Raw genomic sequence first — 69,072 nt, forward strand, 5'->3', positions numbered from 1 at the left:
TGGAGGAGTTTTCTCTCTTCATCTCACTAAACACTGGGACTTACTGCATTTCCCCCATGGAGGTTAACACCATCATTACCCCGATTAGGCTGCATCCCTAGCTTCCAAATCTACTAAATTGTTTCCCCGTGCCTCCAAAGTCACCCCTTTTTTGATGTCCCTTAACATATACCACTGCCACTTCTGGTCATTCTGGGGCCTCCAATAACTCCAAAATAAGCCTTTCATGAGTGCACTCCCAGCCTCAGCTGGTAGCTCTGGACTCATTATCCAGGCTGAACAGGCTGTAGTCTGCAAACTTCATGTTATTTGAACCATACCAGATGACAAACCTGACCTTGTAGACCTTCTGCCTGGTGACCTGGTGGATGTACTCAGTGCCCAGCCAGAACCCTGTGCACATTCCCAAAGCCATGCTTGTAGGTGCTCCAAGACTCATCCCAGGAGATCACTGAGCTCTGCTAGTTTCTCTGGATGACACTCCAGCTCCTGTCTGCCCCACTCATCTCACAGTAGACCGTGATGTTTGTAGTCCTGTGGGCTGGATGATGTAGATGCCACTGGGGCTGCCAGTAGGGACCTTGCTGCAGTCCCTGGGCCAGTCTGGGGCAGGACAGAGGAGGATTGAACAAGCCCAAGGCATAGACCTGTGGCTGGTTCTGCAAGACTAAGACGTTACCAGCCCTACCTGCCTAAAGAGTACAGATGAGGCAAATCCCATTGTCACGTGAGCACATTAATTCCCTTCCCGCCTCCTTGTCGTGCCCACAGTTGTGCTCTCCCCACAACTGCGATGAGCACTCACTGAGGAGCCTCTCCATCCCGTTGCAGGTAATGTTGTCCAGGCAGATAGTCCATCCCAGATCCTCTCTCAAAAGAAATGCTGCCCAGGGCTGATACGGCGTTCCCCCAGCCACACTGCCTACACACAACAGAGGCATCTGCTGTGTCCCAGGAGTCATCACACACCATCCCCCACACGTTGCTGGACCAAACCTGTATCCGTACCAAGGTTGGAGCCATTCACCAATCCTGTAAGTCCTTGGAGAAAAAGGGCTCAAGGAACTGTCAGTGTGTGGACACAGACATCATGAACAGGCTTGAGCAGAGGCAGGTCTGAATATGGCTTTAGAAAGGCAGAGTCAACACCAGATTGAATGTGACAAGAGCAGTTCAAGGAGGGTTTTAAAGGAGTTTAAAACGTTAGCAGAGTTCTCTAACTCTATCATTTTTTCTCTCTTATATCCATATGTAAGCACTGTGATGGGCTTTGTTACTTATCTTCCTGGCGTTGTCAACATCTGCACATCATTGTTCTTGACCTGCACCTGGCCATGTTTGTGATGTCACCCCTTGCCACAGAAAGCACAAGGTCACTGCAGAGACACAACGATGAAACACAAGGACATTTGAGTTTGCCACTAAAATCAGTTCTCCAGATGAATCCTTATTCCAAACTCAAGAATGGAAAAAACAAGATGATACAGATGTGCTCCCATCATCCTGGAGACATCTACAAATAGGCACTTGTGACACCCTTTTTACTGTCAGGCCAGTGAGTTTTTCATATGCACTCATGGTGAGTGCAGCCCCACAACGCAGATGCCAGGACTCATCAGCTCAGCAGAATGGCATTTGCTTTGCAGCGCTGCAACACTCGACAAGAGCATCCTCTTCCCTGTGCCGATAGCTTGGAAGTATTTTGAGGTCAAGGCTACTTGTCCCATGTCCCAGGTGACTTTTCTTCCTACCCCATCCTAATAATTTGTCTGTGGCTACAGGCTTGGCAGGTCTCAGACAGCCACAATAGCAGCAATTACTGCCCTTTCCAGTTTCCCACACCACAGGGAAGAGCCTGCAGGTCCTCTCTAAACTTTCCTCAGGAGAAATTCAACAGTGCTGTGGTCCACCCCCATGGTCCTACCATGGTCATGATAAGTCATGAGTGGCCTAGGAGATGCTCTGGTTCCTGGGGAATCTGAAGCAATTTTTCAGCAGCAACATGGACACCACACCAGGAGGAGTGTAGTGGTTTTGGTTCGCCAATTTGAGATTTCACCAGTTTTGAGATTTCCCAGTCAATGCACCAATGCATGTGGTGGGTTCAGTGCTGGCCAATCACCAATACACTTACTTCCTGCTGTGAGGTAGGATTAGGAGAAAGGCAAAGCAGGGACAAAACTTTAAAAAGGTATAAAGAAAAGTTTATTAACAGTAACGAAAAGAAAGAGTAGTAAGAATCAGAACAAACCTTCAGGACACGTCTCCTTCCCCCACAACTTTTTCTTTCCCACTGACAATGTAAAGAAACAAAATCTAAAATTTCAGTCAGTTTACCACCTCTAAAATAGTCTTTTTTTCAGTTCACTTAGGGAGAGAAGTCCCTCTTGTTAATGTTATGGAGGTTTCTCTACAAGAAAACAGTTCTCTCATGGCTTTTAATTTCCATGAATAGCAGCCGCTGGGGGAAAATGATCTACAATCATGAAATCCCTCCCATTTTCCAGAAAGTTTTCCCACAGCTGTGCTTATGGGCCATGTCAACTTATGGGGTACTTTTTTAAAGATGAACTGTTCAAAGGCAAAGGTTCTCATTATCTATCTCTAAAATCGTCTTCATCTTTGGGAACAGAGGTCTTCTTCTTTTCTCCCTGGGGGCACAGGGTCTTCACTCTTCTCTCTCCCTGTTCAAACTTCTCATAGATTACAACTGCTTTATCATCGGCTTACTTTGGCATAGAGGCCTTTGCTCAATATCAATTTGAACTCTTCATATCCCCATGGTTTCACGTGCTACAGAGAAACAGTCTTTTCTCCATAGCTTCACAAGGGAATTTCAACACTAAGATTAAGACATCTCCTCATCCCTCCCATCTGGGACTTAACTTCTCCACTGACCTCGATGTCTTCATGTTTCTCCTTTAAATTGCCTGCATTTTGTTATTTTCTCTCACTCAAGGGAGGATTGAAGCACTGAAAAGTAACATCTTGCCCAGGGCCTGCAGAGGGTCACCTGACCCTGGCTGGGCTGGGTGCTACAGATGGCAGAAACTGCAGTTTGGGGTGGGGGGGGGGATGGGAGGCTAGCATCTAATCAGCCAGGCCAGAACTCAGCAGCAGCACGATGACGGAGGTGGCTCCTCCTTCCCCCTGCCTGGTGGTCGCAGGCGAACTTCCACAGTGGTAAAATCTTGGCCAAACAGGCCTGGCCCCAGCTGCTTCTGTGGACTGGCAGAGTCAGCTTGGCCCCGGGCTAGCATCATGATGTTACAAATTGAAGCCATGGCCTGGCCCAGCCTGGCTCACGGCACTCCCTCCCCTGCCCAGCAGCTGATGGGAGGGGGCTGGCAGGTGCCCTGGGGGAAGGGGCCCAGCCCGTGGCAGGGGCCACCTGGCCTGGCCGAAACAGAGGGCCGGGACATGTTACCTCTTTGCCAGCTGGAAGAGAAAGAGGAAGTTTCCAGGTTTCTTTCATCTTTAACATGTTTTTCACAGAGGTGTGTACAAGTTTCTAGTGGCTAAAAGCTTTGCATTACTTCCATAAATGTCTTCCATGCAAAACCAGGACATTGAGGCACCACGTACCTCAGCTGGGGTCACCAAGCTTCCCCCAAAAGGGAAAACTGATGGAATAGCAGCTTGACATTGCCTCCCCTTGGCCAGCACTGAGTGCTGCAGGGAGACCTGTGGGATTTGGCCCTTAGATGGGTGTCTCTCAATTCCCCAGTCACGGAAACACAGCGCATGTGAAGGAGCTTCCCTGCCCATTCCCCAGCCTGAAAAAAAATGCTGGTTTTAGGCCAGAGCAATTTCAAAGAGAGGGGAGAGGACCCTTTCCCAAACAGTTCCTTGGGTATCAAAGGGAAGGTGGTCTGGTCAGATGCAAAGGCCACCTCTAGGCTCAGAAGCCTACAGCACCCTACTTTTTGCCCATATGGGTACAAAGGAGCTCCCTGCACATGCAGAATGCCCCATGGCTGTGACTGACCCAAGGCAGGGTTTTCCCCTTGAAGACACACAACTGTGAACAGGTGTTTCCTACCAGGAATTTGGGAGGATTGGAGCTGAGCTGTTGAGTAGGGTTTGGCTATTGCACACTTTGGTGCAGCTGCCTGTGCTGCAGTGCCAGTCCAGAACTCTTGACCCAGGAGCTACCAAAATGTGCTAACAAGGATGGCATTACTGAGTTGTCCTAGGGTGACTTTATGATACTTGCATCCCTAGTCATCTGTTCTGTTTATGCTGGTTATTAAGTTCTGCACCTTTAAGACTGGTTCAGAGAGTGAAGTGGGGGTGGCGGGGGGGGGGGGAAGAAGCAGTTTGTTTTCAGAAACTGCATTCCTTCTCAGCGACTGCGACTGCGTTGTCTGCAGCATGGACAGGCAGTGGGAGAGAGCTCTCCTTTTACTTCTTTTTTAGCTAGCTAAGGCAGAGAAGTTCCCCAGATTGTGGCTTTTCTTTTTCTTGGAACTGATCAGCACTACTCTGGACTAAAACCCCAGGAAAACACCAGGAGCTCACACCTGTGGCCCACTGGGGCCGGGATGTGGCACCTTCCAGTGCAGGAGGGACTGATAAGAGACTGAGTGAACCAAGCTACACTCGAAAAGGACTTTCTGAATTTGCCATCTCTTCAGAACAGCAAGAGGTTTTACTGGTTTTTTGGGGGTTTTTTGTTTTGTTTTGTTTTGTTTTTTGTTTTTTTTAATGCTTGTGAATACTATGCTTGTTAAAGAAACAGTTTTTTTCTACTTTTCTCCAAGGAAATCTTTTCTCAAAAGAGTAGGGGGAGGGACGATTTGAATATGCTTTCTAGAGGGACCTCTTTGGAAGTTTCCTCCCAAATTTGCCCTAAACCAGGACAGGCTCTGATAGTGAAAGATTTTGTGACCAAAAATATATAAGGATTTATATTTGCACTTGGGATGGCCATGTACTGCCTGAGCAAGACCACCAGCCCAAAAACATGCTTCAGGCTCACAGGTATGGAGTAAAGCCAGAGCCTTTGGTCCAATTCAAATGTTCACAGTTAGAAAGGAACAAGATTATATCTAGCACCTGGATTAACTCCAGGGTGGAGCAGGAGAGCTGACTCAGACACACCTGGGATGTCATCACCAGCAGCAAAGAGAAAGAGCATCTGCAGATGTCCAATGGAATCTGCATCTGTTGTGTGTGCTATGAACCAGGAGCTGGGCGGTGCTCACTGCCTGATTGGGAGAAGGTCAGGGATGCTGGGAGTGTTTGGGGACATTCCCTAGAAGCCTGTTGTTTTCCCACCCCTGGGAGCTCCTCAGGTGCTGCTGTGCCCACTCCACCAGGAACCTGTCAGGGTTGCCTGCCTGTCAGGGACGCAATGTCACCTCAGCATCAGGCAGGCAGTCAGCCAGTTCCACCGGAAGTGACTGACTGGAATGAGTCAAGGAAAATAGTGTCAAAAATTTTACCAGACTCCTGGGAATGTATCAGAGCAGCACCAGGCTTGTAATAGAATAAGTACTGTAAGCTGTCCTGCACATAGAAGCAGTAATGGGGTATGGCTTCCTGCAGGAGATAGTTTGATGTATCTGGGCCATTTTTAACTGAATCCTCCCTGATGTCCCCTCTCTGTGGCTCTTCCAGCTCCTCCAGGATTAAGCAGCTCTCTCCTTTTTCTCTGAAAGACACAAGGCTACTTGCAGCTCCAAATGCAAAGCCCTGTGGGAGCTCCCCTCTGGGAAGCATCAGTGGTGACAGCAAGGTGGCAGCCTTGGCTACCCAGCCACAGCTGTGTCCTGCTCCCAAGTCCTGTGTTATTTAGGGAGGCCCTTGCCAGCACAATGTCCAGACAGCTGGCACTGAGTAGTCCAGCAGGCACTGGGATGAGGGCAATCCCTGATTTTGGATCCTGGAAGCTACCAGGGGTGAGGGGAGAGGCATGTTAAGACCCACATGGCCAAAATCACATTTAGGATCAATGACCTTGGAGCACCTGGGGCAAAGTTGGCTTCTGCTGGTTCACCAGCCCAGAGGAGCAGTAACTGCGAAGTCCAGATTGCCATGGGAAGGATGGGGAAACTGAGAAATTGCTTGAAGGTGTAGGAACACAAGAGGAAACAGTTTTCAAGCACAGATCAAAAAAAGAGCTGACAGATCAGCAGGATGCTGCGCCCAGAGATTAGGTACATTGACTCCCTCCTGTGTCAGTGCAGAGAAAAGTCCATGACCCAGAGAAGGGCTTTGCAAACCACCAGATCAAACACCAAGTGTGTTTGGAAGCTCCTAGGAACAGCACCAATGCAGTACCTCCTCAGGTGCCCTCAGGCCAGGCAAGCCAGGGCAAGAGTCAGACCAGCAGCATGGCCAGCCTGGACAGACCCCTGTGTCACCTCTCCCACCACCCACCAATTCCTCACTCCTCTGGGTCACCAACTCAAAATTGCTCTCTGAACACACATGTACCAGACTTGCATATCTGCTTTTGTTTCTGAAGATGGAAAATCTGACAACATCCCCAGGGACACAGCTTCACCTCCTGCACTCATTCAGATAAATCCACTTAGTTCCACCAGCATTTAACAGGAGTGGAAGGTTATTTCAAGTGAGTCTAAATGCTTTTACTTCCTGTATGTCCACTGCTGGTGAAGACAAAGGAAGATGAGGACTGAGGGGAAAGGCAAGAGCAGTTAAGCGCTGTGAGGAGCAGGGGGTCCAATGGTGATTTCCATCATGTGCTCCCTGCTGGAATGCTAAAGGCACCAGCCATGGCTGAGAAGAGGCAGCTAGTGGTAAGGCTTCATGACAGTGGGCTCCATCCTCATAAGGATGCTTTCATCTGGCTGTGATTAAAGCCTTCACACCTGGAGGAGCTGCGGCTGCATGGACCTCGCATCTCCATGTCCTCTATGGTGATAACTACTTCACAGTGACTCCAACCCACTGCTGAAGTGACTCCAACCCACTGCTGGAGTTTCTGCCATCAATTCACACCCAGGAATGCCTGCCTGCTCAGCAGAGACTGTTCTCACAGCTCACCACCCCAGTTTTGGTAACTCCCAGAACAGGACAGATCACCAGACCCTGCAAATGTGGCCACTTCCCTCCCTAGCAGAGCCAAACAGGTTGGGATGATGATGGGATTTTCCTCTTTAGGCAACCTCTGGTGTGTCTGGAGAAAAGCTGCACACACTGTCCAAATGCAGGAGTGCCATCTCCTGGGCACTGGGAGACAGTATACAACAGCCTTGGAAAACCATCCTGGAGTAACTCAGAGCTCCTGAGGCTAAGAACCTGCTGCGATGGGCAGGTGCCGCCCATGAAGAGAAACCCAACCTTTGCGTGCCTCAGCAAGCAGCTGCAGGGTCAATGAACAGCTCTCAGGTCAGTGCGTGTTTAACCTGTGCCAGGAACTACATACAATTTCCCAGCCTGAAAAATGACTGAGGACACCAGACCTTGACCAGTCCTGTATCAGCACTGGAAGGTTGCCATGCCTCAGATCCCAATGGTTTGCTGTGGAGGAACAGGCACACGGCTTCATGGTGGATGTGCAGGGAAAGGCACCTCAGCCTCCCATCCCTCGCTGTGGTTCTGCCTCCCTCAGCTCCCTGCCCTGCCTCCGGCTCCCCTGAGGCTGCTCCCTGTCCAAGGACTAGCCCTGTGCCCGCTTCCCCCCTCCCTGTATGCTGCCATTCCCCAGGGTCAGACCCCTGATGTGTCCCCACAGTGTCAGAGCTACAGAGTGGCCATATTCATTCAACACTGCCTTTCAGCTAAGCATGTTCTTCCCACATTATACTGCTCCACAGGTCTGTATCTGCTCCCCATTCTCCCTCGGTTCATAACACTCGTTTTCCTTCTCCTCCCCACTTTGCCCTGCAGCCTAGAGAGGCAGACATATACCACGTAGAATTTCAGCTCAGGTACTCTAGTTTCTGACAAAATAACATGGAATGAAGCCAAGCTCCACGTAAAGTCCCACAAGAACCTGTTTCACTGGCCGTGAGCTGACTGTGCTTTCAAGCAACTCTTACAGCCCTTTACAGGGGTAATGGGAATCCTCAACAACCATTCTTACACTCACTGATGGATTTATGGCAATACATATCTGTTCTCATACTAAATAGAATCATAGACTCATGGGATGGGATAGGTTAGAAGGGACCTTGAAGATCATCTTGTTCCATCCAAATAATGGACAGGGACACCTTTCACTAGACCAGGTTGCTCAAAGCCCTGTCCAGCTTAGCCTTTGACACTTCTAGGAATGGGGCATAACTTCACTGGGAACCTGTTCCACTGCAGAATTCTACTAGTACCAACAACAATAATGTAAGAGTGAACACTTATGTTACAGCATTAGCCTTCTTTCCTGCCTGTTTACAATGCTGTGGAAAATACATTGCATTTCTGATTCCAGCAGACACTGTGCTCTGTGTTCCATTATGCACAGTGTTCCAGGGATACTCACACCCCAAACTTCTCCCCAGAATTACACAACACATCAAATCAGTGTGCACCTAGGGAAGTTAAATGATTTTCATACTTAGCCAGCAGAAATGATGGGCTCCTCATTCCTATAAAGCAACCTAGTAAACTAGTAATAATCTGATTATTACATGTCTACAATCTGGCGAATACTGTGTGAGATCCAGTTACTCTCCTGTCTTCTAGGGAAATGAATGACACCATTAATTCTGTTGCTCCAGAGCAGAAGTGCTCCTAGTTCATACATCCCCTTGGGCAAATCACCCAGAATAAACAGCCATTTACATGCAGGGGGTAATCTGAGTGTCCATCTGCCTGACACAGTGCATTAGATTGGGTATTGAGAAAAAATTCTTCCCTGTGAGAATGGTGAGGCTCTGGCACAAGTTACCCAGAAACGCTGTGGCTGCCCTATCTTTGGAAGTGTCCAAGGTAAGGTTGAACAGGACTTGGAGCAGCTTGGTCTAGTGGAAGGGATCCCTGCCCATGGCAGGGGTTGAAACAAGATGTTCTTTAAGGTCCCTTCCAACTCAAGCCATTGTGGGATTCTATGATTCTAAACAGTTTTCAAGGGCTGCTGCTGCTTCTCATCCTGAAGCAGCCACAACAGGGTTGTATAAAGCAGACCTAGTCCTCAGTGCCCTGAACAGCACAAACACAGGATCCCTAGCATGTATTTGCACATTAAACACAAATCTGCTTTTCAATCCCTGGGAAAGAGCTATGAGATCGCAGCTTCTGCTTTGACTGCTTTAGGCAGGCAGTGCTGGAGCTGCTGCCCCTCCAATACCCAGGAAATGTTCATGCGACAAAATCTCCCCACACATTTCCTATGAAGAAAAAATAAAACCACAAACCCACAAAACCCAACCCACAATTCTCGAAATTTTGTCTTTCCTCCATTCCCAGGAGCAGCACCCACGGGAGGCCGGGCCTCCCTCTCCACTGTCCCAACATCCCCCAGGCCGCAGCTGCTGCCTCTTCTTCAACCTCACCCGCCCCGCCGGAGCCGCCGCTCCGCTTCCCCACAGAGCGGAAAGACCTGGAGCCGAGGGGAGGCTAAGAGGCCGCACCGGCGGGCCCAGCCGGGGGCTTCCTACGAGAGCGGCTGCGTCTGCGCCCGCCACACAAACCCCCACAATGCCCCGCGCCAGACACGGAGGACAAAGCCCAGCGCGCGGCCCCGCCGGGGTACCCGGATGGGCGCGAGGCGGGGCGGCATCCGGAACGCGCTCTGATTGGTGGCCATGGGGCTGGAGGGGGCGGAGTGCCCTGTGATTGGTCCCCCAGCGGCAGAGGGGGAGGGCGGATAACGGGGGGCTACAAAATGGAGCCGTGCGCTGCAGCGCCACTTACATAACGCGACCTCTCGCCCCCGCCGCGCCGGCGGGGCGGGGCAAAGCGGCACGATCGACCGGCTGTAAGACCAATCCGCAGCTGGCGGAGTACGTGCCTAGCCAATAGGCTGTCGGCGCCGCGGGGCGGGGGGTGGGTGCTGCGGGGCGGGGCGGCAGGGTCGGGGCGCGCGCGCGGGGCCGGTCCCGCCGCCCGCCGTGAGGGGGAGCGGAATCTCCCGCCATTTTTCAACCGTCCCGCCCGGGCCCCTCCGGGTCTCACCATGGCGCCGTTACTCGGCCGTAAGCCGTTCCCGCTGGCTAAGCCATTGCCGCCGGGGGAGCCGGGTGAACTGTTCGTCATCCCCCACACGCAGGAGGCCTTCCGCACCCGCGAGTATCCGCTACACCGGGGCGCGGGGGGGCTAGGGCGGGTCCCGGGGCCGTGGAGCCGAACAAAGCGGTGGTGGGGTGGGGAGGAGAGCGCGGCGGGCACTGCCCTGGGCTCGGCGGGGTCGTTGTTCCCTGAGGAGTTCCGGAGCCTGTTCCAGGCGGGTGGGGGAAGTGGGACAGCAACTCCGCGGGGCTGGAGCGGGTGGGGAGCGGAGCTAACGGGGACCGGGGGCCGTCAAAGCGGGCTGTGAGAGCAATTAATGTACTCCTTGATCGGGTGCGGACATTGGGGTCCCGCGGGTCAGGACCACACTGGCACCGGAGGCTTCCGCATTTCTTGATTTCTAGACAATTAAACACCGGCAGGAGCTCTCGCTGTGTACATCCCAGGCTTTCGTTCTGAGCCTGTCTCTTCCCGAGGTGCTTTTGCATAAAAACCAATTCTTTAATTTTTTATTTTCTCTGCGTCTGACAGTCTTTGATCGCAGGAAGTGGCCGTATGCCAGGCTGGTGACTGACAGAGCTGCGCGGCAGCAGAGTTACTGACCAAGTCTGCAGCAGGGCTGAAGGGGCAGGACCTCGGCGCTGTAATGTGCAATCTTGATGCTTCAGAAGGCTGTGTTGGTGTTTGTGTTATGAAAATCAGGATCTGAGTGGAGAACTAAGGAAGGGCTCTAAGTGAGAGGGAATGCATGGATATAGGAAGGAGGTGTTGGCAATGTGGACGACAGAGGGGCTCCAGAACTTCCATAGCCCCTGTGTTGAAGAGTGTCTTTCTGCAGTGAGCAGAACAGGCATAGGAAGCCTCTAGGAAGGATTAGGTAGCCTTTGAAGAGGAAATGTATCTCTTGAGTGCGGGTAGGCATTGTTAATGCACTCAGCCCAGTAAAACAAGTTCGGTGGAGTGTTGGGAGACTTGCTTTTTAACTGTGTTTCAAATTAAAATATGCAGTCTGTGACACCAACCTGCTCTTTTGGTGTGTGCAAACTGAAAGTAGCTCAGTCATCCACCTGACCAGGCAGTTCTTTCTTTTTCCCTGTGAGGAGTGATCAGTGATCAAAAAGACGAGTTTAAGCCTAAATACTACTTTTATAGAAGAGGACATGGCTTTAAGGGCCATCTGCCTTGTCAGAATAGCACAGGGGAGTTCTGGGGCTCCTTCTCAGAGCACCATTTTGTTGGGTGGCTCTTGTGGATCTAGCAAGTGGGTGGAGGACATGTTTCTGCAAACACTTGAGTGGTATTAAAATTAAGGGAGGAAAACAGATAGTTTCTCATCCTGAGAGGGGAGGGATTTAGCTGTAGGGTTAGAAGGAAAGAAGAAACCAAGGCAAGCACTGAGGTTCTGGAGAGGCTCTTTTCTTGGAGGAAGTATTTCATGGGGTGCTGTGGGAGGCAGCCTAGCATGTTCTAGAAAGTTCATCTTGGCAGACAGTCATCATGAGGCTAAAAAGAGAAACCAAGCAATGTTGGGTTTCTGCTTTGCCTTGTTGACGGTGTATAATATATGCTAGGCCAAAAGTGGAACAGAAAATTGCAAATGAGCCAGTGAGCTGGAGGGAGATGTTACCAAGGAAGACTTGGAGGGCTTTTTTGGTCACTTCCATTTATCCTAGAGGAGTGGCTCTGGAAGATGGGAGAGCCTATTAAGAGTGTGCCAGGAGGTACCTGAGTTTTCACCCAGTGTTATTTATGCCAAGACCTGACAGAATGTATTCTCCTGATTGTTTTCTATCTTGGAAAATTATTGATCAACTCTTCCCCTAAAGACTGTGTAAGTTCTTGTACTGCACAACTACAAGTGAGGCATTTGGAGGACATTGAAATTTCTTAAAGCTTTTTTTTTGTTGTTGTTAAGATTTGCAGCTGCAGCAGATTGGGTCACACAAAAAATGGAGACTGGTGGTGTGCATGAGGAGTGTGTGTTATGGAAGTGTTTGGTAGCAGTGGGAATGGAATAAGCTGGTCAGCGGAGTTCAGGCGTTTGTTTGGCCTCTTTTTCCTTTGTAGCTTTACATGGTTTCCTTTGACTGCCAAATCCTGCAGAAACCTTTTAAGAGAAGTCCTGCTGTGTAGAGCCCTTTGCATCCTGGCTAAGCCTCGTTCTGCTCCCCCTCATGGCAGGTCCTGCTAATCGTGTGGGTGTGGGGATGGCAGATCATGGGGCAGCCAGGGATAGACTCATCCCTGCAGGAGCTCAGTGGGGTCTGCTCTGAGCTACCTGAAGTGTCAGGAAAATGCTTTGCATGTGTATGGTGCTGTCACCAGTGCAGTGGGTGCTGAGTATTTGCAGTCTCCCAAAATACCCTGTCTGTACCCTGGTGAAAAGTCAGCTCAGCTGTGGGCATATGGGTCTGCTGCAGCATGGTTTGGAAAACTGCCGCTGGATCAGGAGATATGCTGGATTCAGAGAGCTCAGCTGGCCTGGGCTGTTTCAGCCAAAGCTTTTCCCCCAGCTTCCAGTGCGTGGTTTTGGGAAGCTGTATTGTCTCCACTCTGGATAAAAGCCTGCTGTCTTTCTTTAGTTCATACTTCTGTATGGTATCAGCACAGGGAAGAATAAGGGTAGGGCCAGGTTTGGCAAGTTAGAGGCTGCTGCTCGCATCCTCACATGTGATACTGGTCAGACAAACTCTGCCTGGAAAGTGGCAGCACCAAGACACTGTGTCATGCTCTCCAATTGCAAGAAGAACTTGGCCTCCAGGGAGTAGCACGTTATAAATGTACCCACATTTCTGGGAAGTTTACCTTCTTGGCTAGTCTAAGTGCAAACAATTCAGATGGAGTACAACTTTTTTGAAGTTGATATTAGTGCTCTCCCAGAAATTACTAACTGAGGAAAAAGTAAATGTTTTATTCTGTCAGCTGTTGTTTTGTGCAGTGGTTAGCTTGGTTACTTTTAAACATCTTTCTTTAAAAAGAAGTCCCTTTTTTCTACTGTAACTCTGTTTGTACTTTAATTTCAACATCTTTCAGCATTGGGTGATCTGCAGTGGAATGCAAATAGATGTGATATATTAACAGCTACACAGTGGATAGTCAGCTGTTTCATTCAATATACATGTTATTTGTAGCTTTTTGGGCAGTGTTCACAAGTAGCTTGTGTCCAGGATTTTTTTATTTATTCCTGTGTTGGGAATTTTTGGCAGTGGAGGCTCGAGGTGGGTTGATTATGGTATGCCAGGGGCATGATGACTTGCACTCCTGGATCAGACTTGCTGAACAATCTGAAATTTCCTGGGTTTGTTTCCAGTCTTAGTGGAAAAGACAAGCAGCGTATATGTAGTGGAAAGTTTGACCTACAGCAAACTTTGCAGAAACATCCTCCTGCATTTTGGTTTGTGCTGGCCCCAAGAATTCAAAGCAGGACCTGACCTGGAGCTCTTGGCAGAGCACAAAGGCAGGGTCAGCACTGTGGGACAAGTCTGGAGCCCTGGGTAAGGAGTGTGTCCCAGGGTCAGTGTTAGATGAGCTGACCAGCTGGAGGTGGAATTAAATTGCGTGGAAGAGGCAGATCTGAGCTGAACAGGGAATGACCCTGTCTGTGACTTCTAAATTCCAGGCTTGTCTGGGAAATGTGAGGCCTGATATGGTGAGGTTAAGCCTGTTCTCATAGGTGTGTACAAGGAGTGGAGCATTCATACAGAAAAGTCTCTTGGATCTCCCTAATGATATGGGAAATTATGTTAGGGAAAAAATGGGTCATTCAGTTATTCCCCAGATACAGAGAAGGAAACCAAGGGGAGAATGCAGAGGGATTGCTGGCTGAAACTGAAGATGGCTGCTGCTCCTGCATTTAAGCTCCTGTCTGCTGTGATGATTGGATTTGGTTTTAAGTCTGTTCTTAGTGGGAAAGGCACAGGAATAAATAGCATTATGATTGCAACTTAGTCATTATTAAAGTCATTATTGAATCATAGAATCTCAGAATTTTTTGGGTTGGAAGGGATCTTAAAGTTCATCTTGTTCTACTCCCTGGTGTGGGCAGAGATACCTTTCACTAGACCAGGTTGCTCCAAGACCTGTCCAACGTGGCCCCAGGGATGGGGCAGCCATAGCTACTCTGGGCAACCTGTTCCAGTCCCAAGTTGCTGTAAATTCAAAGAGGATTCCTGGTTTCTTGTTTGATTTCATTTTTTATTGTATTTTTTTCTCTCCTAGCTCAGTATCACTACAGCAGGCATCGCAGTGGCACTCCTGGGCTGGTCAGTGAGGCTTTGCAGATCAGCTGTGATTTTTTACTTGCCTCTGCTCCAGGACAATAATCACACTTCCTGCCCCTGAACCACAGAACCTCCTTTTTCTGTGAAAAATTTAGTGTATTTTAAACCCCAAGGAGGGTAAGAATGGACCAGATGGTTGGAATCATAGTGGGGTGATGACTTGTCAGTTCTTTTCTTCTGCTGCGGAGCAGGAGACTACACAAGCAGGACAAGCTGGGAGACCATGGGGTTTCTGTTGGAGTTTGCAGTATGCGTCAGGAGAAGAGAGTACTGTGTCAGACTCTTCTGGAGTTGACTCTCTTCCTGGTTAATATCCTTGCATTGATTATGAGGCAAGATTGCTGTGTCTGCAAGTTACCTGTACATCAACACCCATAATGCAGCTGCTGTACCTTATTATGCTTTACCTTGGGGCTGTGAGGAAACATTTAAGGAAATTTGCTTTGCTGGAGTTGTAATTCCTAAAAGGAATCTTAAAAAAGAAATAGGTTGGTCACACTACAATGTTCTTGAATGGCAAAAGGTGTGAGACACACTGAGTGCTTTGCTGTGGCTGGTGGCTCTACCTGTGTAAGAGCATAGAGCAATCTGCTGTTCCCACAAGACTCTGTGAATCGGTGCTGGTGCAGCAGTGGGCTGAGCTGTGGCTGTACCCAGTGTGTCTTATGCTTCATGCTGGCTTTGCAACTGGAGGGCATATGCAGGAGAAGCAAAAGGTGCTTTTCTTGCTTCTCTTAGAATTTCTCCTCATAACTTCCCATTAGAAGGCATGTGGCATTGATCACAGGGCAATTGGTGTGGATTTACACCACATTGGTAATTGTGCCTATGCATCTTCTGTCCATAGTGAGTGTGAAGTAGCTGCTCTCTGTTTACCCTGACTATTAATTACGACTCAGGTGGAGCAGGGAGAGCAGCCAAAGATGCTCACAGCAGAGTAATTATTGCTTTGTGCACCCCGATGGCTTGCCCAGGCACCCTTTAATCATGTAATTCCACCTGGAATAACATAACCTTGAGGCAGGTTGTGACACAGGAGTGTCAGCACCTGAAGTGAGCCAACAAGAAAGACTGGGACTTTTTACAAGAGCATAAAGTGACAGGACAAGTCACAAGTGGGAATGGTTTCAAATTAAATTGGGTAGGTTTGGGTTAGATATTAGGAAGTAGTTCTTTGCTGTGTGGATGGTGAGCTCCTGGCATAGGTTGTCCAGAGAAGCTGTGGAAGTGTTCAAGGCCAGGTTGGACAGGGCTTGAAGCAGCCTAGTCTATTCCCTGCCCATGACAGGAGGGTAGAGCAAGATCAACTTTGGTGTCCCTTCTGACCCAAGCCATTCTGAGATTCTGTGATTCCATGAAGGAGGTGATGTAGTTGGTGAGAGAGCTCCTCATGTTGGAATGCAGAAGGCTGGTATTGTTGGAAACCAAAGGAAAAAATGGCCTTTCTAGGGGTTTCAGTTTCAAATGGTTTAGTTGTTGTTTTTTTCTTTTGTCAAAAGATTGGTGGTGATGGGTGGCCTGGTAATTTGCGTCTGGATTTTGTAACACCACCATAAGGCATTAATAGTAGCAGTGCCACAGTTATTGCCAGGAATTTAGCAGCAGTCCATGCTGTACTTCCTGCATGTGCCTGTGACATTGATTGTGCTGTTTTCCAGTGTATCGGACTGGAAAAGCTGAAAAGTAAGTTAACAATGCTGTGAAGCCTTCAGCCATCTGTCTTCCCCTTGTGCAATGCACTGAGGTGGTGTGGAACCTTCTGTGCCAGGATAAGCAGGATAGGCATTTTGGCCTCAGAAAGCACCAGCACATTTGATTTAGCTTAGCATCCTCATGGTATTCACAGAGTCAGGCTGTGAGGCTCTCCTTAGCCTTTGTACACTCCAGTCATAAGAGTTTAATTAGATTTTACTGTTTTGTGCTATGGTGATTGTGGTTTCCACTGCATAAATCCTGTTTTCCTGAGCTGCCACTCCTACAGAGAGTACGAAGCACGTTTAGAGCGATACAGCGAGCGGATCTGGACGTGCAAGAGCACAGGAAGCAGTCAGCTGACACACAAAGAGGCTTGGGAGGAGGAGCAGGAGGTTGCTGAGCTGTAAGTACTGGTGGAGATGTGAGTTTGTGCCTGTCTTTAGGTGTTGGGGTGTAAGAGTGGGCTTGGGAAAGTGTGGCTAGTTTGTGAGGTGAGGTAAGGAGCACTAAGGATTCTGGAGTTAAAAGCAAATGAAGTCCAAATTTTAAACCATCACTAACACAATTTGGTAATTTACTTATTTAGTGTTGTATCTTGGTATTACTTGAACCAAAATAGTTCAGCATATGGCATTTGGCATATTTTAAAGCACCTGGAGTGCTTGGAGTACTTTAGAGGGCAAAATAACAGATCTCGAACAATGTACAGTCAAAGTAGAATAAAAGGAGTCAGTTGAAGTGTTTGAGATCAGCCAGGTCTGCACCTGTAATTACTTTCTCCAGATCTGCATTAGAGTTGTTGCACTAATTAAAAAAAAAAAGTTGTAGTGAGATTTTGGGGAATCTACTCTACTTGAAACTACGAGAGTCCTTGTTCTGTGCAAATTGTGTTCCTCTGGACTGCTGTGGCCCTGACTTTTTCCTCTAGCCCACAGGAATCCTTGGATGAGATCCAGCATTGCCCTTGTCATAAAAGTGTATTTTCTGTAAAGGTGCAAGTCCTTGTCTCAACCAACACATATAACTTACTGTGTGATTACCAAATCATAGGAATTATGCCAAACAAGTGATGTATTTCTCCATTCTGTTAACTTATGACTTGGACTTCTGTGACTTTTTTTCCCCTGGGTGTAAACTGTGGACAATGTCAGTGGTACCACCTAAGAGGTGGAATTTTCTGCTGCCTCTCTTCATGTTTCTGATCCATTGGCAAAGAGTTCGCAGCCTTCTCCTAAGGAGAAATCCACCATCATTTGTGGTTAATCACAATCTTAAAGCCAACAGATAAGAAGCCCATTTGCTAGTAGTCCTAATTTCTTTGAGGGGTGATACACTACTGCCTTCAGGCTTTGCTCCCTAGTGTTCTTGTTTGAGAGGGCAGGGGAAGTGCAGAGGCAGCTCCATAAACTTAAAATCCTGAGTCAAAACTCAGTGGTCTGCTGCTACTTTCTTTTGGTTGTCCGTATTGGATTGATTGACCACTTCTGGAAACATTAAGAAATGTCAGTGAAATAGAAACGGGAGATTTCTCAAATTTCTCAATAGCAAATTTAGCTCTCTAATATGGAGTGGGGGGGTGGGGTGTGGGAAGATTCTGTGAAATGAGATTTTGGTCTTGTCTCTTTGAAACGGGATGAAAAGCTTCCCAGGTAGTTTGTCTGCTTTAATACCTGACACTAAGCTGGATAAAAAAGTTCATTTAGACAGGTTGCTAAAGGGATATATTTGCTTATGGCAGTTGTAACACAGCACATATAGAGAAGGGTTCTCAGCCACGGATCCTGGAGTCTGGGAAGATGAAAGTGCTTTGGAAAAATGGAGTATTTTTTTCCTCCTCATGGTAACTTGAAACGGACTTTACTTCTTAGCCAGAAGTCTTTGTGCAACATATGCCTTAGTGGCCCTGCCAAGTTCCTGAGGTCAAATTTTAGAAGAGAAAGAAGGGAAGTTAATGTCACAGTCCTTTTGTTTCTTTGAATGAAAAAGTTTGAAACATGTGAAACATGCAAGATAATATGATTGTGTAAACCTGCCCCTGTCTTTACTGCACTGGCAGCCTGTTGGGGGAGAAGGAAATACTAAATCTTTATCAGAATCATGTTACTGGAAATAAGCATTTTAAAATAACAAGCCACAGGATAATTGCATCATCTTGATCTGTATTAAATATCTAATAGAGAAATAGTAATAACCATAATGAAAGGGTTCATGTTGCTGCTCTTCCTGAGTGTTTACTGTATTCCTTCTGGGAAGAACCAGGACAATTGGGGTTTTCATGCCAACTAACACCTAGGGATGGGAGGGGAGCAAAAAGCCCTTGGATGTTTGCATGCTAATGGAGCATCTGCTTCATTGTAGCTGTTAACAGGAATTCCTGGAATTGGGAAATATGAGGATACTTTGCATTTGGGCTTTTATTCCCTTGAATAATGAAAACTTCTGTGCTTACTCAGCTTAAAGGAAGAGTTTCCTATCTGGTATGAGAAACTGGTCCTGGAAATAGTCCACCACAACACTGTGTCATTGGAAAAGTTGGTGGATGCAGCTTGGTTGGAGATCATGACGAAATTCGCAGTGGGTGAAGAGTGTGACTTTGAGGTAAGGATATGTTTTCTGTTTTATCCTGTGCTTCTGCATAGGGCTAATTCCAGATAGCTAAAGATAGGAGACAGGAAGAATATGTTAGCCACTCAAGTTATTAGAAGGATGTGAAAATTTATTCTCTATTGAATCCCAGTGACAGCACCTGCTTTTGGATGGAAAATGGTTCTGTAAGCCATACTTCTGGTGAAAGGTGTCCCTGTCCATGTCAGGGATTTGGAATTGGGTGGTTTTTAGGGGCCCTCCAACTGAAACCATTCCAGGATCCTGGAATAATAGCAAGCGAAAAATAACATATATATGTGTGTGTGCATGGGAAACAGATAAAATTTTTATATTGCTTTAATAAGTGATGATCTGTTTATATATAAATATATTATTTAATTAGAAGAAATTAAAAATTATCATCTGTCATTATCTTTTCACTTGACACATTGCCAGAAGGAGCAGTAGTCTGAAACAAATGGGGCCTGAAGTCAAAGCTTAAAAATCTCTAAAAAGACCCTAAAGATTTGAAAATTCCCTCCAAAACTGGGAATGTTAATGAAAACTCCAACTTTTTGAAAATGGGGAGGAGTTAACGAGTTAACCTTGTATGTAGACAAAGTTTAAGACATAGTCTCTAAACTGGAGTTGCTGAGAACACACTTGCACCTTGTGCATATACTGTATCCTTAGGCTGAGAAAGCAGCATTGGAAAATACTGTGGGTTTTGAGTTTTGCTTTTAGGCCATCTTAGCTGCAATTTTTCCTTTCCTCATAGTATTAAAGCCTGTTAACTCACCTGTCTTGTTCAAGTTCAGTCTTCACTAATATTTCTATGCAGGTTGGTAAGGAGAAAATGTTGCCTGTAAAAGTTGTGAAAATGCATCCCCTGGAGAAAGTTGACGAAGAGGCCTCAGAAAAAAAATCTGACGGAGCTTGTGATTCTCCATCCAGTGACAAGGAAAACTCTGGCCAGGCAGCCCAGGACAACCAGAAGGAAGCGATGCTGAAGGAGGATGACAGCAGGAGGGATAGTATGAGTAAGTAGAGAGACAGCATGGCAGTAGATAGCACCTGGCAGTGAGTGTTGGAGTTTGCTCAGTGATCAAATTTACATCTTGGTGCTGGCCTGTGCATGTCCAAACAAGTGTTATAGGGTGAAAATCCTTGTTGGTCCTTGTTAGCGGTGAATTTTTGGGGCATCAGTGCTGTTGGCTTTCAGCTGCTTTTGCCTGATTTAAAGCAGAAAATGTGCTGTGATTCTAAGGTGTAATACCAAAAGCAATGCATGTAATGTATAAACGTCTAAAGTGTTATTTTTAAAAAAATGAGGGGAACAGCAAAGGTTTGTTCAGAATTATGAAGTTCTGCTGCAGTGTTCATCCTCAGAGGAAATCTCCCTGGTTCTAAAGTGTGTTATTGTGGAGTCAGAGACGAGCTCTAGTTCTCTTTGTCCCTGGTTGTTATAAAAACTAAGTGAGTTTTATTAATTTTTAGTTTATTCTCTTTCCAATTTTCATAAGTTGAGACTAAATATTTTTTTTTCCCTATCAGTTTGAAGTAAAGCATCCTTTAAAACCTTGTTCCTCTTTCATGTGCTCTTCCTTGGTGCAGAGATAGCTAGTGCTGTCCAAGGCTTTTCTTGACTCTGTAAAAACCCGAACAAACAAAAAAACCCACCAAAAAAAAAAACAACAGAAAACCAACCACCCGAAGAAAAACATTGAGTTTGTCCTTTGTCCTGTGCAACTTCTTAATATGGAATTATAAGATTCTTTAAAACAGATTACAAAAAGTGTTTTCAAGCAAACCAACCCCAATCCCACAACATAGTTCTAACCTGGAGAGATTTATTTTCAGGTCTCATAAATGAATAAACTGTTGGCATTTGTAAATAATGACTCCAGCATTCAGGAAAATTGTGTAATCTACTCCAATGTGGGGAAGAGAAAACTTTGAAAATAGCCCAGTAAGAAAATAGCAGTCAAGAGTGCAAAAGAAGTCGTACCAAGGTCTAGTCCTGAGCTTAAAAATTGTCAGCTCTTTTTGATGTGTACTGTTATGAGCTGTTCTGATTTCATTGCAGTGTTCTGTATAATCAGGAAGCAAAAAAAGGTGTTTCAGAAACAATCTGGCCTTATACACATCATTGGAAGCAGGAGTCGTGCTTGGAGAGGGACTAATTATGCTTTATTTATTTATACATGTATTTTTTTAATTGAGTGATGATTCTCTTAAGATGCCACATAAGAGGCATGAAAAGTACCTTTTACTTCAAAAATGCTCAGTGATCAAATTTATGGCAGCAGTTTTGGATCTGGATGTTTAAAAAAAATTTACCATGATCCTTGGGGCATTAGTGTGTGGTGTTCCAGCAGCTGTGGGCATCACCAGTGCAGCACTCTAAGATCAGATACTGCAGGAATGAGGGTTCCTGCTCATGTTTCAGTCCCTGACTCAGTTGGTTCTGGCCTGTATGTAGTCACCTCTGGAAGCTGGGACTGTCCTCCCCTTCCTGGAAAAGATGAACCTCAACATTTCCCAGCTCAAGATGCTGGCAGAGTCATAACCTAAACAGTAAACATGCATTTTTAAATTTATTTTCCTTGTACATATGCTGTTACTAAAAGGCTATTTTATTGCTAATACTTTTATATTCTGAGTTAGAACATAGGCTTATAGTAACATCATTGAAACAAATTTATCCAGAGCGTGTTAATATAATTGTAGCAGTTCTTACGGTTACACAGCAGACTACAGAAGTAGGAAATGTTGAGTTGCTTCCACAGAGGCTGGGGTTTCCCAGTGACACTTACCTGGACTTTTTCTTTCTAGTAATGTTCACATGTGGCCACTTGATGTGGGTTGAAGTCACTACACTAGAGTGAGTAACTGAAAGGAGAAACAAGCTCTCTATAACTGTGATGGAGGAACTGTGTGTGCATGTGTGCACAAGATAGGACAGAGCAAACTTTGGCAGTTCTATTAATACTTGTGTCAGACTTGCTGGTTTTGTTGGAGGAGAAATGGGGCAGAGGAAGATAGATAGATAGTTTCAGCCTCTCTGCTTAAGGGTTTACTGTTCTTCAGAAGCTAAAAATAAGGCATGATACCAGCTTTGTTGTATCATTTGTGTAGTCTGAAGTGACTTTATATTTTTAGTTGGTTAGGGAATGAACTCTGGAAAATCTGCAGGAGCAAGGAAAGGCTAGATTGTCTTGAAAATTGATGGTGAACTGCTTAAGGCTGGTTCTGTAGCTTGAGCTGGACTTGGAACCTGTACTGCTCTGGACAATCTGAAATAAAGTGAATACAGGAGACAACACAATATGGGTGCTTTAGAAACACAGAATCAGCTGTGTTGGAACGGACCTTAAAGATGCTCTCATTCCAACTCCCCTGCTGTGGACAGGGACATCTTCCAGTAGACCATTTTCCTAAGAGCTTCATCCATGTGGCTTTGAACTCTTCCAGGGATAAATGTATGTTCTATTACAATAGAATGCAACAACAAATGATGTTGGCTTTTTTTAAATTAACTTCAGGATGGAATAGATAGTAATTTCTTCTTCCTCACCCAAATATCCAGGTGCTGTTTGATGGAATTCTATATAGCCATCCCTATTTGTGGAATCTAGACAGTAAATCACAAAAGAAGAGGTCACTTGGGTTTATACCATGTTAGGTATAATGGTGCTGGATCTTCAGTGCTCTATTATGTGATTCTGAGATCTATATTCTTAAGTTTTATTTAGGTTTAACATCTACTTTTATTTTCCATATATTTGGTAGATTATTACCCTCATCCCTCATGCTTGTTTTTTGTTTTCTTTGAATCCTAGAAAGAAATTGTTGCCTGTGAGAGTGGTGAGCCCTTGGCACAGGTTGCCCAGAGTAGCTGTGGCTGCCTGGTTCCAAGACCAGGTTGGGCAGGGCTTGTAGCATGCTGGTCTAGTGGAAGGTGTCTCTGGCCTAGTGAAGGGAGGGTGGAATGAGATGAGCTTTAAAGCCCCTTCCATCTCAGACTATCCATGATTCTGTGGTAGCTACAAACACAAAAATATTTGGAGATTGCTTTCTTTTCTTAAGACAAAACCAAGTCAGTGATTCCTGCCATGGAACTTTTTCAAAGAAGGCATGGCATAGGCAGCTAGGGCTGTTGGAGTTCCCTTAGCAGGTTTACTGGTTGGGTTATATCTCCCCTTCATAAATCTTCCAGACATTTTCTGCCTTTGCTTAGGTGGTTGCAGCTTACTGTCTGCGGAGAGATTGGTTTAAATGAAGATGGTCCTTTGTACTCCTTGAAGATAGGTGTTACCTCTTTAGTTCAGAGCTGGCCTGTATCTTCTGGCTATTTCTAAAACCCAGTTTGGGTTATATTCCTAATGTTCTAGTTTAACCAAACACTGTACAGATATCAAGAAGTAGGATGCCCTGTCCAGTGGTGGTCTGGATTTTTTAACTTTTTTTTTTTTTTTTTAAAAACTGTAATAGTAAGACCATGTCTCACCTTCTTTATCAGATGATCGAGCACGTAGGTCTCCTCGAAAGCTTCCCACTTCGTTGAAGAAGGAAGAAAGGAAGTGGGTCCCACCTAAATTCCTGCCACACAAATATGATGTCAAACTGAAAAATGAAGATAAGGTGAGTGGTCTGCTTGAGTCCTATCTATTATAACATGAATATGCAAGTTTAATTAATCACTGCCATTGATTATACAGCACAATGTAGTACTTTTCTGCCAGAATCATGGCATTGGAAGCAGGACAGTTGTCTCTGAGGCTGACCAGCCTGCCTGTTTCTATCTGTAATTAGATTTTGTGCATGGAAACACTTGGTACCATACACACTGAGTCACAAAGGTTTATTGTGGTTGCTGTTAAGTGCCTCATCTGTGGTCTTGCAGTTCATGGGACCAGTGAAATCATGAGTGGCAGTTGTTGCTGTTGTCCTGACCAAGCTGCTCTGAGTTGTAGGTGGCAGTGCTTTGGGACGCTCTGGATAGCTGCAGCATTGGTCTGTGCTTTTTGTCTGCTCTTTGGTAATTTGACAAGTGAGGCAGTGCTGACATCAAAGAGTACCCTGTGCAGAGATGCTTCTTTGGTCTCAGGGAAAAAATCAAGTATGTATATGTAAAAGCTTTAAAGTCAGTAGCAAGCACGAGCTGCAGGAAGGCCAGAGATAAAACAGTGGGCTTTGGCAAAAAATCTGCATCATAAACTCATGGTTTCTACTGTTTTAGCTGTCTGATTCTCCTGCCAATCTCTGTATGTCTCAGTTCTGCAAATTCTGTTTGGTTTGGGTCTTTCTAAGACAGCTTTGAATGAGCAAAGAGTTTTTGGACATGAAGCAGTACAATGATCCTGGTTCTTTATGGGCACATGATCTGTATTTATAATGTGGTTAGAAGTTAATTATTAGCAGTGTGTCTTTTATCTCCAAGATCATCAGCAACGTTCCAGCAGATAGCTTAGTCCGTACAGAGCGTCCTCCCAACAAGGAGATCCTGAGGTACTTCATCCGTCACAATGCACTACGTGCTGGCACGTGTGAGAATGCCCCGTGGGTTGTGGAGGATGAGTTAGTGAAGAAGTACTCTCTCCCCAGTAAATTCAGTGACTTCTTGCTTGACCCACATAAGGTAAGAATTCCTAAAAGTACCTGCTTTGCTTTGCCACCCATTCCTTGAGTCTTCGCAGAGACCTCAGTGTGCTGGTTGGGTTTTAGAATCACAAAATCATTAGGGTTGAAAGCTCCCTAAGATCATCTAACTTGACTGTTACCCAGCACCACTGAGGCCACCACTAATCCATGTCCCCAAGTGCCAATTCCACATATCTGTTAAATCCAGAGAGAAGCAGAGCAGGAAAACCTACTCTTTTGAAGGTTGACCTTTTGAGACGTGGCATGGCTTGAACATCTGGAACAGTGGTCTGCTTTGAAAATTTGAGATGCAACCGCCTTTTAATTTTTCCAATGGTTTGCATTACTTGTCTACAAGTAAAGACATGATTTCCTGGTGTAAGAGAAATGGGAGAGCTGCAGTCTTTGTGTCAGGTATTGGGCCCAAGACCTGGATGCATGTGACTTCATGAGGCCTGGTTCATGTACAGGGCTGCATTGAGCAATGGCAGGTACTACAAATTTAGTACTGAATACATACTTAGCATGAATGGGTTCTTCCAGCCCTTAGGGCTAACCCGCCAAATATAATATTAACCAGCTAAATGCTATACTGTGAAATGTGCTGTTTTAAAATCCATCTTCTGGTGTAGAAAGCACTATTTTGTTCATTCAGTAAACTCACTTTTTCGTAGACTGTCAAGTGTTGTCATAAAACTAGAAGATCAATATTTGTTCAGGACAAGGGGCTATGACTTCAAACTCACACAGAGTAGGTTTAAATTAAATATTGGGGAAAAAATTCTTCCCTGTGGGGGTGGTGAGGCCCTGGCACAGGTTGCCTAGAGAAGCTGTGGCTGCCTCATCCCTGGAAGTGTCCAAGTCCAGCTTGAACAGGCCTTGAAGCAGCCTGGTCTAGTAGTAGGTGTCCATGCCTATGGCAGGGTTGGAACAAGATGATCTTTATGGTCCCTCCAAACCCAGGCCATTCTCTGACTCTGATTATGATTGCAGAAGCCTGTTACCCTTAATGCAGTGAGCAATTTCATTAGGAAAAAATATTTTTAAATGGGCAAAAATAATTGACAGAAAGAGATCTAGTTAACTTTATTTACCTTTCAATATTGATACAAAATCTTTCTTCTTTTAATTTTAGTATATGGCTCTCAATCCCTCAACCAAGAGGAGGAGCTCTCGGTCACCTGAAAGAAAACTTCCTAAGAAATCCAAAGCAGACGGATCTTCACTGGGACAGCCACTGAGTCCAACCCTGTGGTGTCATGTGCATTTGGAAAAATCTATAATTAGCTCTCCGCTGAAGGTGAAAAACTCTAAGAACTCAAATTGTCCTAAAGAGGGGCTGGAAGAGGTAATGAAAATTGTGTCACCTGCTAAACTTGGTTCTAACTTTCACATTCCAAAGAGTAGCCGACTAGGAAAGGGGAACAACAAATCCTTGGACAAAAAACAAAGAGGCAAAAGGGTTCTGAATGGGCAGAAGTCATCGGGGAAGGCAAAGTCTCCCAGGAAAGGTTTGAAGACCCCCAAGATGAAAATGAAACAAATGACACTTCTGGACATGGCTAAAGGTACCAGTAAGGTGTCCAGGGCTCCCAGGAATTCTGGAGGCACCCCTGGATCTTCCCGGAAACCCCAGAAACATCTGCCTCCTGCAGCGCTCCATCTCATTGCCTATTACAAAGAAAACAAAGACCGGGAAGACAAAAAAAGTGCTCTGTCCTGCATCATCTCTAAAACAGCTCGGCTGCTTTCCAATGAGGACCGTGCCCGTCTCCCTGAGGATTTGCGGGGTTTGGTACAAAAACGCTATGAGCTCCTGGAACACAGGAAGAGATGGGCCACCATGACTGAGGAACAGCGGAAGGAGTACATGAAGAAGAAAAGGGAAAAGCTGAAAGAGAAACTGAAGGAAAGAGCAAAGGAGCGGAAGGAGAAGGAGATGAAGGAAAAACTGGAAAAACAGAGGAGATTTGAGGACCAAGATCTGAAAGGGAAGACATTGCCTACTTTTAAACTGGTTGATACTCCAGAGGGACTTCCTAACACACTTTTTGGGGATGTAGCCATGGTGGTGGAGTTCCTGAGCTGTTACTCAGGGTTATTGATGCCAGATGCTCAGTATCCCATCACAGCAGTGTCCCTGATGGAAGCCCTTTGTGCAGAAAAAGGAGGCTTCCTGTACTTGAACAGAGTACTGGTCATCCTCTTGCAGACCCTGCTGCAGGATGAAATTGCTGAGGATTATGCTGAGCTGGGAATGAAACTTTCTGAAATCCCTCTTACTCTGCATTCCGCTTCAGAGTTGGTTCGCCTGTGCCTGCGAAAGTCAGATGTGCAAGAGGAAAGCGAGGTCTCAGATAATGTAGATGAAAGTAAGGATTCAGCAGCTTTCGAGGATAATGAGGTACAGGATGAGTTTTTGGAGAAACTGGAGACATCAGAGTTCTTTGAGCTGACTCCTGAAGAGAAATTGCGGATCCTTGGAGCGCTGTGTCACCGGATCCTAATGACGTACTCAGTGCAGGACCATGTGGAGGCCAAGCAGCAGGCCTCAGCTGAGCTGTGGAAAGAGCGCCTGGCTGTCCTGAAGGAGGAGAATGACAAGAAGAGGGCAGAGAAACAGAAGCGAAAAGAAATGGTGGCTAAAACCAAGGAGAATGGGAAAGAAGAGCATATGATGGGAAGAAATGAAAAGAAAAAACACGAAATTATGAAAATAGAGCACCGGGTGGAAATTGAAGCCGATGATATGATCAGTGCTGTGAAGAGCAGGCGCCTTCTTGCCATTCAAGCCAAGAAAGAGAGGGAGCAACAAGAAATACAAATGAGAGGTAAGAAAAATTACCTAGCGAGTAGAGTGTTTGTGTATTGTGGAATAACTTCATGGCAAAAATGACAGCCTGTTTTCAGAAGCATTGTCTGAATGCCTCTGAATGAAACCTAAATAAAACTTAAGAATATAGATCTCAGAATCACATAATAGAGCACTGAAGCTCCAGCACCATTATACCTACCATGGTATAAACCCAAGTGACCTCTTCTTTTGTGATTTACTGTCTGGATTCTACAAATAGAGATGGCTGTATGGAATTTAAGGGATTTGCTCACTGGAGATTTATAATTCATCTCTTGTGCTTCCTGTGGCAGCATAAACTTTGTAAATTTAAGAAAAAACAATACCTGCTTCTAGTTTTTTATTTGTGTGTGTCTTTAGATCAGTACCTTTCTAATTATGGCAGGCCTAGAGAGGTTGGACAACACAGTATCTGTTTTGGGAACAGAAAATAACCAAAAATTTGTCTTATGTCCAAACATCATCTGGTTCTTGGGTACAGAGGAGATATTTCCTGCCTAAAATCAATTCCTACTGCTGCTGCTGGCCCTGCTGCTGTTCCCATGGCCGGGTTGTTGCCAACAGTCCTTCTCTCATATCTGGATTTTGGCAATAAATCTCAGTTTAGTGTTTCTCACTTTAATGAATTAGTTATGGAGCTGTTTAAATATAAACTGTCCACTCAAATGTCTCTAAATCACAAGCTGCGACACCAGACCTTGTCTCTGTGTAAGTAGTGCTGCTTGAGGGGTATAGGTGTAAAGAGAGAACACTTCGGAATTACAGTGTAGGGGTTTTATTGGTTGTAAATGTGGATGCTGGGAGGCCGGAAGTTCGCCGTGTAGCTCATCTAGGTTGTTATTTTCCTTCTAAAACAAGTGAGGGATAAGCATCCCTCATATAGCCTGGCTTTTGCTCCTTAGCTGGAATGTGGGGTATCTGTTCTGGGAGACCAAGAATCACAGAATGGTTTGGATTGGAGAGGACCTAAAAGTTGATCATGGTCCACCCCCTCTTCATGGGCAAGGACACCTTCCAGTAGACCAGGTTGCCCCAAGTCCCATCCATCCTAGCCTGGCACAGGGTAGCCCAGAGGAGCTGTGGCTGCCCTGTCCTTGAAAGTGTCCAATGCCAGGCTAGACAGGGATTAGAGCAACCTGGTCTAGTGGAAGCTGTCCCTGACCATGGCAGGATTGGAAAAAGATGATTTTTAAGATGTCTTCCAACCCAAACCATTCCTTGATTCTGTGATAGGATGGTTTTTATCCAGGGTTTCTTCAGCCCTGTCCGTTTTTACACCTTGACTACTGTTTCTATATATATCTGTATGGGTTGTTTTGGTATTTTTTTTTTTTTTTTTTTAGAATGTTGGACAGAAAGTAAATGGAAGAGTGTATGGTTGTAAAGAATGTGTATTAAAATCCCCAATAAAATTGCTTTTTTTACTCCCATGGTATAGTAAAATACAATGTTGATGTCTGGGTACAAAAAAGGAAATCTAATGCTGCTCTTTGGTGATTCTAACAGTGAGGATGGAGAAAGAAGCAGAGGAAGAAAGAATCCGGAGGCATAAAGCTGCTGCTGAGAAAACTTTCCAGGATGGAATTGCCAAAGCCAAACTGGTGATGCGCAGGACCCCAATTGGCACTGACAGGAATCACAACAGGTGGGAAAGGAAATGACCATGAACTTCCACCTCTGTCCTGAGAGAGGGGCTATGTCAGATACCATCCCCCAGGAAGGGATTGATAGGGAGGGTGTATGGAGTTGCAGAGGAGAGAGAAGGGGAAAGTATTTGTGTATATGAAGTGTAGTGGCTGGTTACGTGCCCCGCTTTTTGACGCCTTCCCATGGAGGTCAGGACCAGTGGAGGTTCAAGTGCTGGCATTGGGTGCTCAGGAACCTTGTTACCATCTTTTCTTTTTTTTTTCATGGTTGTTGTATAGGCATGCTCTTGGAATGGATTCTAAGCTAAGCTTTCCCTGTTTCTCAGCTGGGCTAACAAAAAGATATGCATGCATTAAGCTTTTAGTGAGATGAGCACACAGATGCTTCTACCCTCAATGCAACTGAAAGTGTGTGTGTGTGTGTGTGTGTGTGTGTTTAACTAGCCAGAAAAGGAGACGGGTACCTAATAACACATATTTCTTGCAGATACTGGCTGTTTTCAGATGAGGTTCCTGGTTTGTTTATTGAGAAAGGCTGGGTACATGACTGTATAGACTACAGATTTACCCTTCCCCATCAGAAAAAGGAAGATTCGAAGAAGGACTACAACCCTGGAGGTACAGTCTTTTGAGGGTATTTCCTCTGCTCTGACTATTCAAATGGAGTCATGAGTGTGAAAGAACTGTCTAGTCTGAGTGTTTTCATGGGGATACTCTGATTTAAGCCTCCTTTTAACTCTAGAAGCCTGCACAAAGAAGGTGCTGGTGATATTTCCATTCTGCTGCTGCAGGTTTGGAGACTTGACTGCAGTGTTCCTCCTAAGGACAGTCTCCTCTCCTTCAAGTAGTAAGGTTGATGTCAGTTGGTATCATCCCTCTGGTTCACTCTGACCCTGCTGAGTTGCAGCGTGTCAGACCCTTGCACAATTAGTTACTTGTGCTGCAGAGTGAGGATGTCTATCACAGTGCTGATATTCCGCTGGTGCCGAGACTCCTAGATCAGCCTGTGGAATAGTAACAAGCAGGGCAGTCTGTTAGATACGCACGGCTTCGCTGATTCAGATTGTTTTGGCGAACATCCCTCATGCACTTCCTCTCAGCCTTCTCTTCACCTTTGCTGAATGTGCAGGTGAGATGCAAGGGACTTGCTGAACTTCTAGTGCTTTGTGATTTTGCCTGTCTGACTAGGAGCCTGTGTCCTGGAGCCTTGTAAGCTTGAACAGGCACAAAAATCTATCTGTACAGAAGGAAACGTTAACATTTCTGTGTGGAAGTAGTTCTTGGGACAGAAGATACTGCAATAATCTGACTCAACTGAGTTCCAGTCATGATCATTTCTTGCTTTTGGAACATCACATTCTGGCACTGACTCCCTCTATGGCAGTCCTGCATGGGAGAGCTTATGGAGTTAGATCCAAGCCCTCACCTGGTAGGATTGTCTTAGACAAGGGGCAAACTAGACCACCTGTTTAGGTGGCCTAGTTCCTGTTTAGTGGAATAGAACAGGGCAAACCTACAATGAGATCCTTATCCAGGTGTAACTTTACAGACACCTGTGTCTTCAAGACTGACTGAGTTGGAGGTGTATCATTCCAAGCTCCTCTGTGGGTATATTTTCTTAAAAGAACTGTTTCAAATACTGACCAGCTGTGTTCCTGATCAGCTCTTTGCTTCCAGCTGTTTTCATCTCTCAGCTGCTGCTGCAGCCAGTGGGCAGGATTTCAGCACATACCTTTGGAAACTTAACAATCGAAGGCCTGAATGAGCAAAGATTTAAATTCATGCCAGAGTGTTTTCTGAGATGCTCAGAAATAAAAATGCTGCTTAGGCTTCCTTTGGTTTTCAAAGTGCTTTGTCAGTATACATCTAAAAAGCAAAACTAGTTTTATGTATTTGGAACAGTAGGAATGCTGCTCAGGAATCTACCTGAGCCTGTGCTTTTCTTTTGCAGAGAAGCGGAAGAGCACAGGCAGTGACGGCCGAGGAAACAAGCTGCACCGCTCCATGCCCACTACAGACCTGCCTGCTGAGACCACCGCTCCCAAGCAGGGCCAGAACTTATGGTAACACATACTTCTATGGCTGCAAAGTACTCAAAGTATAAAGGTCAAGAAATCTAGACAGATTTCTTTTACTAAACCTGCTACAAACCTATTCCTCTTTCAGTGTTGAGCAGTTGGGTTGGTTCAGCAGCTCCACAAACCTCTGTTGCTGATATTATTACTACCCTGCTAAAAGGGTAGCCAGTCCAAGAGCCAGTGGAACCATCATTCAACGTAATCAATCATACAAAGGCAGTATAAATTAAGCTTTTAAAATGCTTCTTTGATGTATTGCTTTTTAAATATTTTATTCTTCCATGTTGACAGCCTCTTATCCCTTTAATGCTTCCCAATGCCAAGCAGTGTCTTCTAAGTGAATCAAATCTACCTTTGAGCATGGTTGATTGTAACCTGCTCTAGTAATCGGCCCTATCAATGTCCTTAAAGAAATTCTCCTGTGTTGAATGTTGCTCTGTGTGGTAAGGAGTGCTCATCAGTTGTCCCCATGCCAGAAGACCCTGGCTAAGCTTCACCTGTTAACTGCTGTGTAGCATTGTGTATTTTTTAGGTAATCCTGAGGATAACTGTCACAAAGTATGTGCTCCTGCAGCTCCCCTCTTAGCAGTGTCTGTCCCACACAGTTCCGTTGCTGACACACAGAGTGGGGTTGCTTGGTCTTTGATAAATAGAGCTGAACTCATCTCCAAAGAATAGTTGCCAGTCAGAACTACTTTACTAAACATGTACCTGCTTCCCCACCAGGAACTGTAAAAGAGACTGAAGTTGTGAGTATCTTGATTTATCTGAACCGCCAGCATTGGGTGCTGACTCTTGGAATTGCCCTGCTGCTTATCAGTCATGACAGCAGGTCATAGGATATCACAGATTTCCTATGCTTTCCTTCACTGCCCCATCCTCCCATGACAAATCCCCACCCTGTTACCCCTGGGCCTTTGCGCATCTTGCCAAAATTCAGGCAGTTGGGCTTTCCTAGGGAATGGGTCCTGCACAGGCAGTGTGATCCACAGGGAAGTCCTCTGCTCTTCCTTATTGCCTCCTCTAACACTTGATCTTTATTGAGCAGAGATGGCAAGGTGTGTTCCAGGAGAAGAATCAATTCCATAAGGAAAACAGTAGCTTAAATTTACAGAGCACTTTGTTAACACTGAGTGCAACATAGAGCCAAATTGGATGAGTTAATTAACACAGAATTCTTTCAGCTTTTGTGACTCCAGGCTGAACTTGAAAAAGCACAGTATTTGATCTGCTCATTCAGGTTGGCAACTCTCAACAACATTCTGAGGGAGATCAGTGGGGTGACAGGGGCAGGAGTGCTGTGTGGAGTAACCAGTCACAGCCTGGGAGGAGTAGCTCTTGGAACCAGGTCCTGGACACACTCAGTGCTAAATTATATTCTGTCACTAAGAGCTGCTTTGTATGGAGTGACCGTAATGGGTGGTATTCTCCTTTTAAAAAGAAAGCAACAAAAAGAATTAAGAAGCTTCTTAAAAAAAAAGCTTAAAGTGACAGCCAGAAGCCCAAAACACTTTCAAAAATATTTGCCTTAGAGTTTCCTACTAAATGGTCAGAGCAAGTGCTGCCCCTACCTTTGGAAAAAGGATTGAGGAAGTTGGAAACAAAACTGTAGCAGCAATAACAAAACATTTTGAGTTCACATCAGGATAAGGGAGCTGTTAAAAGTAAAAAAGCCTACTTAAAACCTGTGGTGAATCTCAGTGAAAGAAATAAAAAGAATGATAAAGTGAAGTACAGACTAAGGGCAAAACAATTTTCTTTTTCCCTTGGGGAGCAGTCCTGCTTCACAAAATCTATTGTTACAGGGTCTGCCTTCAGAGAAGAGGGAAGTTCTTTGCATGAGAGAATAATTGGCTAAGAAATACCAAATAAATAACAGAAACACTCTAAACTTGTTCATTCAGCAGGGAGATGTAGAGTAATGCTAGAGGAAACTGGGGAAGTCTCCTAAAGAGGTTTTCTTTGATAGAGAAAAGAGGGATCAGGAAATAAAAGTAGCAAATGGCTGTTTTGAAATAGAGAGGAAAGTGCTGCAGCTGAGGTATACAACTGGCTGCTACCAGCTGCTGTGGATCTGTGAATTGCACCTGTTCAAAGTACCAGTGGACAAATTGCTGAGAGAGAAGTTCATTGAGGAGTAGGAAGTGCAAAGGTAATTGTACTGGCACACAGAGGAGTCCTCAAACCAGCAGATGCTGCAGTCTGGAGGGGTAGGTTGAAGAACTGTCGCTGCATACCTGCTCTGCCTTTTGGCCACTCAGACATCAGACATTGAGCTGTGTTGGGGGGTTTTTTGGCCTGGCTGTTATACCATAGTGTCCTTAATTTCTGTTCTTTCTTGTCCCTGCTAGGAAGGCCTTTTAAGTGCTGACAGTCACAGCATTTGCTGGTTTTTTACATGAGTCTCGTGACCATGTGCACCGTTCTGCCCAGCAGGGGCAGCAGTGCAGGTGGAAGATCTGAGCCAGGCACGGGCCTTGAGCAGGGCTACAGAGGCAGCTTCTCAAAGGACACATAACCCCTTCTAATTGAGTGCTGACTGCCTCTCCTTGAGTGATAGGGCATCCAAAGCCATGCCTGCAGCTAAGCAATAAGGTCTCTCAGCTGAAAGGCTTTTCCTTAAAGATCTGGAGCTCCTTAGGGTTTGTTTGCTAAGTACCTATCTGACACCTGCCACCACTTACATATTATAAGCATCCACAGAAAGCCAAGTGACAGGCTGGGAGCTGTTACTTCAGGCGATACCCAGGAACTGGAACTTTTCTCTGAGGAAATCCATATTCCTATTCCTGTATTTTCCTTTGGGGCCATTGCCATTGATCTCAAGGACTGCTCTGAGCATAAATGATTATGGAAGAGTCTTCTCCTTGGCTGCTTTTTGCACATTATCCTTGGACACCATGAGGAGTCCCAAGCTCCCACTGAAGTCCTTGGATATCTCTGTTGTTTGGATACAAGGACTTGTCCAGCTATGTTGTAATTTTGGCATGTGCATAGGAAGTTGCATTTCTTTGTGTTCTGCTTTAAGTTGTGCTCTTTGTCTCTTTTTCTAGTGGTATGTGGGACATGGGTTTGAGTAGGCTTGGAGTGCACATAGAGCATCTTTAGATTTACCCTTTTATCCTTTAGAGTGATGAGGCTGTGAAATTAAACATTAACTCTGATTAGTTGTATTTTCACAGTCCTGCCCCTTTTCCCCTTGAGGATGGTAGCTGGTAGGGCACTAGTAAAGGAAGAAATAGATCTATACTTCTATCAAGAGTTACATAAATAATATCTCACAGAAGTAGTTCTGCTGTCAGTACTTTGTTGCAAAAAAAGAAGAGTGTCCAGTGTTCAGGTATTAGTTCGGTGCTGCTAAAAGTGCAACACCATAAACACTTGATTACTTCTGTCTTCTTCAGACAGATGGACCACTCTCTCTGTTCACCTTGTGCTCCACTTGCACAGATGTTGATCCTTATTAAAAAATCTCCTTGTTCTGGGCACATAGGCTCTGAAGAAGTCTCTGTCCATACCATAGTGCTTGTGAGCTGTGTACTTCCTGATCTTTCCTGCGAGAACCATGGGGGAATCACAGCCTTGGCAGGATATTAGCATGCAGGAGACTTCTTGCTCATCCTGGTCAGAGAGGGGTTGAATTTTGGAAACAGTGGCATCTCTGCAGAGTAACTGCCGTTGTTCTTCATCTGTTAGGAATTCAGCATGGTATGGTGGGTCCCCTCAGCAGACAATTTGAGTTAACCATGAGTGGGTGCTGACAGACTCCCTTCTCTTGCCTGTATTCTACAAATGGAGTTCTCCTGTTTCCACCAACCCTCCAAAGCAGGTACTGGTCTGTTGTCCTCTCAATTTTTCTTACACCAAGTTTTAGACGTTTCTGTGTCCCTTGCATCCTGTAGCCTAAAAACAGGTAGGAATATTCAGCTTGAGTGAATACTGAGAGCTCCTTTTGACTTTGATGCTTGTGTCATTTGTGCCTTCTGTTCTGGCTGCTGACCAGTCTGTTGGCTTGTGCTGCCAGAAATGTCAGGAGAGAATCTAGGCTGTTTGTGAATGCAGGAAGCCCTGACATCAGTCAGGATTTCCCCCTTGTATATAAATTTGAAGACCCCCACTGGTCTTGACTTTCCCAAAGGGATCTTTCCCATCCCTGTGGAGTGTGTGATTAACCTCCACGAGGCAACATGAAGGGCAGCAACTGTCTTACCATCCCCCTCTGCAAGACTCACTTTTGCCTTCCCCATTTAAAATGCCAGCCCTGTCTTACCATGTCAGTGTTCCTGGCCTGGAAGTGGTTGCGCTCCAGTTGGATGTGCAGGTAATTCCTACAGGCAGGGCATGCCTGGAGCTAGTTTGGGAAGCAGGAGCTATGCCTGCACAGAGCAGAAAGGGGTCACTAATCAAACTAACATGATGTTTCCGATATGTTTGTATTTTGCAGATCAGGCTTAGGTTCAGGCTTGAGTTCAGGCTTAAGTAGATCAGTTCCCTGTCCCAGAAATCCCAGTTCTTACTCTCAGGGTGAACTGCGAAGATTTAAGTACTTGTTGCAGATGTTCTTCCTTCTCTGTCCCATGTTCTTTTCAGCAGGACAGGAACAAAATTGTACCAGGGCTTAACTCTGGCTTTCTTAAAAGGGTTGGAGCTGTTTTCTGCAGCTGCTCAGCAGCCTGTGTTGTCTTCCCCCAAAATACTGGAGAATAGAAACCCTACACGATGACTGTTTCCAGAGCCCTTTCCTTTTTACAGTGTGACAAAGCAGTGCGGTGACTTCCCCCCTTTAATTTGTTTCCATGGGAGAAAGCAGGGAAAGCTCAAGCATTGTCATTTTGAATATTTGTCTAGCTGGATTCCATCGTATATCACCAGTAATGTCTGATGTCGTTTTATCATGATCTGGGCAACCCATCTCAAGGTGCCTGGGAAATATTCTGGGTATCTGTAGAGCTATTGGTTTGGCGTGTGGTTTATGCCATTCCCAGATGGTGACAGATTCTAGTGGGTGAAGGGTATCTGAGGCTGCTCTGTCCTATTCCACAGGGAGAGGTGCAGAGAGTAGTGGTGCCCAAAGGTTTTGATCTCAGGGTGCAGAGTTGAGGATGCTCCACAGGGTCAGATGTACTGAAGATGACTGGCTTAAAGACATCCTGCTTCCATTGTTGAACAATCCTATGTTCTATTAGAGTAAAGAATTTCCTAGCTGAATGCAAATTGTGAGGCTATTGCCCTAGTAGGACCATACACAGAATTGCGAAATAGTTTCCGATATGGTATTTAGTATGTATTTCTGCCAGAAAAATAAGCATTGTGGAGACTGTTATTCCAAGAAGAGCCACAATTATATCTTTCTCTAGTTGTTACTTGGCTCATCTGAGCTTGTGCCCAAGAAGAAAGATTAGATCTGTAATCTTCTGGTAAGGATCACAGAGTGGTCCTTTGCAGTTGTTTCCAAATAAGGCTGATCCTCCTGTTTCCTGTCTTCCCTCTTCTAATGAGCAATCCCTTAACTGAAGATAGGGAATTAGTCATATTTTCTATAAATGACCTCTGAAGCTTGAGTTGAATCCACATCCCATGACATGAAGAGTCTCCATGGTTTCCTGGAATAGAATTGGAAAGAAAAGAAGGAAAGTGCAGAATTTCAGGTTGTCTTAAATCTCATTTAAATGTACAGCCCAGCATGCAAACATGATTGTACTTTGGAATTGAAGAATATCTTGATTTAGAGAACTCTGTAAAAGTAGTTCCCCTTTTAGATTGGACTAACTGCTGATGGCCATCTCTGTCCTCAAGAATTCCTGAGCAAGAAGGTTTCAAGCTAATCAATATGGTTTTCAGATTCTGCACTTGGGCTTTCAAGTTTGAGCAAGCTTAGCTTAGAGAGGAGAACTACTTAGGCACTTGCAGAGACAGAGCCTGCACAGGCACACAGCTCTAGGAGCAGAAGTTGTGGGATCAGCCAGGACATCTCCTTTTTAATCTGGGGACTTCTGTTAAATGAAAGAAAATATTATCAAATTGCCCTGCTGTCAGTGCATAGTGTGTTAGTCTTTTCTAGTACATCTAAAACAACATTCAGATCACTTAAATTAACTGCAGAGTATTGAATGGAATCCCTGGGATAGACAACTAAATTCAAATGTCAATGTTTTAATAAACTTAATAGGGAAAATACATCTATAAACCAGTTTTGTGTTTATTTTGATTCTGTTTTTCTTACCTTGGCATTTGCTTCGTTTGGGGACCTTGAAACGAAGCCAACCTGAGTCAGAATTCTTCTACTAGCACTCCTGGAAGAGTTTTTCACCTTGCTTCATGGCATCAGGATATAGGTTACCTCTTATCCCTACCTGCTGATCCTTGGGAATTATTTAGAAGAAATTGTATCATCACAGAGATATCCTAGGTGGTCTAGGTGCAAATTTTTTATCTTTCAGGTTTCTCTGTGACAGTCAGAAGGATTTGGATGAGCTGCTGGATTGCCTGCACCCCCAAGGAGTAAGGGAGAGCCAGCTCAAGGAGCGCTTGGAGAAAAAGTGAGCCTGCTCTTTGCTTTTCTTATGTGTGCATTTTCCAAGTCAGAGCATGTCCTTGGCACAGCAATCCTTGCCATTCCTGGGGCAGCATCCCAGGCTGGGCTTTGATTATTCCTATGTTGAAGAGGGGAGGACATTCAGGTTGAGCAATTGCTGGTTTTCTTGGGCAGATTCTTGATAAATAATACTCTGAGCAGTGAGGAAGTTCTGCCAGTCTTTAAATTCCTCCTTGTGAAACCAGGAACAAAGGCAGTACTGGTTGCTCTGAGCCAGAACTGCCAACGTGCTTTCATGTGTCTTTCAAAGAACATTCTGCACTGGTGGAGCTCGTAGCTCTCAATGAAGACTGTTGTCCCAGAGCCTGCCCAGCTCCCAGGGCAGTGCTCCGCCTGTACTCAAAGGTTGGGTTTGATTTTCCAGGTATCAGGACATCACACATTCCATCCATTTGGCTCGGAAACAGAACTTGGGCCTCAAATCTTGTGATGGCAACCAGGAACTGCTGAACTACCTCCGGAGTGATCTGATTGAGGTTGCAACGCGGCTGCAGAAGGGAGGCCTGGGATATGTTGATGTGACACCAGAATATGAAGCAAAAGTGAGTGAACAGGCAAAATACTGAACAAGACAAGTGTGAGATGATAATTTCTGTGGAAGGTCTTCATAATTTTGTTCTTCTCAGACGAGAGGAGCAGGAAATCAGTTTTCTTGTTTGTCCTTTAAATAATTATTTCAAGATCACGCAGCTGATGGCTTGAGGTGTAGGCAGGTCGTAATGTTGGAGCGGAGTGTCCTGTTCAATTGTCCTGTTTCCATATTCTCATGACAGGCTTCTTTATGGAGCAGAATTCCATAGCTGATTTTTATCTTCTATATCAAAGCCAGCATGTCTTGTTGAGATAGCAGCAATATGCTAGTTTCATAACCAGGTGTGGCAGGTAACCATACTGCATTAGGTACCATGGGTGTCCATTTGCAGACTCACTTGAAGCAGCAGAGGTAGTAATATCCAGCTCTTATGGGGTCATATGCTGTTCCAACAGGTGTACTCGCTGGAGAGCCTAAAGGATTTTGGAGAGTGTGTGATTGCGCTCCAGGCTGGTGTTGTTAAGAAGTTTCTGCAAGGTTTCATGGCCCCTAAGCAGAAGAGAAGGAAACACCAAGGAGAGGATTACATTGCCAGGGCTGAGGAGATAGATGAAGACAAGAAAATGGCAGAAGAAGCCAAGGTATTGTTCACCTCAGGGCTCTGTTTCAGTCTTTCAATAGAACTCTTTGAGCAGTAGCAGTACATTTCATGGGGTACGAAATCTTGAGCAACTTCCTCCCATTTCAGATTTGAAGTTGAGTGTATTTGGTGTTTATGGGACCAGGTGTTGCCTGTTTATTTTGAGGAGTAAATGTATGGAGAAAGTAAAAATAATAGTGAGGAGTTACCTAATTTACTCTCTGTGGATAGGAAATGGGTCAAGTTCCTTCCATACAATTCGGCTTAAATTAAAATATATTATGGAACGTTTTCACAGAACTTAATAGGAGTTGTATCTGCCAGAAAGGACTGATGGTGCTTTGGTCCACAAAGAGAAGGAGAGACATGTTGGGGTTCTGGTAACTTCAAGGGCATGAGATTTAGGTAAATACCACATCAGGCAAAGGGAGATACAAGTTGTTGGATATGTGGAAGCACTTGGGGAGATGTCTGGGCAAGCAAGCCTCTAGGAGAAAAGCAGTATTGTGAGTCTAAATATGTATCCCTCCTAATAAAAGGGATATAGAGGAGCTGCAGAGGGTTGGGAAGGGTGCTACAGGCACCTAGCTGCACCAGTGTTTCACCCTAACAGAGGTACTTGCATCCAGGGGTAGTTTCTATATACTTAGTTGACTAGGACATTAATGCCCCGTCACAAGACTTTCCCCTCTGCCCTGACTGATCACTGACTTCAGCAGAGGCAACAATATCAGAATTGGATCAGCAGAAGTACTTGAAAGTCCCAACTTAAAAAAAAACAAATTAAATTTTTTTACCTGTGTTTACCTGCAGGGAGCAGGCAAGAAAGGTGGAGAGGGACTAATTTACAAGAGCGTGTAGTGACAGGACAAGGGGAGATGACTTCACACTGATAGACAGTGGGGTGAGAGTGGATATTGGGAAGAAATTATTTCCTGTAAGAGTGGTGAGGCCCTGGTACAGGTTGCCCAGAGAAGCTGTGGCTGCTCTGTCACTGGAAGTGTTCCAGGCCAGGTTGGATGGGGCTTGAAGCAACCTAATCTAGTGGTAGGTATCTTTGCCTATGACAAGGGAGGTTGAAACGAGATGAGCTTTAAAGTCCCTTCCAACACAAACCTTTTTAGGAATCTGTGACTGAGGCTAGAGGTGGTTTTTTGCTGTGGATCTGTGGGGGGTTTTTTAAAGCTCCTGTCACTATATGCTGAATGCTTGTTTGAACATCAGGTCTTTGCTAAGCTGTGCTATTGCTGTGTTACCAGGATAATTTGGATAGGTGCTAGAAATTTTCACATTCCTCAGTTGTCCTGAAGTATTTAAACTTTACTGATTTTAAATCTTCCATCCTAAGTGCAAGGGTAATGGGAGGATGCTGTATCCTGAAAGCTCACAGCAAAATAGAGTGCTGTAAAATCAATGAGGTCTGAGGCAGAAAGGACTTGGATCAGCACATTTCCTGTTTCTACAGCAGCACCTTTTTGTGCCTTCCTCCAGTCTGCCTTAAGGCTGTAACCCTGAGGGCTGTACCTGTAGGGCATACTCAGGGTAGCATCAGATTTGCTACAATGCAGTCCCGATATATGATTGTGCGGGTCTCCCCCCTCGCAAGCACTAGCTTTAGTGTTATGCCAATCTCTTTTGTTGCTTTGTTTGGTTTGGCAATTCTTTTTTAACCTCATTTTATCTGGAATAAGCTTTCTTTTTGCCAAAGCAGAAAATCTTTACAGATGACCTTGAAAGAGCAGCCTACTTCTTAGATAGAGTTATCTGAGGAAAGTCCCTGACTGCCAGGCAGACTGTTCTGAAGAAAAATCTCTTGCATGGGCTAGGAATTATGAAGCCTTTTGAGCCAGAACTGCACTGAGAGCACATAGGAGGTAAAATACAGCATAGCCACACTGGAAAAACACACTCAGTGAACTTCCAGACTTTAGAGGAAGAATTGCAGCCCTGTGGTATGGGTATGTCTCATTTTCCCTGTGAGAAACAAGTTATGGCTTAACAGGCACCCGTTTGCTGACATAATTGTCTGTACTAAGGGTTCCTGCTGGCTCAGCTGCATTGCTGAAGTTCACACTGCTGAGTGGCAAAGGGAGGATTGCAGTGAGACCTGGCTTGTGGCCGCTCCTGAAAATCAGGCTGTTGCCTCTGTTGATGAAAACATTCTCATTTCCACTATCAGTAGCATGCTGGACTGTCCCAGAACAGGACAGGGAACCTATGACCTCTTTGCAGCATGACATTGCATCACTACAGCATGAGCTGAGTGAAGAACACGTGACCCATGTTCAGTAGTCTGTGCAAGGGGAGAGTCAGTCTGCACCTGCAGACAATCCCTCAAAGAGCAGATTGACAACCAAGCAATTCCAGTTTCAGCTGTTCCAAGGGGTTTCAGCTCAGGGTGCCAGGTGAGAGCCTTTGTATCTGGAAGCTTGTCTGCCTTTACCAAAAAAGGTGTTTTCTGTCACTCTGAGGTTGACATGTGACTGAGGACTTGCCCTTTTATTCTGGGGTTGCTTTTTGGTTTTTTCCCCTGCTCAGTTGCTCCTATCCAGTAAGGAGGGGATTTAAGTAACTTCCTCCAGTCTCCCATTTTGCTTTGTTGGCAGCTAGAACTCCCTTGGTACTGGTGCTGCTCAAATGCCAGAGTCTCCTGATGCTTGGGAGGCAAGGCTAGAAATTTGTTTAATTCCACAGACCTGGGGAGGAATATCTCAGCAAAACTTGCCAACAGCTTTTGCAGATTTATCTTGGCCCAGCATGTTAACAGCAAAACCCATGGAACAGTTCATTGGAAAATCAATTACACTGTATGCAAAGCACCTCAACAATGTTCTGCAAAGAAAGAGAGCAGAGCTGCGTAACCTTCACAGTGGGCTGGGCAGCTTTACGTTTGTCTCTGGTGATTCTCCAGGATCCACACCAGCAATGGCAGTAGGGATGTTGGCATTTTAGAACAGTTTGTGTGTTTTTCCAAGCATCTAATATATGCTGTGCTTCCTCAAATTCAGTCAGAGGAGAATGTGCAACTCTGCAAAACTCCAAGGTTTTGTTTGGCTCCCAAATTGCAGTCAGCTGCAGAGTTTAGATTTTCCTATCTGACACTTCACTGTTTGTTTTTTCATTCTCCTGGGGTAGAAGAACATAAACTAAAGGCCTGTTACGTGCCTGTCATGTCTGGGCCATCACCTCCCTGTTGTAGAGCAAAAGATTACCATTGGAGAGGGACATGGCTCTGGATAACTTCTGTCCTGCTGCATTTCGGATTTATCAAAATGATATTTCCAAACCCCCTGAGTTGGGTGTATGGTTTTCCATTGGCCTTGCTCTGTGCCGACCCTGGCAACTGCCCTGGTGTGAGGCTCGGCTTTGATGCTGTCCTCATTATCAGTTTCTGGGATTTCAGGTGAACTGAGGCCATAATGTCTCAGGGAAGCAGCTGGTTTCATATTTGGCTGTCCAAATGCCTGTGCAGTGGGATTGTAGCTGGTGGCACAGGGTTCCCTCTCCCACCTGAGCAGCTCAGGGACCCACACGGGTGTTGCTGAGGTCCAGGTGCCTGTGTGGTACCCACTGGAGGGCAGCACAGGCCACTTCAATCCTCCTTCCACTGTGATTGCCAACTGTTCCACAAATTTCCTCCCACATTTTACAGTGCTAGAGTTCTGCCTTTTATTTTCTTAGCCTGCTGATTATTTGGATTAGACCTTCAGAGCAAGAATTTGGTGGAGTTCACATAGATTGATTCAACCTGACTGTGAAATGCAAAGCAGTTGACTGTTAGGAATAAACTGTCTGATCCAGGGAGACTGGATATGGGTAAACCACAACCAGAACTGCTGAAGTAACACAGACGGAACGAAATATCAGAGTTGAGCTTTGGTTATGAAGGGTCCCAGCTAAGGGATATAAAAACATCTTTAGACTGAAGGGATCTGTGTCTGTGCATCATCATAAGATATTAGGTCTGTCTGCAGGTTGCTTCAGCCATGGAGAAATGGAAGACAGCAATCCGTGAGGCCCAGACCTTCTCCCGTATGCATGTACTGCTGGGGATGCTGGATGCCTGTATCAAGTGGGATATGTCAGCAGAGAATGCCAGATGCAAAGTGTGTCGCAAGAAAGGTACGCATTCCTGCCCACAGAATTCCTGCCTGTGCAACAGTTGGATGCTGTCAACTCTCTGCTGTGCTATGTGATGTGTCCTTGTAGTCTGTCACTCTGACTCTGGCTTTATTTTAAGTTCTGAATGTCAGGATTTACAGTCAGTAGCATTGATCTCAGAAACATTTGACCCTGACTCCAGTAAACCATTCTTATGTAGCCAGTATTGCAGAGCTGCTATCCCCTGGATATTTAGGGTACTTGGACAAAAGTCATCTACAAATCCTTCTGGGAACATTTGTGCAACTATCCATTCCCTAGTTTCATTTTTGGAATAGTCTTTGGATCTCTGAGCCTTGTCAGTTAATCCTGTCTTTTAGTAAAGGAGCAAGCACGGAGGGGTTGGGAAGGTTATTATGGGGAAAGCGAGGTGGGATATTGCTGCTCTGATGCCAGAGTGGGAGCAGAACTACTCAGTGAGCTGGGGAGGTCACCAAACAGGTGATGAGGGGATACTTTCTCTGTGTGCACTGTAGAATGAAGGACGTTAGATCTAGTCTTCAAGGTGGAGGATGAAGTAGAAGGGGTGTCAGCAGAGATCAGGTGCTGGTATTTGTTCAGTTATAACCTCTCCTGTTGGATGGGAGCCTGGAGGAAAGAGCTTGGTGGTACATTCTGCCTCATCACTTTTATATTTGCTGAAACTGTAGTGGAAAATGAGGGCAGGCAGAGCTTGGGGGACTGCTGGACAACTTTTGTTTACCACAAGGCTTGCCATCTATCCCTTCAGAGAAGTAAGGACTGAACTGGTATAAAGTGTGCCTTCACTGCAGAACCTCAGGGCTATGCCAAACCAGTGCCAGAACTACCCTGCCTGCTGTTGAGTTTCTAGGCAAAAGTAAGGGGTGGCTCACTTGAGACTAACACAGTAGTTTCACAGAAGCTAAGAACTGAGATGTTAGAGAAAGACAAGCTGGCAAGCCCTCTGCACTTTCTTTTTCCACTTCAGTAAAGGAAAGCTGGCTCAGGATTGTTTCCCTGTTTCCTTTCATCAGTGAGAGGCACAAAGAAAGACTAGGCCTGCCGCATACTGATTTTCGGTGTAGCCTTGTCACCCTGAGTAGAAAGAAGATACCAAGTAGGTTAACCAGACTGAGCATAGAACTAGAATAGCTCCATTTTTAGCTTACAGCTCTGGGGCCCTGTTTGCCGCAAACTTTCCCCATGTTTGTCTGAGTGGAACCTCTTCGGCAGATTTCTGTCTTTGCCTTCAATGAAATCTTTGCAGGGTGAGGGGCTTTGCATTGGTTTTGTTTGTTTTTAAATGCTGCTGTCCATAAATATAGTGGTGGGACAGAAAGAAGGATCCCCAAGGAAGGCCATCAGAGAAAGGGTCCCTGCCCTCAGAGGGGACTCTGCATCTTTCTCTTGCTTAATCCTGCCCTCCAGCACTGCAGCAGCTTCTGCCTCTTGGGTTGACTGAGGCTGTGGCCTTGTTACAAGTGAGCTGCACTTTCCTAGGTGAGGATGACAAGCTCATTCTGTGTGATGAGTGTAACAAGGCCTTCCACCTGTTCTGCCTGCGGCCGGCACTCTATGAGATCCCAGACGGGGAATGGCAGTGCCCAGCATGCCAGCCTTCGACAGCCCGGCGCAGCTCACGAAGCAGGTGAGTGACCTTCCTGCCCGTAGTCTTGTCACAGCACAGTCCTGGGCCTCTTCACAAGACCCAAACCAGCATGGAGCAAAGCCCCTTTAGAAGATTTGAAATCACCTAGTTAAAGCAGCACTGAAACAGAAGAAAAGCAGTTTCAGGATCTAAGTTTAGCATATGTGTGTTGTACTGATGCATTACACGTTAATGAGTTTTAATAAATAACTTGGGTTTGGAAATGAAAACATAAGCAAAATACCCACCAAAATTAGTTGCACTAAGGGTTGCTGTTTCCTTTGAGCATCTGGTTGGGTTATTTCTTCATGTAGTTGGTGGCTGCAATTCTGTGGGTCCCGGGGCTGCAGTGTTCTTGTAAGCTAGAGCAGACATTACTCCAGGCTGCAGCTCAATCCCTGCTCTGCTACAACAAGTCAAAATGCCATGTTAATGGTGTTCTGTACCTGATAACCTTAGCAAAACAGGACCATCTTATAATGTGACAAAGGGAATGTGATTTGAGGAGGTGTGGTAAATATGAGTAGTTGCCTCCTGACAGCACGGGTTAGATTGGTTTTTTGAGTTGCAAGCTGGAACTTAAGCATTTTACAGTGAGTGTCATTTGCTAGTGGTGACTGTGCTACATCTCCCTGTATATCAGTGAGGTGAGGCTGTCAAGTGGCACCTGATGCAGAAGCAGAGAGCAGATCCTCCCTGAGAGGAGCAGCACAATAGAGGTGTGCCAGCCAGTACCGTGCAGGTGGTATATGGCCTTAAAAGTATTACTTACTCCCTGGACACCATTTAAGAGTTCATCAGGCTTGTACAGAAATGACAGGGCTTAAAGGCAACTCTTGTAGCCTGAGTTCATAGTTACTTTGATGTTGCGAGTTACCTGCAAGCTGCTCAGCTCCTAGCCCAGAGCCATCAGGTGGAGAACACCTGTCCTGTTTTCTGCTTTCTGCTCTTGTCTTCCTGGCTGAGATAGGAAAAGAATGTCAGCCTGGCAGATCTTTTACCCTCTGTGCTTTGGAAGTTTTATTCCTTTTATTGCTCAAGATCCTCTTTCTCCAGGAGATTTAGACTCCCACAGCAGCTTTGCCTATGTTCCCTTTTGCCTGGGCATGCTGCTTTTTAATGGTCTAAATGAGACCCTACCAGCAGTGCTCCCTCTAGCTCTGGAATCCCCAGCACAGGAGGGACATCAACGTGTTGGAGCAAGTCCCGAGGCCACCTAGTTGATAGGAGGGATAGAGCACCTCTGCAATTAGGGAACACTGTGAGAGTTTGGGTTGTTCGGCCTGTAAAAGCGAAGGCTTTGAGGTGACCTGATTGCAGTCTTTTAATACCTGAAGGGAGCCTGCAAAAAAGATGGAGAGAGACTATTTACAAGGGGAATGGCTTCCTTGATAGAAGGCAGGGTTAAATTGGATATTGATGGGAAGATAGTCTTCCCTGTGAGGGTGATGAAGCCCTGGCACAGATTGCTGAAAGAAGCTGTGGCTGCCCCATCTCTGGAAGTGACATAGCTTGGAGTAACCTGCTCCAAGTGTCTGAAGTGTCCCCTGCCCATGGCAGGGGGACTGAAGCAAGATTGGCTTTAAGGGCCCTTGTAACCGAAACCATTCTGTGATTCTATGAATGATTGAACAGACACAGATGAGAAGCCAGAATGTGCTGGGCAGGGAATCTGTATGGCTTCTGACTTCAGCATGTGAGGAGCCTGACATTCTGTTCACCAGTTTGTTTCCCACAGTGTAAGGAAACCAATTTATTTCCTTAAGTATAGGGAAAATATTCCAGCAGGGAAAAGTGCCCCTCTTGAAACTCTTTAGGCCAGGCCTGCAGACCTGGGCAAATAGCGAATTGTCCTCTCAGGGAGGAGCAATTACATAGCAGTCACAGTCTTACAATCCCCTGCCCCGTGGTCTTGGTGCCTAGAATACCAAAAAATACCACGATTCAGCTCTTGGGAATTTTCAGTCCAGATGCTTAGCTGAGGAAGTGCCATTTGAGGTGTAGCTATAACTTGATATTCTGGAATACAGCAAACTGCTTTCGGCTGAGCCTGGTGTTTGTTGTACAGCCCAAACAGTACAGCCTGGTGTTTGTTGTACAGCCCAACCAGGGTCCCCGGGGCCACTGATGCTCAGGCTCTTGTACCACAAACACATACACCTGCCTTGTTCTAGGAACTATGCAGAGGATTCTGCTGAAGATGAAGGTGAAGAAGGTGAGGAAGCTTCTGATGAACCAGATGCTGAGGAGGAAGAAGAGGAGGAAGAAGACTATGAAGTTGCTGGACTAAAATGTGAGGCTTTGACCATGTAGGGGAATAACAGAAAATAGTAACCCTCCTGCCTTCAGTATCTGAAAACTGATCCTCTTTGGGACTTGTGCTTTTCCTCCTGCAGACCAGGTATAGGCCTGGGAGATGTCACAGGGAAAGGCTGTGGCTGTGCTGTGGTTACTTGAGGAGCTGGAGTAAACCCTTGGCCATTTGTGATGGGGTCAGCACGAGCTAAGATTGAAACTGCTCACTGCCCAGTCACTCCCTGGGGACACTGATGATGCTCTTCTGAGGGCTAAGAGGGGTCTGTAGAGACTGCAGTGGGCTGGGGGGATCAGCAGAGCCTGCAGAGTGGTGGGATTGTCAGTCTCTGCACCTACCAGATTTGTTGTACACTGGAAACTAATTGCTTAATGGGAGCTCTCACCACAGCCCCCTCTCCTTTCTTTTCTTTTTCCCACCAGTTCATAACCCCTTGAGTGCAGGACTTCTAGTGATTTGGCAAGGAGGCATTTTGAAATAGGAGGACTAGCACTTCCTCTCTTTATTCCAGTGAGAGGGCACAGTGCTCCAGGTGTAGTGTGGCCTGGACCAGCAGCACCCTTTGATTGCATACCGAGACCACTTGGGATGCTCCCGGGGCAGCTGGACCAGCAGCACCCTTTGATTGCATACAGAGAGCACTTGGGATGCTCCCGGGGCAGCTGGAAGGTTGTTTTCTAGATTCCTCAATGTCTGCTTCTTCACCTAAACATATTTAGTATGTGTATCCACTTTGGTTTTAGGGGAGTTTGATTCAGTCTCAGTTGGGCAACTTGCTGCACTGAAAAGCTCCATCTGGGAATGGCTCACTGCCAGCATTTGCTTTCTGTCAAACTGTCCTTGACTGACATAACATTAAATAGAGGTTGTCTTAAACAGGGCAGATGGAATCCAGAACTGGGACTCAGAGGATTATCCCATGTTCTTTTGAGGGTTTCCATCCAGGCCTGAGCCTTGATTCCCTTACTTTATTCTGGTTTCGGGGAGGCTCAGTGATGCCACGCCTGTGCACACTGCTTGTTGTCCTCAATGTATCCATGTCCACACTTGGAGTGTGTTTAGCCTGTGTTGCATGGCCAAGGCAGGAGCTGAGCCAAGCTTTCCAAACAATGGCAAAAGAGGGTTACGGTCACTAAAAATAAAGTGCTAAATGCAACCCCTGGCTTTAGAGAGCATTAACATGAAAAGGTCACCATGGAAAACTTTTGTTTTAATAGAGAAATCACATTGATCCTCATGGCGTTTATCCTGAGGGATCTAACCTAGAATGTTGGATTGTCAGACATTTAGCATGTGCTGCACGCTTGACACACAAGCAGAGTGACAGCAGGTGGACGTCCTGCAGCCTCACCACACTCCCAGCATGATGATTTATGGGACAGGGCTGGATCAGAGGCTGCAGCTGAGGGATCCAGTGTGCTGGATACAGCTCAAGGACTTGGGATCGGGTGGAAGGGCTTTGACTTGGGAAGACAAACACATTCTCCTTGTACAGAGGGTCATGGGAGAAATTTAAGATAAGGGAGTGTGTCAACATGCTTGCATTGCCACCAGTGTAGAGCTCAGAGAGGCAGACTCACACACAGGCAAGTGCATTTCTCTAGGATGTAATGTGGCAGCCCCAAGTCTTGGGGAATAAAATCCCATTGTTTCCCACTTGCAGCACATGGAGGAGCTCCCAGCTGCAGTAATTTGACACTCCCCCTGCATACAGTTCCCTTCTCAGGGGGCTTATCCCACTATGTGGGCCACTTGGAAAAGCACCCATCCCCAAAACTGTGAGGAGCAAAGGGGCAGCAGGAAACTGAGGAAACTCCAGATTTCTGCTCCCAGTGCTTTCAGAGGGTACGTTGCTTTTTGAGACAGCTGTCTGTCCTTGCATTGCTTTCCTGTCTTTCCCTCAAGCCTTGATGTGTTGGGGTCTCTTGGTGCTGCAGTCGGAGTGGTTTGCTGTGACCTGCAGTGGATGATCCAGGAGCTCCCAGGATTCCCTTGGAGCTTGAGGATTGCTGTGTGTGAGTACCCTTTCAGCAGCAGGCTGTTGCCAGCCATGGCCTCTTCAGGCAGGTGGTGATGACCCACAGATTCCCTCTGCAGAAGGTGTGAGAGTGTAGCTGAGATGAGGCCAGGTGGTCCTGGGCTCAATAGCCTGAGTGAGGCTCATCCTATTGTAGGAGGCAAAGAATGGTGTCTATTCCCAGATGCACCCAGGCCTCTAAGCCCATGGCTTATCTGTTTCAGTGAGGCCCAGGAAGGCAGCCCGGGGCAAGCAGGGCTCCATGTACTCCTCGAGGCAGGGAAGTCACCAGAGGAAGAAACAGACGCTGCACCCTGTACGGGGACCCCGGCAGCGCACAGCACCTGTCGGCGGTGCAGACATCGATGAGCTGGTAAGAGCCAAATTTCTCCCTGGAGATCACTCACATCCTGAGTTATAAACCAAACAGGTGGCATGCTTCCTCCCATCCCTTTGCAGAGAAATACCCTGAATCCTAGTGGAAGCCCGGATTGGGCTGTGTTAACAAAGGAGACATATCCTTATGGGCCTGCTTCAGACAGAGCACAGATATGCCAGGCATCCCTCCCCAGCCGCTTTCACACATTGTCCCCTTGAGCAGCAGGCAGCCTGCATCTTGTTAAAGGTTTTTAAATAGTATCCATATGTCTCTGCAGAGAGGTGGGGGAACTGAGGGGGTCCTGGATGGCAAGGGAATGCCAGCAATGCTAGACCCTTGCTCCCCAGCCTTGGCCATTTTATGACAGTTGCTGTCCGTATGGTCACTCCCCAACGTCCAGGACATAATTTGGCTGGTTTAGGTTTCACTTGATATTTAAAGAATAAAACCATAGACTCCTGCACAGAGCAGTTTGTGCATGCTGGGTGGTGGGAGCTGCAGCAACTGTGGGGAGCTACACGCCATAGGGGATACATGAGGATACTCCAGCCTCACAGCCATGTCACAATGCCCTGCAGATGTGCCATCTGTCCCGTCACCAGCACTAGTGGTGCTGGTGTGTCCTGTCACTCTCCTTGCTCATGGACTGTGGGCTCACTGCTGCTTATGCTAGGTCTGGGGGACTGTGCTTGTGGTCTGTGTTATACACTGAAGGGCAAGCAAGCCCAGCATAGACAGCCACAGCCAGCACAGAGGGATATTCCAGTAGGGAAAATCTTACTGGAACACCATGCTGGCTCAGAGAAGAGGACTTTGCCATGATTTGTTACTTGTCCTGGGAAGAGACCGGAGCTGGGTCAGAATAGTGAGTACCCTCTGCTGTGGAGCCTTCCTGTCATTCAGTGTTTTCTTCAGCAGTGATGTACCATGAGCTGAGCTCTGGAAGCTATGGGGATGTCCCTGTGCTGGATGTGACCTGTTCTGGGTCCCTGGGCATATGAGCGACCTTGTGCTGAGCCTGCATGGGGACGATAGTGCTCAGGGCACCAGCTGGTCTCTGGGATTTGAAATGGCACAGTCAGCTCTGCCAGGGGAGAATGGCAGCACAAGTGTTTCTCCGTCTGCCTTGGATGCTGCCCACTGCAAGCTCAAGAGAAGGCAGGGAGGGGGAATTCACATTCTCCATTTGCTGGCATTTATTTTTTGGCTGCTTGTTGTGGCCATATTGTCTTTGAACTTACTTTGAAAAAGCCACCTGCTACCAGAGGAGAGCTGGGCAGTTTGTGAGCTGTTCCCACCAAGCTCCTGAATGGAACTGCTGTCCTGAACCCAAGCGGCTGCCGCATGTCATAATCACAGAATGGCCTGGCTTGGAAGGAGTCCTAAATGCATCTCATTCCACCCCCTCTGCCATGCGCAGGGACACTTTTGACTAGACCAGGTTGCTCCAAGCCCTGTCCAACCTGTCATTGAACACTTCCAGGGATAGGGCAGCCACAGCTCCTCTGGGGAGCCAGTGCCAGCCCCTTGCCATGTTCAGAGGGAAGAAATGTCCTGGCTGTGCTAAGAACTATCTCCTTTGGTCTCAGAGCTGTTAGCTGAACCCCGAAGCCTGTAGCAGTTCCCTCCTTTTACCAAACACCGTTTGTGTGGGCAGGTTCTTCAGACAAAGAGGACAGCGCGTCGCCAGAACCTTGAGCTGCAGAAGTGTGAGGAAATCCTCAGCAAGCTGATCAAGTACCGCTTCAGCTGGCCCTTCAGGTGAGGGCAAGTGACATCTTCCTCCTCTGTGGGCAGGACTGGCTGCAGGCTGTGTGGGGACATGGGCTGGCTGTGGTGCAGTCCTGCCAGATCCACTTGGGAGACCTGGGGCTCCAAAAGCAAGTAATATCTGGGAAGAAAGTTGCTCCAGAAGAAACCACCATGTTCTCAGTCTTCTGCTGGACTGAAGACATGGTGCCCTTCTGAGGTGGCAGGCTTTGGGGCTGATGCAGGAAGTAGGTGTTCTCTACTGCCCCCAGGATTTTTGGAGGAGTGAGGTGCTATGACTGGGGGAAGCTTCCCTCATGGACCTTCCCCATGCCTGAACCAGCTCCCTGGGCTCCTGACCTTCCCATTCCCGTGCCATAGGGCGGATGTATCTGTAACATCATAGAGGTATTGCTTGGGCTTCTTGCACCACCGTGGGGCTGCAGGTCAGGGGGTGCCCCAGGGGTCAAGGGGTGGCAGGACCCCACTTCTCTGCAGTGGTGCCAGGGTTGGCATTCACTACCTATAGCTGTGGCCCTTCCTTTGGCAGGGAGCCAGTGACAACGGAGGAAGCTGAAGACTACTTTGAGGTCATCAGCAACCCCATGGACTTCCAGACTATGCAGAGCAAGTGCTCTTGTGGCAATTACCGCTCTGTGCAGGAGTTCCTCTCTGACATGAAGCAGGTGTTCTCCAATGCTGAGCGCTACAACCAGAATGGGAGTCACGTACTGTCCTGCCTGGAGAAGACAGAGCAGTGTTTGATTGATATGGTGCACAAACACCTGCCAGGCCACACATATGCACGCAGGAAACGCAAGAAGCTCTCTGCCAGGTGCCAGGGACTTGAGGAGCAAGAAGGGGACAGTGAGTCAGAGCCCCTTGAACATTCCCGGGGGCGGAAAAGGAAGAAATGAGGGATGGGGAGGCTTAGGGGGAGAGCCAGAAATGGAGCAGGCCCTCTGGTGCTGCCGAGCAGTCGGATGGGTTATCTGGAGGGAGTTGAGAAGCAGCGGGCACTTCTCTTTTAATCCAGCCTTCCCTTGGGCCCATCCTAGTTTTAATTTTTCTGCAGTTTCCTCAAGTATTTGGTCATCCATTGAATGGCTATGACTTGATGCTTCCTCCAAAATCTACAAAGCTCTTCATGAGTCTGTCCTGCCAGGAGGGGAAGGTGGGAGGGCAAGGGGAGAACCTGGCCAAGCTTGGCTGGGCAGAGGAACACCTGCATGCTCCAGTTCAGGCACTGTCGGTTTCCTGGAATGAATCGCTTCCTTGCCTCTGCAAGCAGCCAGAGTGCGGTGGGGCCATCTGCTGCCAATCATATGAGCACACCAGCCTCCAACTGGTGCGGGGGGGGGGGGGGGGGGGGGGGGGTGAATTGTGTTGTTCGACAGAAGGACTGGGTGCCATCAAGCCAATGGGCTACTCAGGCTTGCGTGTATATATTTACATGGTGTTAATTCTGAGCCTTGGTTTGGTTGTGTGGGGCAAGCAAGCACTTAGGTGTACCGTGGTCTGGCTTTCACCAGCATCCCAACACCATTGCTCCAAGGTGCTCCTGCTCTCCCCGCTCCTTGGGGAGCAATCCTTGGAGGTCTCAATCCAAGGAGGGCTCTGAGCTCAGCTCCCCACCTGTACATGCCAAAAGCAGGCTCCCTGCTCCCCTGGACCTGCATGCCGTCATGCAGCCCTGTGGAATACCAGCAGCAAACTGGAGAGTGTGGGTGTCTGTGCAGCCCGAGGAGTGCTCCTAGGCCAGGGGAGAAGCAGAAATGTGCTGTGTAACTTTCTAAATTAATTTTTTAGTTGAAAGTGGCTTTGTTTCTAGCTGTGATCTTGTACAAAGAACACCTGTAAGATACCCTTGTCTTGCTTTGGCACATGTACAGTTTATATAAAATCGTGTTTGCTTTATATTTCTCCCCTCTTTAAAACTCATTTTCCTACCAGTAGCAGGAATTACATCAGGGGACTTTGGTGGGGAGGGGAGAGGGAGAACCTGGTCTCTCTCAGCCACACTCTCACGACATTTCGTAGTAACACCCTTGTTCCTGTGCCATGGCCCAGCACCTGCTCCTGCTGCCCCAGATGCTGACTTTTCCCTAAGAAAAGGGTTTATTTTCTCATTCTCTCTTCCTCTCAATCATGACAGGTTTGGATCATACAATCAGGGCTTGAACTTCTTATCCCAGAATTGTTTGATGTGGAATAAATGGGCTATGGGGCTGTTCAGTGCTGGTTTTGCAACAGGAAAGCAGAAGCAGCTGTTGCAGCTCCTGGGATTTGAGAAGAAAAGAATAATCAATTACAAATTGCAGCCTAGTTTTGTGAATGTTTTAGGTTTGGGGTTTTTTTTTTAACAGGTACTTGTTTTCAGTTCTGGACTGTTAATGACTGCAGATGAGGCAAGTTTCCAGCCCCTTCCCTCTCCTCAGCCTCACTCCCTGCCCCACAGAATAGCACTGACATTTGTATCTCACACGTCCCTTCAGAGGCTGTTTTTGTCTTGTTTCCTAGAGGTCATTTCCTGCAGGTCCTACATGGTGGAACCTTTGGAACTGCACGTTTTCTTAAAAATCAGTGTCATTTGGGGGGAGGGGGTTTCTGCAAAGGGCTGTACTTGTAATAAATTGGAAACTTAAGAATAAACATTATGTACTTGTGTTTGTAAACCTGGCTTGTGTGAATTCTTTGTTGGTCCCTGTGTTGGTGTGGGATTGTCTGATATGGCTCTCCTCTGCCTTCCTAGAGCTACCACCGGACATCTCTGGAACACAAGTGGAGCTGTGGCATAAAGGAATGGTGAGTCAGGATCAGATCAGCTTCTGGGATGGTGCTGGTGTGCTGTCACCCTCCCCAAGGACAAGGAACAGAACTATGCTCTGCCTACCCCTGGAGTGGGGAGCAGTCCTTGTTCCTTGTGCACTGCACAGTGCCAGTGTGACACTTATCCTCCCTTCCATTCAGGGTGGCACTGAGTACTCCTGGAGGGACTACCTCCAGGTGATGGGAAGCTGGGATGTCTCTGCTCTTTTGCACTAGCATGGCCTAGCTACCCCCAAAACCTCATACCTCACGTTGGTGTGTACTTTGCAACCTGAGCCATGCTTGCAGTCAGGATTATTGCTGCTGTGTCCCACGCCCCCATCCTGATCTCCAGCAGCCTAGCAGGGACACTTGGAACTCCAAGGGCAGCAAGGCTGGAGCAGTGACCTGCCAATGCTCATGACCACAGCTGTGACACAAAAGGTTTGGCCGAAACATTGCTTGTTTCTGCTGGGACAACGAGGGTTCCTGGGTGTCTTCATCCTGCTCCTCACTCCAGATCTGTGCTGGGGGTGTTCCAGATAGGCCCCATACTGCTGGGCAGGGAAATCCTGATGGGTTTAAGGGCTTGAAGCCTCTCGTCAAGGGGCAGATGCTGTTTTCCCTGGAGAACTCTCCTCTCTCCACAGGAGATAGTTTGGCTCGCTTGCCATGCAACAGGACCTGGGTGAATCTGAGTGGCTCCAGCTGGGATATTTCCAGGCTTCAGTGTGGAGATCTCACTAGCAGCATCTGCTCCAAGACCTTTTTGGAGACTTGTTTTTTATAGCAGCCCCGCCATGGCATCAGTGTCCTGTGCAGGGCTATAAATAGCTGTCCTCACACCTGGCATGGCAGTGTGAGGGCTTGGCAGGCAGCCAGAGCCCTGCTATCACCATCATCAGCCCTGCTGCACCTGCTGCCTACAATGCACCCCCCCCCCCCCCCCCCCCCCCCCGGGAGCTCCTATGATTGCTGGAGTTCCAACATTGCCTCAGGAAAATGAGAACCAACTTTGGCCCCCTGGATTTTCTCATGGCTTAATTCTCGATCATTAATTAATATTCTGGGTAATGGGGGGGTTTTAGCAGATTCCCAGAGAACAGTGGCTTTTCTTTTGCTACTCAAACCTGGAGGGAGTGTCCATCCATGTGAGAGTGGATAAACTCCCTGGCTCAGCAAATGCCAGGAGTGACAAAACTCTGCTTCTCTATGCTGAGCTGGACCAGGACGTCAGGATGTCCTGGCCCCGGTCTCACCCAGCTGGCAGCCCCAACTCACCCTCCACAGCCATCCCAAGCCAGGCACTGCCCTGCTGAACTGCTGAACCCTACTTGTTGCTTGCTGGGGGTTTATTGGAGTCAGATGTTTGGTGTCCTTGGGGCTACTCTGAGGAGGATGGAGATGGGATGCAGGGATGAGTTTGGGTGGGGGTGTACAGAGAGAGCCTGAACCCCACAGCACGGGGTTGAAAGAAGCTGTGACTAGGAGCCAGCAGTGTCCCTGGGCCAGTCCTTCCATGTGACAGCTATGCTTTGCAACAGGCTCTGTGGAGCTGTGTCCTGGCCATGCTCAGCTCTCAGGACTGGCAACCTCCAGTGGAGCCAGCTGGGCTGCTGGGGCTGATAGTGGGCAGTGGTGGGTGCCAGAGGCCCCTCTGGGGTTTGATAGCAGGGACCCATTGTGACAGCTTATCTGGGTGAGCACTCCAGAGGCAGCTGCTCCTTGGCAAGTGCTGGGCACTCAAGGGCAGCCTGTCCCCAGGGGTGCCGCCATCTGGGCACCAGCACTGGGCTGCATGCCTGGTGCACAAGGTGAATCTAACTGGCTCTGGGCTTAGCACCCAGGGCAGAATACAGGGAGAACACATGGCTATTTGTCCCCTTCCCAGGCAGCCCCTGCCTAGAGCCATGCCCAGCTCCCCAGCTGGACTTTGGAGCCTGTCCTGCAGTCAATATTGACTCTTCTGCCCCAGGTCATGGCCCTTTTCTCTGCCCAAAACAAACGTTCCTGTGCAAGGGAGCTCCAGAGGCTGCAGCCCACCAGTGCTGGGACCAGGTAGGGTCCCTGCCCTAGCACCATCATCACCACCAGCCTAGGAAAGGGGCTGGATGCCTACCAGCACAGCCAGGGGCACCCAAATCTGTTGAGAGACTCTCAGTGTCCCCCCAGTGACACCACATCGCACTAGGGGCTCCTTCACACCTTTTTCTCAGCTCAGTGACCCAATTTTTCCTGCCTTCCTGGCATCCCAAGGGTGGCAGGGAGCAGATTAAAGGTGCTTCACCGATCCCACCATCACAGCAGCACAAAGCCCTGGCACAACTCGATGGTGGATGAGGGGTCCCGACCCCAGCCCTTGCCCCCACTCCAGCCACTGGGGGGAGTCTTGCCCCTGTCCTCCAGCCACAGTTTGGTAGTCTGAGCCGTGAAGGCTTCATCAAATACGGGCCAAGGGCTGTTGGGGTGAGCGGTGGATGCCAGGTTGAGTGTGGAGAGAGAGAGTCCATTGCTGGATTGTTGCTCCCTGGACAAGGGCTGACCCTTCCTGGAGTCCAGATCAGCCCAGCCTGCAGGCTGGCTAATTAGATGGACAAGTCTAAGCATTACTAGAGCTGGGTTGCCACTACAAATCCTGCTTGCCACAGGCGCTGCACATCAACCCTGCCACAGCCCCCTGCCCACTTCTCTTCCCTAGCACTGGGAATCCCTGGCACATCCCTGGGGACAGCCAGGCAAAACAGCCCCACCAAACCCCTAGAGAGACGAGCTGGCCCCTGCCAGCTCCTCAGGATGTCTCAGGGAAGGGTAGGCACTTCCCCCACTCTGAGCCCCTGCAGAGCCACACTCCTGCGCACCAGCCCTGGCTCCCCCTGCCAGCTCCACCAGCACCAGGCAAAGCTTGAATTTCCCTCCAGACAATGGGGAAGGCGAGCTGGGATTGTAACCAGAGCAGGAGACAAATAAAGCTGCCCAGAAGTTTCCATTACCCGCACCTAGGGCTTCTGCAGGGGGACTTCAAAGCTGAGCCCTCTCTGCCCCACGGTCCCCTGTCCCCAGCCCATCTCCCTGGCTCCCAGCTTGCCCCCTCAAAGCCCCTCAGCCTGGCACCGAGGCTCTGGCAGCCGATGGCACCGACACTAATCTCTTCAAAGCATGGAGTGGAAAAGATGATTTGTAAGTGTCATAGCACAGGAAAACCCTCCTCTTCCTCCTCCTCCTCATCCTCCTCCTTGCTGCCGGGCAGAACCGGCCCCAGGGAAGCCACTGTCCAGTTCCAGGAGGGGAACTGGACAGTGGTACCTGCTGGTACCACACTCTTGCCAGTGACAGAGGTGCCCCATCATGGCCTGGCCTGACATGAAAGCCCCCAAACTGGGGCGGGGTCCCATGGGGGAGCTCTTGATCCCCTGGAATCCCTGCAAACAGCACCAGGCTTGGATCAAATAACACATCCAGGGTTTATTGTTTTTTCCATTCCTCTCAGCTAATGATCAAAAAAAATTTAAAATAAATTACAGAATTAAATAAACACGGATGGAATATTCCTCTCCCTGTTTCTTCCCCACCATCCCCCAAAGAAAGCGTTAGAAGAGTCACTGGATTTGGCAACAGCAACAACAAAACATCCTCTAGTAAAAAGCGGCTACTTGTTGGTGATTGGTGCTGGGGGGGTCCTGCACCCTCGCCCCCCTAAACCTGGGAGTGTCCTTCCTGCTGCCACACAGCCTTTGCCCCTTACCCATGAGGCCACTTCTTCCAGTGTGGGGGGGCAGCCCCCGTCTCTAGACATGAGTCGGGTTGTCCAGGTATGGGTCCGTCTTGGTCATGTGCAGCATGACTGTGGGGGCTTTGTAGTGGCAGTGTCCCCCACCACAGCTGACCCCACTGCAGGGCTTGCTCCGTGTCCTCATGCCCATCCGCCTGTTGCACAGGCTCTGCCAGGTCTGCAGCGTTTTAGAGCTCCACACCCACACTCCGCTGGTGATGCCCACCACCAGTGACATGAAAATCTTTAGCATGAAGACAGCCACAGTGGGCACCGAGGCCTCAAGGGAGCAGTCAGTGGCACGGCGGCCAGGCAGGTGTAGGCAGCCATGCTCCAGTGCCCGCAGCATCCAGTAATCCACATTCAGCCGCTCGTAGAAGTAGCAGACAATGACACAGGTGGCCGGAACAGTGTAGAGGATGGAGAAGACCCCAATCTTCACCATCAGCTTCTCCAGCTTCTCTGTGTTGGTGCCACCCGTCTTCATGATCTTCCGGATGTGGAAGAGGGCAACAAAGCCAGTGAGGATGAAGGAGGTGCCGATGACCAGGTAGCAGGAGAGGGGGATGAGGACAAAGCCAGTCAGGGCACTGACGTCCATGCTCCCCACATAGCACAGCCCCGTGAGCTCATCCCCTGCCACCTTCCGCATGGTGAGGATGACAATGGTCTTCATGGCTGGGATGCCCCAAGCGGCCATGTGGAAGTAGCTGCTGTGGGCCTCAATGGCCTCATGTCCCCACTTCTTCCCAGCAGCCAGGAACCAGGTGAGGGTGAGGACAACCCACCAGAGAGAGCTAGCCATGCCGAAATAGTAGAGGATGAGGAAGACAATGGTGCAGCCTGTGCTCTCCAGCCCCTCCTGTATGATGTAGAGCTCACCGTTCTCCCGGTCACAGGCAATGTTCTCAGCCCCGGCCACAGAGCGGATGATGAAGGCTACAGAGTAGAGGTTGTAGCACATGGAGAGGAAAATTATGGGCCTCTCAGGATACTGGAAGCGGTGGGGGTCGAGCAGAAAAGTAAGGACAGTGAAGGCAGTGGAGACAAAGCAGAGGGTGGACCAGACAGCCATCCAGATGAAGGCGAAGTCCTTGTCCTCCCGGGACCAGTACACGTCCACCCCGGGGGAGCACCTGGGTGCGCACGAGAGGCTTTTCTCCACATACTGGAACTTCTCAGGATTGTTGCAAGCCCCCAGCCCATTGGGTCCCTGTCCCTCGGCAGCAGTGCCAGGTGGCCAAGGCCGGGGGGCCACGGGCAGCATACCCTGTCCCTTGTGCGGCTCAGCAGCTGAGGCATTTTCAGGGGCCTCCATGCAGAGGGCATTGGGGTCATTCTTGGTGGGCAACCTGCCACAGTCAAGTGACTCAGGCCAGCCGAAATTGAACTGTTCCATGATGGGGACGCACTTGTGGCGCGCTTGCTCACACATAGGGCGGCAGGCAGGGATGCTGGCGCTCACCTGATCGGTGCACATAGGTGCGTAGAGGGAGCAGAGGAAGAAGCGCAGGTGAACGTGGCAGCCGTACTCCACCAGCGGCGCGAACTCGTGCAGCTTCAGGGCGGCCTCACGCTGGCTCTCGTGCCCCAGCAGGTTGGGCATGCGGGTCAGGTTGTACCCGATCCCCCGGCACATCGGGATGTCCACAGGCTGGCACCGCGCCGCGCGCCCCCGCGGGCCCTCCAGTCCCGCCAGCTCCAACCCGCGACCGCCCACTCCAAAATGCCACAGCACCCACAGGGCCACCCGCAGCCGTGCCGCCGCCATCGCCCGCCGCCCGCACCGGCCCCGCGGCTGCTACAGCTCCGCCATCGCCCGGCCACGCTGCCCCCGCCGCCACGGGGCCGATCGCTGCGGTGCTGGAGGCGCCGCGCCGGGGCAGCCCCCGGCCCCGGCCCGCGCCATGCGGCGGCGGCCCCGCCGAGCGCCCCGCGCCGCCCCGCGCCCGCCGACACCGGCAGCACCCGCCGAGCGCTCCCGCCCCTCCCCGCCCCGCCGGGCGTGTCTGGGAGGGGGCCGGACGGGACGGGGAGGGGCGGGGGACGGGGGGCGGGACTCACGCCGCGAACCGGCAGCGAGGTCCGCGAACAGTCCTGAAGCTCCCCGGCGGCAGGGTCACGCGGGCGGGGGAAACGCAGTCACACACCACACTTACAGACACACATACGCACACGTGCACAAACAGAACATTAACACAGGTATAGATACACAGATACACACGTGCGCGCTCTCGCACACACTAATGAGCACGTGTCCCTGTGCACACACACACACACACACAGAGGTAACCTACACACTGACATGCACACCCTTCCACACATCTACATACACGCATGTGCACACTCTAACGTGCACATGCCCACACACACGCACACACACTATCACACATTATCACACACTAAAACACACACACATGCACACATTAACATTCACTAACACACACAGACATAGCTACACACTAATGTGCACATGCACACATGCATTGACACATGTGCCCATACCGTGTGCATATCCATGTGTACATACACATACACTCATGCACATGTCCACACACACGTAGACAAGCACAAACAGGCTAACACATGCACACACACATGCACACATAAAAGCATACGCATACACTAACATACACATGCACCTATACTCAGAGATGGACACACGTGCACATCCACACACTGCCAGCCAGGCCCCACACACCCACATGGGCGTGCACTAGCACATGTTTGCACACATACACCTGGGCACAGGACCACACGACCTCACGGCTGCCCAGACCCGGCGGGTGCTGCCAGGCCCCTCGTGTGCCAGCAGGGTGTGCATGAGCGGCCGAGCACACTTGGGCACACCCCAGGGCTTGCTGTCCCTGGAGGAGGAATCCTCTCCCCGCAGGGTGACTTCCCTCAGTTTGGGAACACAACGCGCCACTTTGGTGCCGTTGCTGAGAACTGGGGAACTCACAGCGCGTGGGACATGGTGCCTATGCCCCTGGGGCTGAGCATGTGGTAGGACAGTGGAGACTCCGGGAAATGGCTCAGCTCCAGTGCCCATAGCACAGGCCAGGAAAGCCGTGTCCCCGGCTGAATGACAATTCAGGGCAGGCACAGGGCAGGGGACAGCAATGTCACTATAAGGCCAGGGCAGCTCCTGGGAAGTGACATAAGTCAGGGTGGTCAAGCTGGGGCTGCCAGACCCTGCAGTCCAATGTCCCACTCTCAGGGTGACAAATTACATCCAAGGCATGGGGAGGTGTTACACTCTGGGCGTGGCAGCACCCCTGAGGACAGGCTGTGCTGGCCAGGCCACCATCACAAGGTGTGATCGGCAGCCCCCACTACTACGAGCTAGCAATCCCAGGTCATCCCGGGTTGCTCTGTGCCATCTCCAGCACCCCTTCTGGAGCAGCTTGTTCACCCTGGGGTGATTCCCTGGAGTGTCCTGCAGGACATCTGGCATCCAGTGCCTGGCTGGCGCCAGGGGGTCTGGGCATCCAGCCATTCCTAGGCATTCTCACAGCCCTGCAATTTCTTTAGTAACAGCATAACAACCTGTCAGCGCGGCTCCTAATCACTGACACCCACTGCGCAGGATCCAAACATCCCGGGTCCAGCACTATAGGGAAATTCCATGGGAGCTGCTTATCAGCCATGTAACGGAGCATGAGATAAGGCGTCACCCCGGAATTTCCCTCTAACATGGGGTGTCTGCAGAATGGGCTCTGGGGCCCTGTGAAAAAGATTATTGGGGGATATTTGAGATTATTTGCGATGTTGGGATGTTTGTCACCTTGGCCACCAGCTCTGGGGGATTCCAGAAATCACTGTCCTGTGTACCAAGCAACACAAAGCAACTTCAGGGGGCTTCATGGCATGTGTAAGGGCCACATACTCTAAGAAATGGCTGTTTGGGGGTAGTTTGTGCTGTGGTGCAGTCCTGGGGACAAATTGTCATGCATGGCTGAGCAGCAAAGTGATAGGGATGGAGGTGGCACCTGCAGTGTGCTGGGACCTTTCCCTGGGTCCTTCATCTCTCCAACCCCCAGACCCAGGGCACGTGTCCTTTGTGAGGCGAGGGACCCAAGGTAGTCACTGCTACTACTCCAGGACATCCCAAACACAACTGTGGCCACTGAGGATTCCCTTCAAGGAACTGATTGCTAAGGAAAGCTGGGAAGCATCACCTGGAAAACCTGAAATACCTCTGACCCAGCCCTGGCTGCCCAGTGAGGGTCCTGGATGGGTGGTGGGCACAAGCAGGGGCTGGATGAGACCCGAGGTCCTAGCCCCACCTTCCTGGTTCACCCCTATGGGTGCCCTCCACCTGGACTATGAAAGGTTAAGGGGGGCGAGGGGAACAGAGGGCACAAATAAATATATTTTAATTTAATTTTCCTTTAATATGGAAAACTGTTGCTCTTGGCTTCTGTTACTGCAGCCTGGCCAAGAGCAACACAGGGATTTTTGAGTCAAGAGGCTCCTTGTAGAGGTGCGGCTGCCCCTAACCTCTGGCCTGCACCTTGGGGTGCCCCTCCCCCACCCCACCCCTCTCACCCCCCAGGTACTCCACGAGGTGCCCAAGCCCTGCCTGAGCCCCAAGGACCTTCCCGGAGCTTCATCTCAGCCCAGAGGTATGCAGGGGGTATCAGGAGGTACCACCAGCACCCAGAGCCTTGCCCTTGCACTGCCCCACTGCCGGTGCCGGATGGAGAAGTGACCTGTCCCTGCCTGCTGGCACGCCTGGGGAACGCAGGGACGGCGGAGAGGGGGCAGTGCCGGAATGGGGACATCCCGGCCACGCACAGAAGCCGAGATCTCCAGCAGGTCTGGGAGCCCCACAGTGAAAACAAGAACCCCAGGTAGAGCAACACAGAGATTTACGGTCTTGGAAGTGTCCCTGCGCTGCGGATCCAAGATCAATAACAGAAAGAAAGGGCTCTCAGAACTGCTCAGGAATCCTGCCCAGGAAGCGGCCAGGCAGGCGAGTGGGACGGATCGCCGGAGCCCGGGAGCCTGTGGTTCCTGGCAGAGCTTTGCCCCATTTCCTTTCTTCCCGTCAACAGCGCCTGAAACCTGTGCGAGAGCCTCGGAAGGGGAGGGGATGAACGGAAAAAATCCACTGCCTGCCCCCGCCGGGTACATGGGGCTGCAGCAGTGCCCCTCTGTCCAGCCATGGCAGGGGGGAGGGAGGGCTTGGGGGATCCTCTTGGCACCGGAGATGGGGACAGCCCTGGTGCGAGTCAGGGAGGGGGCAGTGGAGGTGGGGGGTGGAGCAAGGGAAGGGATGGTTGAGCTGGGGAAAGGGTGATGGAGCAAGACAGGAGGCAATGGGTGTGGGGAGAGGGAGGGGAGAGAGGACGGGGAAATGGAACTGGGTGAGTGATGGAGTAGGGAAGAGAGTTAGGAAGGTGGGGAAGGAGCAGTAGAGTAGAGGAGGGGATGATGAAGCTGAAGAGGGGGGCAACAGAGCCTGGGAGAGGGTGATGGAGCAGAGAAGGGTGTGGGCAAGGGAGGAGGTGATTGATCCAAGGAGGAGGTCATCGACTTGGGGAAAGGGTCAGCGGAGCAGGGGAGGGGGCAATAGGGCAGGGGAGGGTGTATAACGGCAGGGCATCGGAAGATAGAGTTGGGCAATAGATTTGGGAAGGGGGTGGTGTAACTGTGGCAGGACTGTGCGCGCTCCTCTGCCCAGCCTTGGCCAGGGCAGCAGGACTTGTTGTAAGGAGGGGCAGGGGGGCTCCAGGCCATCACTGCCCTTGCCTCTGACCTGACGAGCCCCCAGATCCCCAGTGGTCCCAGTTCCCACCAGTGCCTGGCTCTTAGAGAGAGGCAGGGGCTGGGGCAGAGAGAGGAATCCACATCGCGAGGACAGGCCATGTCCATGTGAGCCAGGGTTCTGGGCACCCTGTGCCCTACCTGCCAGCTTGGAGGCAGGAAATGGCACAGTCCTGCAGGGATCTGGGAGGGATAATTTCCCCTTCCTGAAGAATTTCACAGGAATTGCTGTGCAAAAGGCCAGTGGCTTCAGTTTCAAAAGGATGCCAGTGCCAGGCCGGGTGGGCTGGTGAGCAGGTGGAAGGGTCCATTCTGGGAGCAACCCATGGGGCCCTGGGCTGGCACCCACCCAGCCAGATTACGCCTGGCCCCCCCAGCCACCATCTCCTTGGGGACACCAGGATCACCATGAGTGATCCTCAAGCCCAAGTTCCTCCTGCCCCAGGCACAATCCTGTCAGATGCCAATGCACACGCACGTGCAACAGACTGTGCCCACCATAGGACAACTGTTCTCTGTGCTCCTGGGCAGGTTCTGTGCCATGGGCAGGTGCAGTACTGGAGAAATATGGGGATTTTGGGGTCTGGTCCCCAAACAAGCAGGTGGAGCATAAACAGTGTCCCCAGGCAGTGTCCAAGTCACCTCCTGGCTTCTGGTGCTCTGCAGGTATTTGTGGTTACAACCCAGCCCATGGTGCAAGGACACTGTGGCCAGGAGTCAGGAATGCAGGCTGACATGTGTGACATTACCAGGGATGCTTTCTGCAGCCTTGTCACCCCATCACCCCCCAGCTGTGGACTTGTGGGTCATGGTGCCAGCCAGCCCACCCTCTCCCACCCCCCCCCCACCCCCCCCCCCCCCCCCAAGCCCTGGCCACAGTATCCATGGGTCATGACATGCCCATTCACATAACAGTGACACAAATCAGGAAGGAAACACACGGCTCAGGGCATGACCTTAACCCCAGGATCCCTGGGAGCCTGAGGGACCAGCAGAGGGATAGGGACCACATGCAGCTGTGGTATTCAGCAGATGGGGCAGGAGGACAGTGGTGTGTCCCAGGAGAGACATGGCTGGGAGAACGAGGGATGAGAAAGACAATGTCTCTACATCACCCACAGTATATTATCAGGTGAGTGTGGTGGCAGCATAAGGGGCTGCTTTCAGCTCCTGGCAGCACTGAGACACTTGTCCCCAGCAATGGGACCTCTCCCATCAATGGGGAACTTGGATTGAGGCACATCCCACCTTCAGCCACCTCATTTACCCTGTAGACCCCTTCTAGGGGGACAGGAGCCAGGTGAGCCCTGGCAGCAGCCATTCACTCTGAACCCTACTGGTGGCTGAAGATTGGAGCAGCTGCCTGAGAGAAGCAGGTGAATGTTTGGAGCTCCCTTCCAGCTGCCTCAGCCCCAGGAAGAGCTGCTCATATACCCCCATGCTGTGCTATGGGGCCACCATGTGTCCCCCTAGGTGATCTTCAGTGCCCACCTCTGTTTCCTGGCAGCCCAAGGATAGGTCAAGGAGGTTCCTTGTGCTGGGAGCAGGCTCCGAGGTGCTCCCAGACAACATCCCAAGCCAGCACAGAAGCCCTTTCACCCCCAGCCCTGCTTGCCCTCCGAAGTGAAGTTTCTTCCCCAGGATCCCCCATCCCAGGTCCCGGTGCTCACATACACACTCAGTCCTTTCTTCGGCCTCAGCCACAGGCTCAGTGCTGGCAGGAGGCTCCACACTGCACAATGCGCCTCCTTGTTTGCCTGGCCCAGGGCTGGCTTGTGGGGAATGGCAGGGAATCGCCTCCATTTCCTGCTGGAGTTTTATTACATTCACCATATAAATAAATAAATATGATCTGGAGAAGAAGGAGAGAAGCAGGGGGCAGGCTGGAGCCAGGCAGAACGTGGGCTGGGACTCAGACCCACAGCACCAGGGCTGGGGGCACCCTGGGAGGGGGTAGGAGATGCACCATAGCAGCTATGTCCTGGGTTGTTCACGCCCCCTGGACGCTCAATGACTTTCCAAAGAGCAGCAAAATCCAGGAGGCAACTGCCTGGTCAGGGACTGTGGTCACCAGTCTCGACTGGAGGAGGATCCTTCTCCCAAGCAATTTGGGAAGAGTGGAAACCCTCTCAAGCCCTGCCACCTCCTGATGAATTGCTGTGTCACACCGAATGACGCCAAGAACCTCTGCACAGGTTCAGCCTTTTACAGAATAACAGGCTGGACACAGTCAAAACATCCCCTGGGAAGAAGGAACATCCTCAGAGAGCTGAGCCCCAGCCCACTGTATGCTGCAGGAGCAGGGAGGGCTCTTGGAACCTGCTAGAAATGGTTTTATCACATCACTGACTTGGCCAAGCTGCCCACTTGGTTGCCAAGACCAACCACGTGTCTCCAAGCACAACCTAAAGGCTCTGTCACCTGTCACTTCCCCTGGGTGCCCCACAGCCATGGACAGTTTTCTCCAGGTCCTCGCCTTCTGGTAATGCCATTGGTGCTGTGGTTCTCCCGCTGCAAGGACCAGTAGGAAGAATCCTGGCTTTTCCAGGGCTCTTGGGTTGAGATGGTGTCAGCTCCCCCACACAGCTGGGCCCAAGTGCAGGGAGAAGGAAGGAGCAGCCCCAACTGATGGTCTCCTGTCCCTGATACCTCTGGGTGAGCATAACTCCTCCCAGTTACTGGACAGAGTTATCAGTGCTGGGAAGCCCCATACTGCACTTCTCCCTTACTTCCCAGGTCACAAACACCTTCAAATAGGTGGCATGCCAGTCTATGGCAGGAAGTTGGAACAAGAGGATCTTTAAGGTCCCTTTCAATCCAAACTACTCTCTGATTCCATGGAAGCAGCCCATGTTCAGGCATCATTCTGATGGTTCCTATTCAAGGTTGGGTCACTCTTTGCTCTGGACAAACCATCCGCCACCAGCATCCTCCTCCCTGAGCTGGTTCGTCCTTGAGTACTACCTCTTCTCCTCCTTTCCATATGGAGAACCCTAGGAGATCCTCATCTCTCACATGGCCAGAGGAGAAAGGAGAAAGTTCCTCAGACATGTCTAACCCAATCACCAGAGAGCTGCTGCAGTGCAACAATTCCATCCCCACCTTCCCTGGGCCCTCTCTGAAGAGGAGCTGCTGTGGATGAGCTGCAGCTCAAGGAGCTGAGTTCCCCAGAGCCTTATTTCTCAAAGAACAGAGCCTGATGTCCTGGCAGGGCCAGCTCAAGGGACGCAGAATTTTGACAAGTTTAGGGTAAAGAATTTTCTGCTCTGCTGGAGATGGACCCAGAGCCCTTCTTCCTTTCTGCCTCCCATCACCCACAGGATTTGGGTTCATGTCCAAATGGGAGGCTCCTGATTGGTCATTCTGCTTTTCATTGTCACCAGCTGGTCAGATGGGCTCTGACACCTCTCAGGGATCAGAAAAGCCCTCACCTGCTTGGCCCGACAAACACGCCACTTGGGAAGTTCAGACCTGATCCCAGTCTCCCTGGAGGAGATGGGATTTAGGCACAGTGAATCCAAACCTGCAAAGAACTACACCCCAGCTGATCCAAGGGTGTTCCAGAAAAGCAATGTGACCTCTTGCCATTCCCTGCAGCCCCACCTAGTCAGGAGCATGTGAACCCAACCAGTTCCCTGAGGCACCCATCCCTTGGGGCAGCATTGGTGCATGCAGGGAGTTGGAGGGGCGCATTCCACCAGGGAAGGACTTTGTACTGGAGCTGCACCAGCGTGACCTCCTTCTATCTCAAAAACACCCTAATACGCCAACATCTCTGAAAATATTCAAAAACCCAAAGTTTAACAAAGAAAGCAAGCAGTACCATGGTGCGGGAGCCAGCTGCTCCTTTTCTTTTCCAAAAAATATCTTCACAAGATGGGGCAATGCCTTGTCAGCTCTATCACCATCATCATCATCATGGCACTAGGAGCTCAAAATAGCAACTTGGAGTAGAAACCCTCAGGTATGCCAAACAAAAACACAATTCCCCATTCTCTGGCTAATCCTGTTCTCCTTGAGGGGAAAAAAATCCCACGAATCTCCCAGATTTATTCAGACAAACTCAGCACTTTTGAGTTTTGCTGATGGTGTCTAAATATAGTTTCTGAGAAACAAATAATCTTGCAGGGATTTCTGCTACCTCCATCTCTCCAACCACCTTGTTTAAAGGTCAGTGGCTGCAGTGAGGGCTGACAGGCATCATTAGGCAGGAGCTTGGAGCTGAGGAAATGAGCTTTTGGGTGTGCCACCAAGGCTGTGAGCTGGGTCATCCATCCCTGGGCTCCTCCAGCAGCACTGCGGTGGGTTCTGGGGTGGCTCTGCTCTGTCCCCATCCCCTACTCCAGCCTGTCTGTCTCCTGGCCCAGCTAATAGCACAAATTTCCCTGTCACGTGCCGGTCACTGGAGGAGATGGGCAGAGCAAAAGCTGTTATTGGGGAGGCCACAAGCTAGAGGTGACATCCCTGGAAGTGCTCAAGGTGAGGCTGGATGGGGCTTGGAGCAACCTGGTCTAGTGAAAGGTGTTTAGTGAACAGAAGTGAAAGGAACTTGGAACTGGATCATCTTTAAAGTCCCTTCCAACTCAAACCATTCTGTGATTCTGATTCCATGATCTCATGCCAGAACAGCAGGAGACAATAGACCTCAGCTCTCTTAGCGCCCTGCCCTCTTCCCTTGATGTTCAGTCTGCATGTTCCTGTTTTTGCCCTGCCCCAGGGTACCCTGAGTTACCTTCCTCCTCTCTCCATCCCTAATCCTGCCCTGCTTCACGCAAAAAGAGCCACAGGCAAAGGACTTGGTGCTGGCTGGCAGAGCTGAAGGTCCCACCAGCTCTACATACTCCCAAAATCCAGGGCCAGAAAGCAAACATGTTTCCAGGTCTGCAGCAGAGCCATGGCACAAGGAAATGTCATATCCTATCACTCTGCTGTGGCTGTCAAAGGGTTGTGTTGGCAGGACTGAGGGCAGAACCCAGCTGCCCTCTTAGGTGACTCCAAGTGCTTCTGCAGCCAGCTCATGGCTCCCAGTAATACAGGTTTGCTGCAAACACCCTGGGAGCAGCAGTAAGGTGTCTAAGTGGGATTTGAGGTATCTGCATGCCACAGGGGATGGCCTTGGGTGGTGGGAGGGAGCTGCAGCACTGCACCATACCTGTGTCCAGCCCTTTGCTCCATGTTCTGGTGGGTCCCCTGGAACCTCTGTAGCAATCCCATCACATGTCAGCCTCAGGGGTGCCAGACCATCCCATGGGAGCTGAAGTCCAGGCAGCCTGGACTTCAGTGGAGCTGCCCTGTTTCCCAGCAAATTCCTGGCTCCAACCCCAATGAGCGGGGACACTTCCCAGATCCACTGGGCTTTGGCATGTACCACGTCCATGTTCCTGCCATGGGCTCTGCCCTGGCAGGCAGGTCACATCCCAAAGCCCCCAGCGGCCCCACACACCTCCCCTCCCACCACATTTTCCACCTTCACTGCAAATCCCCAGCGAAGGAAAATGTGAAGCCATGGAAAACCAAGCCCATCCCTGTCAGCCAGGCCACATTCCTCCTCCTCCTCCCCCATCTCCTCAGCCCCTTGACTCTCAAACCACAGGTTGTCCAGCTCCAGGATCTCCAGTGTCCCACCCCAGCTGGTTGCCCACTCCCCCTGTGCAGGATCCAGAGCCCCTCGAGCTGCAGGAAGCTGTTTTGGAGTGCACTGAAGGTTTTGTGGAGCAGCCAGAACTTCAAGGGTGAGAGTGCTGCTGGTGTAGCCCCAGTGGTTCCCCCATTCGCCTTTCCCTGTGTTGCTCCAAGCCCAGGTCCTGC

General features: G+C 48.8%; 2 protein-coding genes across 5 annotated transcripts; one reads left to right on the forward strand and one right to left on the reverse strand.

Annotated features, from left to right (window-relative positions):
* The first annotated feature begins 9,970 nt into the window (after nt 1–9,970).
* On the forward strand, nt 9,971–54,749 carry BAZ1B (bromodomain adjacent to zinc finger domain 1B). Of its 4 annotated transcripts, none has more exons than XM_059865884.1 (21): nt 9,971–10,197; nt 16,399–16,515; nt 18,566–18,710; nt 19,540–19,738; nt 23,221–23,342; nt 24,142–24,339; nt 25,477–27,172; nt 28,702–28,840; nt 29,329–29,459; nt 30,793–30,904; nt 37,360–37,458; nt 37,879–38,056; nt 38,502–38,687; nt 42,649–42,808; nt 44,309–44,456; nt 46,631–46,749; nt 49,012–49,160; nt 50,824–50,927; nt 51,466–51,782; nt 53,668–53,720; nt 54,374–54,749. In XM_059865884.1, the coding sequence occupies exons 1-21, from the start codon at nt 10,085–10,087 to the stop codon at nt 54,413–54,415; spliced, it is 4,527 nt and encodes a 1,508-aa protein (XP_059721867.1). In that variant the 5' UTR covers nt 9,971–10,084; the 3' UTR covers nt 54,416–54,749. The 4 variants fall into 4 exon arrangements, with proteins under 4 accessions (XP_059721867.1, XP_059721866.1, XP_059721869.1 ...); XM_059865883.1 differs by lacking the exon at nt 54,374–54,749 and adding an exon at nt 53,886–54,223; XM_059865886.1 differs by lacking the exon at nt 51,466–51,782.
* Nucleotides 54,750–57,165: 2,416 nt separating this feature from the next.
* Nucleotides 57,166–59,359, reverse strand: FZD9 (frizzled class receptor 9). Its single transcript, XM_059865887.1, has one exon. It carries the CDS (start codon nt 59,261–59,263, stop codon nt 57,509–57,511), a length of 1,755 nt encoding a protein of 584 aa, XP_059721870.1. The 5' UTR covers nt 59,264–59,359; the 3' UTR covers nt 57,166–57,508.
* Nucleotides 59,360–69,072: the final 9,713 nt, after the last annotated feature.

The sequence above is a fragment of the Haemorhous mexicanus genome, chromosome 22, assembly GCF_027477595.1.
Source record: "Haemorhous mexicanus isolate bHaeMex1 chromosome 22, bHaeMex1.pri, whole genome shotgun sequence".
NCBI lineage: Eukaryota > Metazoa > Chordata > Aves > Passeriformes > Fringillidae > Haemorhous > Haemorhous mexicanus.

Excerpts from the sequence above, each read along its gene's own strand:
- BAZ1B (XM_059865883.1), top strand. The coding sequence starts at position 10,085 with ATGGCGCCGTTACTCGGCCGTAAGCCGTTCCCGCTGGCTAAGCCATTG. Across the intron at positions 27,173-28,701 it reads ACAAGAAATACAAATGAGAG|TGAGGATGGAGAAAGAAGCA; the intron begins GTAAGAAAAATT and ends TGATTCTAACAG. Across the intron at positions 38,688-42,648 it reads AAATGGCAGAAGAAGCCAAG|GTCTGTCTGCAGGTTGCTTC; the intron begins GTATTGTTCACC and ends ATAAGATATTAG.
- FZD9 (XM_059865887.1), bottom strand. The coding sequence starts at position 59,263 with ATGGCGGCGGCACGGCTGCGGGTGGCCCTGTGGGTGCTGTGGCATTTT.